General features: G+C 51.4%; 9 protein-coding genes and 1 long non-coding RNA gene across 10 annotated transcripts; 7 read left to right on the forward strand and 3 right to left on the reverse strand.

Moving 5' to 3' along the window:
* The first annotated feature begins 2,113 nt into the window (after positions 1-2,113).
* Positions 2,114-16,649, forward strand: LOC100903654 (dachshund homolog 1-like). Its single transcript, XM_029111313.1, has 5 exons — positions 2,114-2,757; positions 13,112-13,416; positions 14,420-15,112; positions 15,365-15,682; positions 16,152-16,649. The coding sequence occupies exons 1-5, from the start codon at positions 2,114-2,116 to the stop codon at positions 16,616-16,618; spliced, it is 2,427 nt and encodes an 808-aa protein (XP_028967146.1). The 3' UTR covers positions 16,619-16,649.
* A 2,559-nt stretch (positions 16,650-19,208) lies between these two features.
* LOC100903792 (inner centromere protein) lies at positions 19,209-21,870 on the forward strand. Its single transcript, XM_029111314.1, has 9 exons — positions 19,209-19,321; positions 19,432-19,598; positions 19,676-19,939; positions 20,043-20,154; positions 20,280-20,391; positions 20,499-20,737; positions 20,877-20,986; positions 21,082-21,348; positions 21,507-21,870. The coding sequence occupies exons 1-9, from the start codon at positions 19,303-19,305 to the stop codon at positions 21,723-21,725; spliced, it is 1,509 nt and encodes a 502-aa protein (XP_028967147.1). The 5' UTR covers positions 19,209-19,302; the 3' UTR covers positions 21,726-21,870.
* A 2,385-nt stretch (positions 21,871-24,255) lies between these two features.
* mRpS31 (mitochondrial ribosomal protein S31) lies at positions 24,256-24,731 on the forward strand. Its single transcript, XM_029111321.1, has 2 exons — positions 24,256-24,355; positions 24,499-24,731. Exons 1-2 carry the CDS (start codon positions 24,298-24,300, stop codon positions 24,729-24,731), a joined length of 291 nt encoding a protein of 96 aa, XP_028967154.1. The 5' UTR covers positions 24,256-24,297.
* A 127-nt stretch (positions 24,732-24,858) lies between these two features.
* On the reverse strand, positions 24,859-27,331 carry LOC100907987 (interleukin enhancer-binding factor 2 homolog). The gene is made up of 7 exons (XM_003742764.2): positions 27,128-27,331; positions 26,720-26,821; positions 26,451-26,591; positions 26,173-26,349; positions 25,908-26,067; positions 25,623-25,793; positions 24,859-25,510 (listed from the first exon to the last, which is right to left on the reverse strand). The coding sequence occupies exons 2-7, from the start codon at positions 26,810-26,812 to the stop codon at positions 25,101-25,103; spliced, it is 1,152 nt and encodes a 383-aa protein (XP_003742812.1). The 5' UTR covers positions 26,813-26,821; positions 27,128-27,331; the 3' UTR covers positions 24,859-25,100.
* Positions 27,332-28,500: 1,169 nt separating this feature from the next.
* LOC114828199 (uncharacterized) lies at positions 28,501-32,043 on the forward strand. Its single transcript, XM_029111315.1, has 3 exons — positions 28,501-28,557; positions 29,774-29,978; positions 30,827-32,043. Exons 1-3 carry the CDS (start codon positions 28,501-28,503, stop codon positions 32,041-32,043), a joined length of 1,479 nt encoding a protein of 492 aa, XP_028967148.1.
* Positions 32,044-37,466: 5,423 nt separating this feature from the next.
* On the forward strand, positions 37,467-42,669 carry LOC100904227 (raf homolog serine/threonine-protein kinase Raf). The gene is made up of 6 exons (XM_029111300.1): positions 37,467-37,607; positions 38,692-39,359; positions 39,473-39,696; positions 40,779-41,348; positions 41,476-41,861; positions 42,060-42,669. Exons 1-6 carry the CDS (start codon positions 37,563-37,565, stop codon positions 42,243-42,245), a joined length of 2,079 nt encoding a protein of 692 aa, XP_028967133.1. The 5' UTR covers positions 37,467-37,562; the 3' UTR covers positions 42,246-42,669.
* Positions 42,670-44,458: 1,789 nt separating this feature from the next.
* Positions 44,459-47,859, forward strand: LOC100908127 (MBT domain-containing protein 1). Its single transcript, XM_003742765.2, has 9 exons — positions 44,459-44,797; positions 45,085-45,162; positions 45,319-45,472; positions 45,585-45,815; positions 46,057-46,308; positions 46,432-46,733; positions 46,892-47,163; positions 47,267-47,634; positions 47,713-47,859. Exons 2-9 carry the CDS (start codon positions 45,085-45,087, stop codon positions 47,790-47,792), a joined length of 1,737 nt encoding a protein of 578 aa, XP_003742813.1. The 5' UTR covers positions 44,459-44,797; the 3' UTR covers positions 47,793-47,859.
* A 951-nt stretch (positions 47,860-48,810) lies between these two features.
* Positions 48,811-49,727, reverse strand: LOC100908270 (uncharacterized). The gene is made up of 4 exons (XR_145453.1): positions 49,633-49,727; positions 49,457-49,518; positions 49,098-49,206; positions 48,811-48,982 (listed from the first exon to the last, which is right to left on the reverse strand). It is a non-coding gene; the product is annotated as an uncharacterized LOC100908270 (long non-coding RNA).
* Positions 49,728-50,671: 944 nt separating this feature from the next.
* On the reverse strand, positions 50,672-52,748 carry Wdr82 (WD repeat domain 82). Its single transcript, XM_003742766.2, has 6 exons — positions 52,497-52,748; positions 51,969-52,151; positions 51,748-51,859; positions 51,442-51,617; positions 51,094-51,348; positions 50,672-51,008 (listed from the first exon to the last, which is right to left on the reverse strand). Exons 2-6 carry the CDS (start codon positions 52,138-52,140, stop codon positions 50,764-50,766), a joined length of 960 nt encoding a protein of 319 aa, XP_003742814.1. The 5' UTR covers positions 52,141-52,151; positions 52,497-52,748; the 3' UTR covers positions 50,672-50,763.
* Positions 52,749-54,034: 1,286 nt separating this feature from the next.
* Positions 54,035-55,173, forward strand: Tim9b (Translocase of inner membrane 9b). The gene is made up of 3 exons (XM_003742767.2): positions 54,035-54,429; positions 54,600-54,734; positions 54,991-55,173. Exons 1-3 carry the CDS (start codon positions 54,382-54,384, stop codon positions 55,105-55,107), a joined length of 300 nt encoding a protein of 99 aa, XP_003742815.1. The 5' UTR covers positions 54,035-54,381; the 3' UTR covers positions 55,108-55,173.
* The last annotated feature ends 12,284 nt before the right edge of the window (positions 55,174-67,457 follow it).

Here is a 67,457-nt window from a genome sequence, read left to right on the forward strand (position 1 = left end):
ATACAGAGTCATTCGCGACAATAATTTCGATCCCAATCGGAGATCGTTGACGGACTCCCGGGATTTTTCCTCTGCCGATCGGGCTGTAAGCAACTAGCGACATTCGGTACGTCCGGGATCGAGAGGATGATTTTCCTTGAAGGACATTCATTTATGAATCGACGAAGAGTATAAGCTCAGTCTCTTTTTTATCCAAGTTATTCTCTATTCGAGATCTAGGTATGTTCTTCGGGCTGCATCAGACCTCCCGACATTGGCTCAAATCGGAGGCGCGAGATGACGTGACCAGGCGCCCGTCCTCGACCGTAGTCGGACGACAACTGAGCTATAAGAGGCCCGGGTGATTCCCTCCTCCTCGGATCGGGTATTCCCTCGCCAAGAAATCTGCATCGAAAAACGAACCACATTATAAACGTAAAGGAAAGCAGCATTAACAACCACAACCGAAACACACACACACATCCTCACTGAGCAGTAGCGGCCGCCGACTCGAGCACCAATCGCACAGAAGACTCCGCCTCGCGAACGCCAACTCCGCCCAGGTGAGGGCGCTGCATTCGATCAGCAGCGACATCGAGATTCACAATGCAGACGAATACGAAGTGAGCACAGAAGAAAAAAAGTAATTTCTCTCTTTCTCTCGTTGCTGAGCGGTAGCAGCAGCAGCAGCGGCGGCCGGCGGTACCAGCGGCAGCAGCAGCAGCGGTGGTAACGGCGGCCACCAGAGTCCTCGCTCACAATTGCATTCAGTTGGCAGGCAGGCAGAGTGCTCGTCGAGCTCGACGAGTGGAGTCGGTTTGCTCTCTGTCGTTGTGTGTTGTGCCGATTCGTTTGTTCATTCGTTCGTTCGTTCGCCCTGCTCGCTCACTCACATAGTCAGTCGGGGCTCGACTGCTGCCCACATCATACGACGACTACCTTGGACTGCTGCTACAACTGTGTTGCATCGGGTGTGCTTGTGCGTGTGCTCACCCTTCTACGTACATTGCTACTCAATGAGTTCTACACCTCGCTGAGGCGGACTGTGCTCACTATTGAGAACAACCCATCTAGTCACACTTTCGTTCTCGTCAGGCCGGCCTGGGCCTTGGTGGAAGCTACTCGATTCGAGCACTAGATTAAGAAGTGAGTGAAAGTGACTGTTAGTGCAACCGTCGATTTTCTGATCGATTGCTCGACTGACTGATCGAATCACCCGATCGCTTGCTCTCGTCGATTGACCGACTGCGCGACCAACGCCGACCGCCAGAGAACAAGTCGACCGCTGTGGAAGTCTACGTGTTTTGCATCAGCTGACCCGAGAACTTCGGTGGGCCGCCCTCCCTCTAACGAGTTAGTTCGCTACTCGAGGAGGGACGATCATTGAGGTCCTGATCGTGAAGCGTATCATTGCGACTCGAGAACGACCGAAGAGATTCGGTCCCAAGCAAGTGCGCTCGAGCCTGTCGCGTCGATCAATATTCCATGGCGAAAGTCGTTCCGCGCACCTCTCCCTGCCATTTTTACAACTCTCCGACTTCGTGTCGTATCCCGTCTCCGTCGTAGGCTTTTCGTGAACGAACTAGTCCGAACCCACCGTGAACCGGTGAGCACCCCATCGGACTATCTCCCGGACCGTCCTCAGTATCGACCCTTTGCATTGTAAGGAGGCGTGCAAGTACAAACGATCGGCCGACCTACCGACCCACCGATCGAACAATCGATAAGCCGTCACACACTTTTGGGCGCAAACAGCCTTCATCATAATCTCACGTTTTTGTCGTCGACGTCTGTGCGAGGGCAAGCATAACCTCAAGCGAGCAGCACTTGTTGCCTTCGCTGCCACCCGAAACAGCTTCTAGCACATCGAAACCAGAAAAGTGATTCTCGTTTGTGATCGAACTCTCGCTGTCCGGCTGCCTGCCTGCATCCTTGCAGGCCTTGTCTACTGAGTATCATCGAACTGTTGTGGAGGACACCGAGCTTCGCTGCGGTGACGGTGTGTAGTGTCTTTCGGTGCAGGTAGAGAAGTTTCCGCGGACCATTTTGTCGCTTGCTGGTCCAGGAGGCAAGAACCAGATACCACATCAACGCTGTCATTGTCCACCAACGATAACCACCTCAACAACACACAATGTCCACCGACGTGCAGCTGCCCGAAAACCTCTCCAGCTATTCGTCGACGCAGAGACAGCGTCATCATTCGGCAAACTCCGACGAATCGAGATCCGGATCGCCGTCATCTCCCAAACCGGCGTCCCTGAACGCCAACAGCTTGGCCGCGTCCGCTCTTATGCTGCAGCAGATGTATCCTCATTTCCAGGATCGGAGACTGCTCGATGAACATCAATCTCCCACGAACTTCAATGCAGCTGCCCTCTGCGATCAGTTCTGCAATGTCATCAATGGCTTTCGGGGAGGGCCAAACTTCCAGGACCCTCGAAAATCGCCCGGAGTCCCATGCAGTCGGCCTTCCGTAGACGCTACTGAGTGCAGACTGATCGATTATCGCGGCGAAAAAGTTGCGGCGTTCGCGTACCAGGGCGACTACCTGCTTTGCCTACCACAGGCGTTTGAACTTTTTCTCAAGCACCTCGTAGGTGGCCTGCACACCGTCTATGCCAAGCTCAAGCGACTTGGCATCAGTCCGATCGTTTGCAACGTTGAGCAAGTGCGAGTCCTGCGCGGTCTCGGAGCAATCCAACCCGGTGTCAACCGCTGCAAACTGCTCGCCTGTAAGGACTTCGACGTGCTCTACAAGGACTGCACCACGGCGAGGTATGTACAGCCTTTTGCCTTTTGTTGTCGGTTGTCTGTGCTCAGGACAGACGATTAGAGATGGGTCGACAGATCAGTGGATTTTTTTAGGCGAAATAGTTGGACGATATTCTAGAATCGTTTGCGAAAAAATTACTTCTCTGGAAGCTTCCCGGATTAACAACCCCTCACCGGTCCCTCTCGACCTGTCAAGGAAAAGAATATCATAGGATTCCGTGTGTTGATTGAACTCTGACCCGAGGCACTCGTAAGGGAAGAAGAAGAAAATAGAGAAGAGCGCCTCCTAATATGGTGGATCGTATTTCGTTTGTTGTTCACATCTTCTGTTCGTGCCTCTAAAATTAGAGCAGATCATCTACATCATCCATAGCGAAATGTTCGAGATACAGAAGCAGAATTCACCGACTGACTGAGACAGCTAAAATCCAACCGAAGAAAAAAAACAGCTCTCACTCACGCACGCTTAGGAAGCTCCTGTATTACGATAGAAAATGAGAAAACGACTCGAGTAGGTCGACAGCGAGAGCAAGGAGAAAACAACATGTCATATCGAGCCCCGGCAGGACTCAAGTTTTTCTTCTTCTCTCGTCGGAATGACTGAGTTCCTCGTCGAGGCACGTTCCTACCGTCGCGTGGGTCTCCGATTCGAGAGATGAAATGGAAAAGAATACGCGGAGTTTCTGGCCGAGAATACATTCCCTTTTATGGTGCTCACGGACGATTCCTAGCGTATTCTATTCTTTTCGACGAGGGTATGAAGAGTCAAATGCGCGAAGCACGGTGGAAAGCGTGATTCCCTGGGATAAACTTGCCTTATGCCATAGAGAGCCGATTCGGTGATGCATAGCTGTTTGACAGATGATGACCAAGGAGAGTAACAGCTGCAGAGTCCCTCTATTCCCCTCTCTTCATACCAGTATATCTAGGTACATACTTCGATTCTCTCGCTGAGCGTTTTCGCGAATCACGATCTGGATGGAGAGGAACTCGCTCCCTCATGGACTCGAGTGAGCTGATTCAAATCTGCGTGCTTCAAGTCCCGGTACATCCGATCCGTGGCTTAACTGTCGAACTCGCGCTAGAAATTTCGCGAATCGTCAATCATACCGATTCGATTCCCCTGGACTCCCTCGCTTAACTCTTCGGCGTTTTCTGCGTCACCGTTCCGTCGTCTAGGCTAGGATTCTCATTCATTCTTTCTCACCAAGGCGAATCAAAACGCGATTGTTACTCGCAATCGGCAGTTAACGTTCTGTGCCGTTTTCCTCTAACCATTGTTGTCATTGTCCATGAGATAAACGACAGTGCCGGGATCAGAATTCCTCGTGTTGCTGTGTTTACTGCACCGATGACGATGAGGACGGCAGCAGCCAGTGTCCAATGGGAAGAGGGGGCCGTTGTCCTTCTTTCTTCTTTTCGTATATCTTTGTCCTTCTGTTTTCGCCGCTGCTGCTGCTGCTGCCTGCACTTCGTCGGCGAGACATGATGACGTTGCTAGATGGCCGCATGTTTGGTTGACCGGGTGGTTGCTTGACTGACTGACTGGCTGGCTGGCTGGCTGGCTAGCATCATGGAAGACAGCCAGAGGAAAAAACACAGCTGAAGAAAAATGCTCATTTCAAATGACGCTTTCCGTTCGGCATTCTCTCGCGGAGACTCGTTTGTTTCGACGGCGATGCAGCCTCCCGGCGACGTCGCTAGTTGTAAAAATTATTCCTCCTGTTGGCTTTCGTCGTCTCCGCTCGGCTTCACTCGTTTGCTTCGGTCGCCTTGCCTCACTACGAATTGCGCTGCCTTCGCCATGCCTCGCCCATGGCATTTCGTTCGCCTTATATTTCGTTCTCGACTGGCGGTGCTTCTTCTGCTCCCATGTCACACGTAATCGCGGCGCGGCGCACGCTCGAACATGGACCAGAAGCTGGTGATATATGAAACTATCATATGCAGAAGGACGCCGCAGCAGAAATTTCGGCAAGTCTCGGGTTTTCTTCTTCCACGAGTGGCTGTCGTTCGAGGAATTGGACGTGCGAGTATAATCGCTCCCGATCTGAATTCCGATTCTCGTGAACGAGCTCAGCATTCATCATCGAACTTTATTTATTTGGAGGAGAGAGTTCGATCGAGTCAAAGTAATTGCCAAGCGGAGTCATCGGCTGGGTTGTCCGTACACCCAAGAGGAGAGATCATACTTTTTGATTGGGGCAATAAGCAGAAACATTATTCCAATCAATCGAATCGCCAGCAAAACCGGGGGACAGATAAAAGGGATCGAGAGAAGTCGTCGCTCGCCGGTGAAGCCGATGGCGCGGCTCCGAGGCTTCGATGTGGTCGTTATATGAAGCCGTAGATATCACTACGCTGCTCTTGATTCGGCGCACCGGATCGATCTTGTGGATCCTGCTTCTTACTCGCCCGGGCGACGAAAGCAAGCATTTGAAACAACAGGCTTTTCAGAGGAGAATATTTTTATCTTTCTTCAGCGTCGAACGACGCCCATGTTGGTCGATCTGTCCGCCACCGCCATCAGTTGCTCTACACGAATCGGAGAACGGCAAGGACCGAAACCGAAAACACGATCGACAAACGCTCGTTTACACACACGTGTTCCCCCGAAGAATTCCCGGCGCTTTCCGTTTGTGCTACCTTTTGTTCGAGCTCGATGAGCGTCTCTCTCAGGGACTGATATCGAGCGCTCATCCCAATTCTACGCTTTTTGTACTTGAAAGTTGATCAGTGTTCATATGTTCATATACCGGAGGCGATCCTGACGTATTCGAAGGGAAGAAAAAGATCGAGGACCGTTAAAACGATGACGATGATAATCATCGCGAGACAAATCCATGGCTCCCTCTGGCGACTATCGGTTCAGGCTGTAGCCTCAAGCATATGGCGTTGAACCAATAACATATGTTGATGAATTAAGTGACCAGACTCGGTCTGAAGCAGAGGAAGCGATGCCACAGCCATTATGTATGTGTGTGCAGCTATTTTCGACTTGTTCCAGGAGAGGAACCCCTCTCTACGAAGAATAAGCAGAGTTTTGACCGAAGCATATCTTCACATCATGGAATCCGATGCGACTTACTATATCGTAGGCAACAACGATGAGTTCTGAGTGCGCACCAGATTCGATGGAACTCTATGCCTTGATTCCTTGATTGACGCGGTGGAGACGCTTGTCAATCAGTTCGCAAGCCTCACCGCCTCAATTGGCACGAGGGATGCCATTTGATCCGTATGTCGCCTGATGTGACAATTTATTGGCGAACGCGAAAAAGTGACGATTTTCACAGACAATAAATTCTCTTTCTGTGCTGTTGTCCTCCGCGCGAACTTGGAAGTGCTTGGCGTTCGAATTCGTCGCTTGGTAGGTAGGTCGGCCGCTCTGCTCTCTCGATAGTTCGTTCCTCCGTTCACTCTCTCATCATTGAGTCGCTTGCACACTCATTGGCTCGCTCATTGGTTGCGCAGTCGCATGCTCGGCCCTGTAGGAGTTTTCTTTCAAATTGCCGATATTTACGACAGTGGTTCGTAGCTTTTTTCTTCATTGTCGCCAAGGCCTCAATTTCTCAGCTCATTGAGCAGCCATCAGCTGGTGGTGGTCGTTGCATCAGATCGAGAGAAACAGAAGAATCTGCGGCGGCCGCAACAACAGCAGGAGGATTGTATATCTTCCTCTCTGTGGCAAGCTTGAATTTTATGTATTTTTTTTCCTGCTCTCGCGCGCTGTCGACTCAGGAAACTCAGAGCTTCGATCGAGTCTGTTCGAGATAGTTCGGGACCTGGAGTGAGATTCAATGTCATGAATCGCACTTCGTATTCGAACCATGTTGTTTGTACCAATGCTCATGTGGGCCAACGACTAAGTGAGTGAGTGGCCGAGCGAGCAAGCAAGCGAACGAGCGAGCAAGCGAGCAAGCAAGCAAGCACGCGAACAACTGAAGTGAAACTGGAGTGCAGCTAGCTGATCACACGTCGTCCATCTTCCGTGCGGTCCATCAACAACGGACTCGTAGTTTGCAGTCACGAGATCGTCACGTATATTCTACTTATCCGAGTCGAGCGGAATCCGGCTAGACCTTAGCCCATTCCACCGAAACTCCACCTGCTCATTCAGTACCCTCTCCTCTCCCTTGGCAGAGACATCGAGCCAACGACGGTATACCTACACTGCGATCATACAATGACCCCGATCGTTTCCACATCTGATCGATGACTCCTAAATACGAGCTGGCGGCGGCATGGAAAATAAATAATTTTTCTCTGGCGGATCTTACCACAGACAAATAGAATCACTTGATTCCGAGAGAAGATAAAATCGCGATCACGATCCACCACAACACCCATCAACGGAATAAAGCACGGAAATTATTTTCCGATCGAGTCTCATTGGCTCACGGAGATCGCGTCGTTCACGCTTGTCTCGGGCTGCGCCTAGAACGTGTCCGCGGATCCTTCTGTTTCTCTCCGCAAATCGAGAATGGATTCTTCGAACGAAATGAAAGCTGGTTTTCCTTTTCCTCGGGATTGTTTCGGTTCGGTGGAGGCCGTCGCACCCGCGAGTTGCCCGCTCAATAAATTGACAAGATTGCGCTATGTATGGTCTCAGGTCCCAGATATGCGTTCGCTGAGCAGCAGTTAGAAGAAAACAGTGAGAGTAGCGAGACAGAAGAGGCAGAAGAAACCTGAAAGCGTTTTTTCTTCTTCGCTGATTCTCTGACCTTATCTTAGATGATTTAGATGTCGTCCCGAATCGTTCGGATGACATTTCAATTCGTGGCTCCCGCTCAGCCGTCTGGCTTTTCCTGCTCAATTTTTATCGTTTCTATCTCTCTCGATAAATGGATTCGGCTGATATTCAACTCTGCTCCCACCACCGGCTAGCACCACTTGGTGCAGGAGCTTCACCACAACGCCAATACCACAAGCGCCGCCGCCGTCGCCATCACCACGACCGCCTCCTACAAAGCGGGTAAGCATGAGCGCGTTAATACTTAGCGACATTCGAGCTGCTTCTGGGCGTGTGTGTGTTTATCTCAAAAAGCCCATCTGGATGAATTCAGATCGACTCAGTCATCGCGATCATAGTCGTCGTCGTCGTCTTCTCCTCCGCGCGCCGTCGCGATGATTCGGATGCCGCTGTCGCTGAGGCGGCTGCGTCTGAGGTTGGTGGTCTTCGGAACGAGGAGGGCTGCGAAGAAATCCGAACGGACTCGGGAACATCATGACGACACCTTTTTCTTTCTGATCTCATTCCTCTTTTGAATGCCTCCGCCACCGGAGAAGTGGAAGCTCGGAGTGAATCTTTCTCCTGTTGCTCATCCGTCCCACGCCTCTCTCTACGCATCCTCACCAACGACTCGACTACTTCGTTGGCAGACAGAGAAGCTGCAGATGTCTCAGACGTCGAAGTATAATATTTGACTTTTTCAAAGTCCGCTCATCGGGCGACTCGGCGAAAGAACGAGCGAGTAAGGGAGCGAGCGAGCTACAACAAATGATGAGCACGGAGCCATACTTGTTTGGACAGCAACGAAAATCAAACACACATGTCCCCCAGAACTATTGAGGATGCCACGGTGAACGAGGTCGACCTCAACGGAGCAAACACTATCCTCCAAGGTTGAATAATCTCCTATAACGACAAAACACTCTAAATTCAAGCGAAAATAGCGGCTCCGGTCGTGGTGGTCGAGGGAGCTATTTTCTCGAGCCTCATCCCTTCACGCCGGAGGAACTTTCGACTCGAATCAGGAGCCGCGCCTCAGGGTGGAATCTGACGCCCCGTACCTGGATTGGTCGATTCAGCGAAGGCGGCGAATAATGATGCTCGTTCGGTGGATCTGTAATGCCATTTCGTTTGTTGCCTCTACGGTTGCTACGCAGTTGCTACGCGACTGACTGAATGGACCGACCGAGGAACGTTTGGATGGACCGCCTTTTTACGATTTGTCCGTCCCGTGTGGAGCATCAGGGCGCTCGCTGGGGCCTCGCTCTTCACGGTTGACGGCGAAGCGGCGGACGATGCTCATTTGGCTCTCGTTCTGCCTTCAACAAATCAGCCGACGAGTCCGCCAGTTGGTCGTTGTGTCTGGAGACGTACCCATGAACATCTACTCCGGTAGGTTCGGATGGATAATGGATTCTTATCCATGAAATCTCTGAAAGAGTTGCGTAGACTATCGGGGCTCAGCATCGGACGGTCGGACCATCGAACAGTCGGCAGTGAATCGATAAGAAGTGGACGCGAGACGCGCAGCGACCGCTAATGTTCCGTCTCCCTTGATTTATTTCTGTTTGACAAACGGCGCTCCCCGAGCCTCAGAGCTTGGATAAATGAACGAACTTACGATGGAGCCGTACCGAATCTTGGGTCAATGTTACCACGGAACAAGAATCGTTCCCTGCCGCCGTCGCCGCCGTCGCCGCCGCCGCCAACAACGAGGATCAGAAGAACAACGACGACGTTTGTTGTGTTCGTTTGTTCAGGAATCTTTTTCTCTTCCCAGCATTCATTCATAATCGAAGTTGGCGGCATCAGCAGCAGAAGAGCTACAGGCGGGAAAGCTACAGCCGCCTGAAGAAGAAGAAGAAGGCACTTCGTCGTCGGGCTCGAAGGGCTTGCCGAGCGCGGAACCGCACCCGTAGTCGTTTGGGATGAAATCAACATCAGGATGCTGCTGCTGCAGCGACCGACCGAACGGCAAAGAAACGAGCGTCCAACCAACAACAAGAAAAAGAAATGACTAGCCAGAGAGAGCAAAAAAAAAAGAATCCAACAAGAATCCATCCAGCAAATGATGATGATAATCATCATCATCAGCCATCATGGTTCTGTACGAGTGCCCGCCTCGTTCGTTCGTTCTTTCGTCGGTCAGTTCGTCCGCGGATTCGTTCGTCGTCGACGTCGTTTGTCCGCTCCTTGCTCAATCGGAACGAGATTCTGACCATCCACTTGTTCTGGTACCTGAGGGCCGGCTCGAAATACTCCCCCTTACCTCTGCGCCACTCGTCAAGTTCCGATTCCCCGATCGTTTCGGAGTGACACTCCGACGCAGATTCTGGAACGTGCTCGCCGATCACCCGTGTTCGAACTCGCATATTGAACTTACATTAAGCCCATCGACCGCGTTTATCCATCACATGCCCATGTATTCATAGTTGGCTTGGCTCAAACAGCTCTGACGGCTCGGTTGACTTGTAGGCGAGCGGCCGGCGGCAGTCTCGCGAGCTCGAATTGGCGGTCACGAGCCTCTCATGGATGCTCACGGATGATAATCATGCATGTCGTTGCTGTAACGCTGTATCTATCCGTATGACGGGCTAGCCGAATAATGTCGGTCCGTGTCCACCCAGTCGGACTGACGGAGACTGGCTGCACACTGGCAGACCGAGAGCGGAGGGAATAAAGCAAGCGGCAAAACTCATTCTGCGACGTGCCTCGACTACAAATCGAATGTACGTCCGCCTGCAGGGACCATGAAGCACCGATGACCCCCTCACGTTCACGTTGTTGTGGCAACCAACGGATGTCACCGCGGCTGTCGTAATCGTTGCCGCCGCCACTGGTAGATGATTACGTCCAGCAACTACGAATAAGGCTCGTTGACTGGCCGTTCGTTTTGTTGCGGACAGTCGTTTGCCTGCTCGCTCAGCGATCAAATAGCAGCCCGGCAAACCAGCCAGCGAGTAATCTCAATGAGGCCCGTCGTCCGCCAGCACTGATAAAGCGAGGAATCCTCCCTTGCTAATTTCACTTCTGAGGTTCCTTGCCTTATCCACGGGAGCGAATCTCACTACTGGAACGACGTTATTAATCGTCGCTTGCTTGCCTGGGTACCTTTGTCGCTGGATTCACCAGCTCCTCGATTAAAGTAGTCGTTCACCGACAAATCCCCCGGGCAGAAAAACCCCCGCTCGACTTCCGGACAGCCTCCGATGCGCCCGGACTGCACTCGACGTTTTCGCTACTGATCCTGCGATACTGAATGTCTACAGGAGCCTCCGGTGAGCCTGGAGCTTCTTTATTATCGAGATGAGCTCTGAGACGTCTCGGATCGACTTGTCCGCATTGTGAACTCCGGCAACAGTCGAGAAATTTCGAATAGCGGGGCGAACAGAATTTGGAATGGACTCGCCGATTCTCTACTCGATATCTCCTGCGTCCAAGTGCCTCGAGTCGGGTAGGCTCGTCCGCGAAGTGATCGGTTTCAATCGTATGGAGTCGCTCAGCTGAAATCATCTGAACAGCGAGAGTATCCGGCTGGTCTGAACACCAACGACATCATTTGCGCGTAGGCTATTCGCGAACAGAACGTCTGCGTACCCCATTCAAACTGCCAAGTGGCTAATCGGCGTGTGATCGCTTCGGAGAAGTCTCGAACGGAATTTTGAAAATTGTTTTTCATGATCCTCTGAAACTCGTTCACGCTTGTGTGAACATGAATGGTATTCACTATTCACTTACAAGCGAGGGAGCCCGTATCCACACTTGCCGCAAGTCTCCACTGTGTATCGGGTACCCGATGAATTGAGAGTAATTGCGACGAAAGTCTCTTCGATGATTTCCGGGTTTCCTAGACAGTCGGCGTTCCCTTCATCGAGACGACGACACGGACTAGAGCCGAAAGATATCGGATCGCTTCACACACTTTTCGGATATCGCTCACAACATCTGGACACTCGAAATGAACGCCGAGTTCCCGTTGCGCCGCCGTCCGACTGTGTTGAATTCAAGTGTCCATCAAAGCGTCTCCTATCTTTTCGTGTTCGATCGAGGTCTGTCCATCAAAAGCAAGCTAGCCGGGTAGCTAGCAGTAGTTTGAGAGCAGCCAGCCAGTCAGTCAGTCAGTGAGTTCGTCCGTCCGTCAGCTCACTTGCGCATAGACATTTGTTGGTGGATCTCGTCAACACGGTGCTGATGATGAGATTGATGGTGAAGTCTCATCAAAGCAAAAGGGGGTTTCTACCACAACTATGTAGAGTGAAAATGTTGCGCCGAATTCGCTCCGAGAGGAATCTTAATCGAAAACCGCCAATCACGTATCAGCCAACGGAACAGTTTTCGGCCAGCCGCTCTTTCGTTCAGTCGTCTGTTCTTTCAGTGGGTGATGTGAGACACGACGATGGCGATGATGACGAAGCCGGTGACGACCATGTAGAAGATTTTCGGAACAAGAGCGACAATCGGAAAGAGCAGGCCAAGCTCCGAACATAATTCAATCGCTCCGTCGGCTGACTGAGAGTGTACAAAAACCACGTGGAAATCGCATCTAAGTGGGGCGTCGCCGTGAAGGCAACAGCCCCCGCCGCTGCATCCAAAGCAAACCAGATCAAGAAAGATCCACCCTTGGCGATATCGAGTTGAATCAAGTCGATCTGAGCGAAGCCAAATAAGTGGGTGTGAGAGGAATCGTAGCAAATACTCGTTGCGTCCCTTGATGAATTTTCCGTCGCGACCCGCGAAATGCGAATTGAAGAACGTTCAAGAATCCGAGAACGGTGAAAGAACGGATTGACTGACGGACTTACGCTCTACGAACGAGTGATACAATGAATGGGGGAGTTCATTTGAATAATGAACAGGAACATAAGTTGCATCAATGAGTGCATCCGTGAGCGGGAGAGAATATTCACGGAATCGCTAATTCAATTATAGTCGACTAAATCTTCTCTGTCGTCTCCAAACGCCTCACGGTTTCACGATTCTTGACGGCACACAAAATTGACAGAAAGAGAATGTTTGCACGGGCTCGTTCTCGTTCATTGAAAGCTCTGGTTTGGAGTAGACTCACATGATAGCAGATCTTAAAAATCTTGCTCGTCGCAGGAAGGGTCGGCTGCAGATGCCAAATGTACAGATTCTGCGGGTCGACGAGAGTCGATTCACAAAGAGACGGAGCATACATTTCTAATACAATTCTTCTCGCTGCCGAATCCGGCTTCGCAGTTGCTCTTTCGACGCAAAAGTTCAGTTTGTTGGCTAGCTGACTGGTCTTCAGCTGAGAACCATTTCAGCGTTGTGGAGGAGATCTTTACGACTTCAGTTGTAAATGGCTTTGTGTTTTCAGTCTGTCTACCTGCTCGCTTGCTCACTTGCATGCATGCCTCCATCCATCGCCCTTTCGTCTCTCTTGTTGTTTGTTTTGTATTTACGATTTTTGTTTCACGGGGACGTTCCATTGCCCAGGAATCCTCCTCAGCCCATTCTCGAACGTTCGATCGTCCCGAGTCCCGAGCCTTCGAGAGTCACTTCGTGTTGGAAACGTGTCTACCACAAAAATCCGACGTCTTCTGATTATTCTTTCCGGTCGAGATCGAATCGCTAATAGAAAATCCCTTTCTCTCTTTCCAGGCCGGGAAGACCTCCTGGAAGAGCTTCACTGGTGGGGCTTAGCGGAGTTGGCGCGACAAGCCCCGCCGGTCACGGAGGATATCCACCTTTGATGTCAGTGGGAAAATCTGGGACGACTCATTCGAATCTCCCACATTCAGGCAACCCGTTCGGTTCAGAGCACCACACAGCTCTCGAACAAAACGCAGCTGGTTTCGAATTCCGCCGAGAGGCTCGAGATGGCGATGAAAGTAGACAGCCCTCTGAACGGCAGAGCCCACAGGAGCACGCAAGCCGAAACGAACACCCGAACCATCTGAAGCAAGGTTAGTTGACCGTCCTCCGCACCGAATGGGCGTGAGTGCCTGGAGCACTCCGGCTGGCTCCCCTTACTCGCCGGGGAGTCAAGGAAAGAAATTTCGATGTCCTTTCCGGGACAAAAGAGATCGTTCAGCGGACGGCTCATTCCGAAACAGATCACGAAAGATAACTAGTTCAGGCAGCCCCACGAAAACTCAACGACCGAATAATGGTCGCTCAGAAACACCGGAATTATGCCGCTGACAGAGCGTGTGAATGACTGCATCGCGACGCGAGCGCAAAGAGCTCCTTAAATCAAGAAGAAGTGCTAGAATTTCCAAGCTCGCCGTCGTTCCGGAATGGCAACGCTTTGGATTCTCGTCACGAACGATAAACTACAAGTGGGGAAGAGTTCCCCCGAGATAGAGCTCCGGATGAAAATTGGATCCGAATCTCCTTGTCCGCGAGCTGGAATTCTCATCTCAGACTGCGAGATATCCGCTCTTCCCCTACCAGAATCTCGAGATTAAATTTGTGGCTGACCGTTCTTCGTGTTTTTTCCTGGGGATGCTGGAGTGTGATAGAGGAGCCCTCGGGATGAAGGTTCCGAGGAGAGCTAGAATGTTTTTTCGAATTGAATGGAACCCGAAGCCTCCAGACAAGAGCAATGTCGACGGAAAAGTCATGGCGCACATAATGAGCCGCATAGTTCACCGAGCCAACGAGAGGCCGTTCCTCGCGTTAATGGACGCTTGGGGCGTCAAGACGACGTCAAAAAGAATCATCCTTCTCGTTAGAGAGAAACCGAGAAGAGAAAAAAGAGATACAGAGGAAAGGCGATTCAGACGATTACATGAAATTGCTGCAATCCAAATGTACCATCTGGCCGCGACTCGTTCGTCGCTCGGTGGACGCGCAGCGCTCGCTCACTGTGTGATGATGACCACAGCGATACACTTCGCACTGGGAGATATTTCCACCGAGCCCGCTCGAATCGCACGCTTAAATCTCTCTCCGTGCTCGTTACAGAACTTCGGAGCGACGAGGAAACACCGACCCCAGGCATGATCGGGAACAACCACGACAGCGAAGGGATGAACATACAGGCCATGCTCTTTAAAGCTATGTGGAATCAACAACAAGGTCCCGGTGCGCAGGACAACAAGGGACAAGGGTTCCCTCAGGGACTGGCCCTCGCGAATTTGCCCAGACTGGCGAACGGTCCTGCTGGACAGCAGTTTGCCGCCATGGAGCTCATGATGGGCCTGCAGCACAACCCACATGTCGCCGCTGCGGCCGCCGCGTACCAACAACAGCTGCTGCAGGCGGCTTCGTTGGCCCAGCACATGAAGGGCAAGGAGAACGGAGCCGAGCGGAACAGGTCGAGATCTCCCGAGCTGAAAACGAAAGAGTTCCGATCCCGGGAAAGCGAAAGTCCTGCCACGGGCGGCCACCATCAACGAAGCGATCACCACCAGTCGAGAAAGAGTTCGTTCGAGAGCGCGAAGAAAATCCAGAACAATAACAACAATAATAACATAAACTCGACACAAGTATCTCCAAACGCCCTCGCCGACGGCAACGCGCTAAACCTGTCTTCGGCCAAGGACAAGAAAAGATCACGTTCAGTCAGCAGTGACGAAGGAAGCCTTTCCGATGGAGCCCTTAGCGAGCTCAGCGGAAATTTAGACGATGACACCTCGAACTACGGAGACGATGACGGTGAGCAGGAGTAGATTCCGAATCGGAAAATTTGGGGACCGAAGTAAATTCACCTATTCGGCCACACTCGATTAGCTCACCGAGGAGTGACCGAAAAGTATCTCCCATGCGATGAGCGGGATTTCGCATTCTCGATTCTCGTGAATGAGCCTCCCTCCCCAGCCTGTAGAAGGGGAGGGCGAAATGCCCTCGGAGTCACCTCCTGTACATTCCGACTGTGCGTCATACTTTATCGTCCTTAATTGTTTCCAGAACTAGAGAAGGCGACACATTCTCCGAAGCGCGATCGTGAAGACGCACTGTCTACCTCCAGCCGAGACTCCGCTGCCGGTGTTCGCGTAATGCAACATGCCAACGGACTCGAACGCCACGCTAGGGACAGCAATCACAGTGTCCCCACACCGATTACTCTCATGCAGCAGCATCTTTCCATCGATAGGACACCTCCACCCAGTTCACCCACTCATTTAGGCGGTAATGCTGGCGGTGGCGGCGGCAGCAGCAGCACGGCCACCGCCAACCTCCCTAACGCGAGGCTCCATCACCACGGAAACAATGTGCATAATTCTGGTGAGTAGAGATAGCAGACGATAAACGAGGCTTTCCGCCGCTTTCCCTCAAGCCGCTTTCATATACGTACGGCGACAGCGGTGCTCTCTGGTCGTTTATCGAGTAAACGGTTCTAGCAATGACAGTGCTCGTCCGAATGACGTGATGATTTCTCCCACCGAACAAAATCAAACGGCTTGGCTCATGTCGTCTCGCATGATTATCGTTCGTCGAAGATCCTCTTTGCGTGGGTTGCGGCCGAGCAACGAACGTAGAGCAAGAACGGCAATGTCAGCGTGATCATGGAGAATTCTTCCTTGGGACTTTTCGGGAACTTTCTCGTCCTTCGCGTAATTCAGAGAATTCAGAGTCGATACCATCTCTTGAGATACGGGAAGGGGGGGGGGAATATCCTGGAATGGGGTCGATAAAGGCAGGGCGAAATTCCGGAAGACTAAACAACTGAAGAAATGAATTGTTCCTCTTGCAGTTGGAAGCCCAGTCGGCTCAATCGAGGCGCTCCTTCAGAATATTCTCGGCCTGCTAAAAGTGGCCGAAGAGAATGCCAGAACCCAGGAGCAGCAGAGACACATGGAGAAGGCCGAACTCAAGGTGGAGATCCTTCGTGAGAGGGGCATCCGAGAGCAATTGGAGAAGCAACTGCTGGAGGAACAGAACCGACGGATTTTCTACCAGAAAAGATTGCGACGCGAAAAGAGATGCCGTCGACAAATGCAAGAGCAGATCGACAACAAGCGTATCAAACTCGCTTCGGATTCGGTCGACGAAGAAAAGGGCGAAGATTCGGAAAGGGTTTCCAAGGCGACCGCTGCTGCCCCTGTCGAGAGTCCATCGACTGTAAATCTCAACGGAACTCTACCATCGTCGTTAGAGCCGGCGCTTTCCGCGATGGACGCCGCCGGCGCGTCGACGGTAACCGAAAGCCACGCCCGATGAAATCTGATGGCCAGCGATGACGATGATTTCGGAAAAATGCGGCGACTGAAAGTAGCCAGCTGGAATAATGAAACACACGAATAATGGAATGAATGTCGTTAACAATCAATGCTTGGCTCGACCGACGGGACGACGAATAATTTCCGAATGCCTGGTTTGACCGGTCTATCGATTCGTCGATACCAAGGGTCCTTCGCTCGATCGGAGGGTCAGCCGAGGCATTCAGACCTAGGCAAGGCAGAGAGAAGGAGAGAGGTAAAAACTCTCTCACCCACTCATTCATCCGTTCATTTTCCCGGTCTTTATCAATGCCATCAATCGATCACGTCATTATCCATTGAATCAATCCCACCCCCATCGATGAGCCATCCAATCATCTAATGATTTGATCGATCAATACTTCATCATCCAAGTCAGTCAGTCATTCAGTCAGTCAGTTGGTTCGACGAAACCGTGGAACAATCGTTGATCCTTCAGACGATCTACACGACGACCCGCAAGCGATCTTGAAGGATAACACACAACAAGGAACTTCAACGACAAACCAACCACGCAGCGCTTTCGCATCTTAGGCACATATCTGTGAAAATAGTCTTGATCATGGCGGCAACAGGGAAGCTTGACTTGATAAGCAGAAAATGGAGGCAACACGAATACCCGGTCGACTAGGTTGAATATTATCATTATTATTATTATCATCATTATTATTATTATTATATCATTGATATTATTACCGAGGCCAAGCTGACTTCTTAGAAACAAAGAATGAAACTCTGTAACGTGGACCGTCCATGGGATCGAGAGTTCTAGGAACGAGCAAAAGGCGGTCTTCGCTCCACTAGAAAGCAGTAAATGTTAGAGAGATTATAGCTGAGAGGAAAAATCTAAAAATCATGAGAATGTACTACTGTAATTATCAACGACGAATACCGAATCATCAGGGACAGCAACGATTATGATGCGAATGATGATTATGAAGATGGTAATAATGATAACTATTAATAAAACTTGAAGATATTGAAAATAATAATTATACTGATAATATTATTAGAGAATTCTTAGGAATGATGCCCTTGGCAGTGAGTTCAAAAATGGAGCCCGGATAGAGCAGAGCAGGAAACGAAACAATCAAGTCTGATCCAAATCGAAGAAGTCAGCGGCGGTCAATCCATGTTGCACGTTCTCACGCTCCCCTTCATGATCGACCGATTCTCCTGCTAATTGTAGAAGCAGCCACAGCAGTAATCAGACAAACAGCAGCTTACATACGAACGAACCACACTATTCGCGTGAGAATCCCAAGCAGTTTGTCTACATTTCTGCGAGACATCATTCGCTTCTCGTGTCGTCGATGGCGACATTAAGTATTGGAAGTTAGCGCAGCGACGAAGATAACCGAGGGAAAAACGAAAAATAAACGAGGTAAACTTCAACGGTCTCCTACGTCTCCAGCTTTGATCGCATGTATGTACGAGACCGACATGAGATTAGTTCAGTTTGATTTCTGACTTCTCACCGAAGCTAACAAGATGCAAGTGACCTCCTCTAACTCGAGTCCCATCTAGCGGCGTCCTCGGGACGATCACATGGGCCTCTAGTTCGAAGGATACGTAGGTAGCTCCAAGATCTTTAGCGTTAACGAAGTTCTGTCCGCGCGAGAGCAAACATAGACCGCATGGAGAGTCCCGTATAAGCGAGTCAAAAGATCCCTACGATCCGACACTTGACTGCTGGAGCTCCATACGTGACCCCGTGCGGTCCCGTCTTGGTCGCTAGTCCGGGAAGTCCAGGACTCCCGACACTCGTGTTTGGGGTCCTCCATCCCATCCGCGGGATCTTCGTGAGTGAATTCCCGGGCAGCCGTGGGGTCTGGATCCAATTTCGCACGCGGAGAGCTCGACGCGTTGGCCCTTCGACCATTTTGTCGATCTCGTCCGCGGAATTCTTGCGGCAATCCCTCGCCAATCCCACGACTCGATCACATTCCCGGGACAAGGGAGGTCGTGGATAAATTTCGCAGAATACCGTGCGGGACGAGAAGTCTCCCCGAAGAACGGATTCCCTTGCGATGGTCGTACCTTAGGATATCTTAAAGCTTTCAAAGATTAGGCTCCGAGTGAACTCATGAGAGCCAACACAAAGCCTTCGATTCCTCAGTCGAGGCCAGAAAGGGAATCGGAAGAACGAAGTTGAAACCCTCGTTTCGCCCCAGCCGCGCCGTCCGGTGCTCCGCGGAATACGTCCGCGTCCGTGGAGTCGACCGTATGAGGATCGATGCAGGCACGTGCGGAGGAGCGCGGACTCCTCCAGGAGACAGGAATACGGAATGATTCGTGTGATGGGGCTCATGATCGAATTCGATTAGTGACGATGCCGTTTCCCCGGACACTTCAGCCGATAATCCTCATGTTCGAACATTTTGAGGAGGAATTATCACAGTGGAGCCAGAAGTTCCCGTCTTCGGACAACGGTGGCGCCGCGCGTCCGTCCGAGGCTGCCCTGTGAAGAGCACTAAAGACCGACCGGTGGCGGCTTGACGAGCAGCGCAACCGTCGTTTTTCAAAGAGTAGTGACAATCTTTCTCAGTTTGCGCGGCCGAAATCCCAGAGATTGGAGATTCTTCCGAGTGAGGACTCGGAACCCATGTTCAGCCAGTGATTCGAATCCATTCCAGCGAAACAACCATGGTCTCGTCGAAAAGAAGTAAGCATCGAGATTTAACTAGTCCTTCTCGTCATCTTATCCGAGAAAGCTTGCCAGAGAATCGCTTGCTCTTCATTGATTCCCACTGATCGGATTTGGCTCATCTGCAGATCTGACAGCCCGTGGCAAGTTTATTTTCTCCCGAGCTTTGGAGAAACTGGATAACAGACCCCCGACAGTTCAAGAACTCCCTACCTACGAAATGTGCGACGCCACGGTCTACCGGAAAACAGTCAGTGATCTCGTTGTTGAGCAGATGCGCACAATGGGATACAAGGTGGGTTCCTGAGTGGATTGATTTAACAAATCCGAATTAGGACGAGTCTCGAAACTCACTCAAAACTTTGGTACCAGGTTGTACCTCCCCCTCAATGGGAGACCGAGCTGGAAGCCCTAAGAGATATAGTGAACAGGTTCAAGCACAATCCCGTAAGCCAAGCCGCTTTCAACCGATCTATTAAACAAGCGAGAGATCTTCTGGACCAGCTGAAGTCTGGTGTCGACAAGGAAAAATCTGACGAGGAATGGGAGGATGTGGACACGTCCGTTTCTTCGATAAGATCAGTCTCTTCCTGCAAGGGAGCTGCCAGGAAATCAGTCATGCTCAATGCGAAGAAGGTTGGTCTATGCCCTGTTTCTATCTGGAGCAATCATAGACTTTTATTCAGGAAGGATGTCACAACCGACACGAACTCGAAATTTTATCTCTCTCCCCGAGCAGAGTCTCAAGCAGATGATGCAGGAGAGTGCTAAGAAGTCGACGAAATTAGATCGAAGCAAGTCAACGAGGACGCTTAAGAACACATCGGCGAATGACACGCAAACCAGCAAGGGTGAGCATCCTCTCGACTATGCCTCAGAAGAGGACATGTCGCTGTTCCCGAGCGCCGGCTCCGAGAAAACCACGCAACGCAAACATTTTGCAGCTGTACCCATCCTCAAAAGTTTCCATTTCCAGGCGATAAGAAACCCCGGGCTCTGAAGCGGCAAGCGAGCTCGGTTGTCGCTTCGGAGGCGAAAAAAGACAAGAAAAACAGTACTCACGAAATGGATAAAACTGAATTTGCAAGGTATGGCTCAGATCTTGCAGCTCCTTGAGCTCCTTGAACATCTCGGTCCCCGTATTTTGCCTTCATCTCATGAGAACGACCAATGACACAGGCTCTTCTTCCCGAAGGTCACAGAATCATCGCGTTCAAATGGTAAAAGAACGCAAAGAAATCAAGGACAAGGAACGGAACGATCAGATTCGAGCTAAGCTGCAGCAGAAACAACAGACTTTAAAAGAAAAAGAGAAAAAAGACTCCGAAAACCGCCAAGATCTCGACGCAGAAGACTTCGGTGACGAATCCGAAAACGAGCAAGGCCGTGCCGGCAGCGCCTTCCGCCCAGGCAACGGATGTCAAGAAGGCATCCGTTGACAGATTCGCCTCGGGAACCTTCGCGAAACCGGCCGCGCCCGTCGAGCCGACCGGTGCTTCCACTGGGAAAAAAATTCTCACTGAAAACTCGTTCTTCGCGAGTAATGAGCATTACAATTCAATGCACGGGAAAGCTCTCGACGATCTGCGACACGGAGGACTCGCAAAGCAAGCGATGTTCCAGAGCATACTTGCCGCTGGTGAGGACGCTCAGAACGTGACGAAGATCAATTCTACTTTCTTGGTAAGCGCAACGGGGATTTTCTGCGACTGTGGCTCTTCGAAGGAGCTTCGTAGTCTCGGAATAGATCAGCTCATCGCCATTCGTTCGTTTTCCAGCCGGGAGTAACGAGTAAGCCGGATTTCGACGCTTCTCTGGCGATGAACAGAAAGGAAGATACATTCACGGTCGACGCGGTACCGAACGCGACGTACGTCTCGAAGCCCGGTTTCGTTCTCTCTCCGTCGAGAATGAACCAGTTGAAGGAGGCGGGTAACTCTGAAGGGTTCGTTGACAGTTTCAACGAAACGTTCAGAGATTACGGGCTTGAGGATCTCTGTTCGGATTCAGACAACACCGACGATGAGAGCGCGCCCACCAAACCTGTAAGAGATTACCGAATTCGACATCGAGGCATGATCTACCTTTCCATCATTCCCCATCTCGGGGTCTGATTCATCCCGCATTAGTTCACGATCAAAGTTTAGGAGCGCGAAGAGAATCGTTACGAATTCCCAATTTATGAATCGGATTTCCCCCGCAGGTTCCAAAGTGGGCAGAACTGAAAACTTCCCGCTTCAAGAACAAAGTCAAGGAGCAACGTATGCTAGGTCAAGATATCGAAAAGTACGGCCTCTTGGAAATCTACGTGCCGCCATTCGTCGATCTTGAGATGATTTTCGAGCGGAAGAGCAAACGCTTCGATCGCCACAACGCGTCGTCAGGCCTGTGGAACGACACCCAGGACTTCATTCGACAATGAGTCCCTCTCAGCCCCCCGCACTTATCCACTCGTTGTATTTGTCTGTTTCTCTATCTACTCATCTGTCTCAATCAAGTCGTTGCTTTACGTCAAATGAATGGGACCGTACAATAAAAGCACGAAGAATGTGCTTGATGAAATCCTTTCCGGATTCTTTTCATTGTATTATGTATAAAGTATTCGCGAAATCGGTCCAACGTATGAGTGCGTGGAGGGCGAGAAAGTGGAAGCCGCTTTTTGGACTTAGTGGAAGCTCAAAGATCCAGCGAACCCCGAAAGCTTGCGTTGATTTTCCCCGAGCCTCTGCGCCACATTCATCGGAAGATGAAGACAGACGGGAGTCCTTCGCTGTTCAGATATTGGATGCGGAGTCCCCCTGGGTTAAGCGACAGAGCCGGAATCCGTCGGGCTGAGTCGATTTCCGAAGAGCAGAGAATTATCCCCACGGAAACCCACAAAGTGAGTCCTACTGCCAGTCCACCGGGAGTTCCTCGCGTTGTTATCCACGGATTAGGTATCTCCGGGACACGTAAAACAATTATGAGTCAATCCTGAAGCTTCATACTTATCCGATTGAGCTGTCGTATCGGCCAGGTACCGGATTCCCGAAACCCGTTAGCCCGGTTGCACCTTCGCTCCTCCTAGTGGATTTTTTTTCCGGAGAGCTCCCGAGTCTTAGGACAAAGGGGTGTCGGGCATCTGGGTTCGTGCCATCTTGTCTATGTTCACACCTACGCAAAGGTCTCGCAACCGCCCGAGAAAGGGCGGGATCATTTCGTATCGAATCATCAGAGATGTGAAAGCGATCATGGGCACCCACTTCTGGGCGCAATCATGGGCTGTGACCGCGTTCTCGATTCACTCACGGTGAGTGACGAGGCATTGCTTTGGGCGAGCTCTTACAGCATACATTCGGCGTACGATTCGGCTCGACCCGGTTCAGACGCATCGCCTTCCGTGAAATTACTGCTTGAAGTCGCAAATCGAAGCCCCCGTCGGCAGTCCTCTGAAGTCTCGAATGTACTCCGTATTGAATCGATTCCCCCGCCAGGTCCCCCTCGCGAGCTCGGGTTCTCGGAATGATCCGAACAATGCTCCCGGTAATGCGTGAGATCGATCGGCTCTTCCCTCCAGATGGGGACCGGCGCGAGGCAATTTCGAATACCGGCGCGCAGTGTCTATCCCACAACAAAGATGGCGACTCTCCTCGCGTGTATCCGCGCGTCTTCTCTGACTTCTCGGTAATTCGACTTTTTAAAAAGGGAGACTTAATCCCTGGACTATGTGACCCGGTGTGGGGTTCCCCGAAACAACCTGTGGTCGATTGCATAAAGGGATCTTTCCTCATAGGCCCCTCGGAGCCCTAGCGAGCGTTCGTTTCTTCTGCGACAAAGACAACAGCGATGGACACGATACACCTCCGCAACGGGAAAAAGTCACTCTGGATCATCTATTGCAGCAGACAGTGGTGAATTAAGATAAAAGACAGAGATTGCTGGACAGTTCAAGTCGAGTTGCGCGTATCTCAGTATCTACTGGCGGTAATGCGGTAAAGAGGAACATCTTCAGACGATCCTCCCTCTGCGACGTCGGACCATAGATGTCCAGAGAGATATCCGCCGCGTGGGCTAGACCGCTGGGTCGGCGCCTCCGTGGCCGGATTGCATGTGCATCCGCTCAGGGGCTGCGGGATTCCGGGGAACAGGGACGGAAATTCCCGCGCTCGATATTTCCTGCGTCTCCACTCCTCGGATACGATTTTCGAAAGGCCGGAACTCTGAATAAGAAATTCTTTGCAGATACAAAAGCCATATGCCCGAATAAAACTAGCATCTGTCAAGCCTCCGAGGGAGCCTCCACGCAAGGTGTGTGGTCTTCAAGCATTCCATTTACCTGCGGTCAATTAGCAGATTCATACACCTGCTCAATGAAGGACGCTTTTTCCTGCCCCTTAGGTGCCGAATCTTGATGCGAAGACAGTGCGTGCAGCTCAGAAGGCTGCCAAGGAACTACAAGGCGATGCCGGGAAAAACGCGGAAGAGCTCTTGCGTAAACTCTCGGATATTTCCGATGAATCGCGGGCAAACCTCCAGTGAGTGTTCTGCAGTGCTCTCTGTCCGGTAGGCCGATCGGTGGTCGCGACGGTGCAGATCGCTGAACGCTAATTCACCGCTGATCTGTTCCGTTTCTCAGGAATGTCATCGTCGGAATGAAAATCGACCGCAAGGCCGACGCGCCGTTGATCGATGGGAACGCTCTCAGCGCTGACGAGATCGCAGAAACGGTGTTGTTCGGAAGAAGCGAGCCGGGACAACATGCTCGAAGGCAACGAGGAACATTGCGGGGAGAATCCTTGGAAGAGCGTAGAAAGCGTGTGGAGAATTTCGATCGGGAAAACCGTGGGGAATCAACTCCGTTCGAAATCTACGGCAAGGAGCGTCTGAACGTATTTTCCGCCAAGGCAGAAGAGCCCGCAGATCAGGTCCAACGTGAGCGGCCTTTCTCGGATCTTCTCAGCGAGCTCGAGCTCAAATCTTTGCTGGAAGCTTCTCCACGGGACGGTTTCGAGGAGATGATCCGATGGACAGAAAGTGGCAAGTTGTGGCCATTCCCGATCGACAATGAGCACGGTAAGATTCACAGCCGAGGATACAAATCCCAATGTTGACCCCGAGACACCCGGCGATCTTGGAGCTCCCTTATAAATCTTCTTAGACGGACCATGTGCTACTACTATACTCCATGACAATGAGTAATGCCCACAATTTCTCAGGGATGACCGAGGAGGCCGACGTACCGTTCGAGGACCACGTGTTCCTGGATCATCTCATTGAAGATGACCATGCCTTCCCGAATGGACCCGTGAGGCAATTTATGGAGCTCGTGTGCATCGGACTTTCCAAAAACCCGTACATCAGCGTGGAACGCAAGCACGCATGTATAGAATGGTACAGGGACTATTTCACGCAAAAGAAAAGCTTCATCGAAGCTGCCGTGGAAAATTGAGATGTGCTCTGGTGCTGGCGTAAAAGGCAGCGTAATAGAAGACCGCACATATAAGTTCGCGATTTGCGTATATCAATAAAAAATTCAGATGAAGAAAGCACGAAGTCGGCATCCTTTACTCAGTATCATTTTGAGCCATGTGAGATGAGAATAATCCAGGAGTTTACAACTTGTATCCAATCGACAATCGTCCCCAGTGATTCGCTCCAATAAATAAAAAAAAAAGACCTCCGGAAATGGAGAGTCGATCGGGCTGAGCAGAATCCACACTTTTCGAAATGAGCGGTTTCTCTCATCACTCGACTTGCTTCACAATTCATCCGACATTCACTCCATGCGGCTCTCGAGAAGAGCCCGCGCACTCTGCATTCACTCGGTCTGCATTCCTTCCTCTTCGGGCTCGGCATCGCTTTCCTCCAGCTCTTCCTCGGTCTTCTCCTGAGGCTTCTCGTACGCGGGCCCTAATGGAGTGATGACGACCCCATTGAAAACGCATGTGTCCTTTTCGATTGCCTCGCCACGCTTGCAATCACCCAAAACAGCTTTGAAGTTTCCGTGAAGAAGATGACGAGCGAGGTTCTGAGCCGTCATGCAGACGGTGTCCTGCTCCTCTACCGTCATGGCTGTGTGGACTCGGATGACATTCAACTCGCAAGGATCTTGGATTCCGCAAGACCCTGGTGTGAAGAGGCCGCAGGCTAATAGCTGCAGGACGCGTTTATAGGCCTCAGCCAACGGCAGAGGCGCTCCGTCGATGGTGTTCATGAGAGAGTAATGACCTGAGAAGAAGTAAAGCCGGTCAATGAGATTGAGGACTCGGGAAAAGGGAGTTTCTATCGAGCAAATATTCGTTTCGTGCCCGTCAGCTCCGAGAACAGAAAATGTACTCACAGAGAAGATCAACCATCCAGGGGTTCAGAGGCTGGAGCCCTTCGAAACGATTTCTTAAATCCCTTATGAGGCGGATCAGGATCTTGACGGTGGGCTGGTTCTGACCGTTGTCGTCAAACCAACGAGCGTGCCGCAGAGCTGCCAAATTATTTTGGACGAGTCGCTGTGGTACTGAGAACCACAACGGCTCGCGGATTAGATTGAGCTCAAATCGAATTTGCTACCGGACCCCTGCGGGGGTGGACAATTTCGCTGTTCATCGATTGACAGGTCGACACAACTTACGATGGAGATCAGGTTCGAGTTTCCGCATGTTCGGTGGCACTGTGGTGATCAGGCAGCGCGCGGAGAAACCATTGCTATCGGAATTTATGGTGAACCCACAGGGATCTTTGGTGAGCGACACCTCCAGGGTAGCATCGGAACTCTTGAGGTCCTCTAGGATCTTCGGAAAGAAGTCCAGTTAAAACAAAATCGAAATTGAGATGATTCATGGGGGAGCCGTTCGCACTTGCTGGGATTCGGGTACCTCAATCGGAGGGACACTCACTTTTTGGCCTAAGCGCATCACAGCTTCTTCCGTGGGCAAAGTCTTCAGGAGAATGACGAAGTCGGCGGTTTTATGTCCGGCGATCATTGTTCCTTTCCGGTATGAGCCGACCTGACGAACCTCTTCGATTTGACACGAGTCGAAACCTTTCGGATCCACGATAATCTGATCGAGAACCTGCGCAGCGAAGGTCGGAATGTCGCCGATAAGTTTATCATTCGAAAAGGTCGCCGGCAGTTAGCGATCATTTTGAGGAGTCTCGGCATTCGACAACTTACGCTTTGAACCTTCGTCACAAGGTTGAGGAGAGCTTGCTGTTCCGCCTCCGGAGGTGTGAGGTCCTGATTCTTCTTCAGAAGAGCCGCCGCGAGCTCGGAGTCATCCCACGCAGCGGAAACCTTCTGGAATACCAGCCCCGTCTATGCAACGGAGAGAAATGAGTTGTTATTATCAAAGAATATACTCATGATCAGCGACTTGATAATCACGGAACGGATGCGAGCAATAAATCGGGGCGTCGCAAAGCGATGACATTTCCGGCACTCACCAAATGTAAATCGAACGGTATGTGGGGAATGAACTGTTTTTTGAAGAACGGTCTTGGGCCTATGCCTCGACCCCCGCGCATCACACCCCTCATGGTGTCTGCCTGCAATCGGAGAGGTTCCCGCTTAGGATAATAGTCGTGTCTCTGCCTTCGTTGTGGAACTTCCCCATCGAATTCCTCCGGTCGACGACAGGAGATCCTTCATTTTTTCCGAGTGTTAGTCGACTCCCACAAGCCGAAAGCTGTCAAAGCCGGCAGCCGGCACGACAGCACAATCCGAGCCTCTTCCCGCCCTTGACTCACTGGGAGCTCGGGGAAGTCTCGTCCGAGGCTCGACGATTCAGCACCCCACGGCTCCCAGCTCCCGTGAATTCCGTGCACAACCTTCTGAAATCGTTGAGTACTCACGTCTTCCTCGTCGATTGGAGATACGAAAATTACCCGGGTGCCGCGTCCTCAGCGCGACGAGGCCGGCTTGAAGAACTTAATGAGAATCACTCCTGGTGTTGGAGTGGGAGTAGGACCGAGGCTCGAATCCGGCTGGGGTCTCTTGTGAGTTCCAAGGAACTTCCAGAGCAGCTGCTTCAATTGCGGTACTGTCTTTGCTTCTTCGGTAGATACCAACGCACCATCCGGCTGCTTGAAGCGCTTCATCGTGGGCTGGGCTAAGCACCAGCGCGAAACAAACCCTCTCCACTTCAAGCGTGGCGCGCGAATGCCCTGCAGCATCATAGAGAGCTGGAAGAGTGGACTCTAATTGCGACATCGGGACCGCCGGTCCTCCGATGAGCTTCTCAGGAACTTCGATACGGCCGCTTCCAGACCACAAAGCAGTCGGATCGGAGTTTCTTAGCGGCCCACGGCAGTCATGTCTCTTGGAACGGCGGATTGTCGACGGGTTGGCGGAATTGCGCTGTCTTTGCCATTATGTGCCGCACTTACCAAATAGGTACAGTACGACCTGACCTCGTCTGTGTTACCCTCTCGTGAGATCATTTTAGGAGACGCCGCTATTGCCTCGGGAATTGACCCTGTGAAGTTGAAACGCAACTCGAGAGAAACGGGAAGTGTTTCCGAAATCTGCAGCCTGCCGATGCTCCTAGTTTCAAGGTATCAATATGGAGGAGCTAGTTTGCCAAGCATCATCTGTGATCAGTAGCGTTTGCAGGATTATTTTGGGGGTGGAGGGGGGCAGACTGGGTTTTCTCGGGGCCAGGGGTCCAAAATGATGAGGCACCCTGTAGTCATGCATTACGGAAAAAAAATTCCCCCTCCCCCCCTGGTTACGCCTCTGTCTGTGATGGATGCAAGCCCTGATCGGCCATCGCTACTCCTCTCATCGTCATAGATCTAGAAGTTGAAGAGGGAGAAAACCTCCGGGTCAGGTACTCCAGTCGCAGGCGGGGCGGAGGAGACACAAATTATCACTTTCACCGAGGAACTCCAATGTCTCGTCATGATGTCAACGAGCTTCGGAACCAAGGCTAAACCGGAGTTATTGCTCAATCCCCACCCCTCAAGATGCGGAATCTGCACGGGTTTTTATTCTGGCGTCAGCGAAGGCTCCTTGGAATATCATTCGGGGCTAGTGACTGTCCCCCTCCGACCGAGATCGATACATTCACCCTCCACAGAAGAGAATTCACCTTTTACGGGAATCTTTGGAATCATGTGTTCCTGAACTTAGGTATTCCTATTGCCTCCAACGACGAGATCTCGTGGCTGGATGGAGGCGGAGAGCCCATGAGAGACTGTGACGATGATGCTGGAGAGATTTGAAAATGCAGGAGAATGAAAATAGTGACGTCAGAGTCCTCCTCCATCATACGTCGATGAAGGTCAGTCATAATTCCCTTCTGTGATTGATCGCTGCTAGACTTTCGTCGAACCTTGCGACCCTGATTCCTCTTCGCGCAACTCCGTGGTCATATCATCTCATGCTACACCGAATTCTCAACCCACACCTCAGTTCATAAGTGCTATCCGCGCATGATCGAATTGAATGATGCTTCGAAGTTACTGAAATCGTCGACGTTCAATCGACGATCTGCGCCACGATAAGATTTGCGATATCGATCATACAGCCATGCCTCTGTTGGGGATGCTCGCCAAGCGGGCGTGTTCTCGAAACACCACATCCTTCAGGCCTCTCGACGCCCCTCTCCAGACGCGTCCCTTCAGAGAGAGCGGTCCGAGGTTTCACGAGTACCAGAGAGAAGGTCGAAAGCCGCTGTTTTCGTTTTTTTAGTGGGGTTCCGACCGACGCCCAACCAGACTTTAGTTCCTCGAGGAGACGCGTCCAGAAAAGCAGTTTCGGAGATTTCGTCACTTCGAAAAACCACCGTGGAAACATCGATAATGGACACTTTGTCTCTCAGGGTTCGTATCATCATTCTCCTAGCGCGGAAGGTCTTTTATGAGAATGTTATCGCCCCGGATGACTTCTGGCTCGAACAGGAATCAACTCTACTCTTCGAAGCCTGATGGCATCCTTTTGCGCCCTACCTATGTGTCCAGAGTCTACGAAGGAAAAGTATTGTAAACGCTGGTAACTCCTCCTTCACGGATGAAGCTCCAAAGCTATACAATACAGCGTTACCGCCGAATTCAAGTCGCGTTTGTTCTCTCTACGGTTGCGATTTTGTTCGATTTTGAGTCTCAAAAGCGTCCACGCAAGCTCTGATGAGCAAATCGTAGCGACTCTCATTCCAGAGATAAGCATTTTCGCCGCGCACACAACCCGATTCCCGCCCAGATGCTTCATCGACGCTCTCTTTACGGTTTGATGCCTCGGTGGGGCTCGAGTTCTGTGATCGAATAGGGACTGGACTGATTGCTCTACTCAGGGAGCGCTGTCCTGGCCCCGTTGATGATGAGTTCTGACTGCTCTGATCTCAGGGTTTTTGAAAGCATCTTTTGAGCGGGGCAGGGAGCCGTGATCAATTTTAGCTGGGACCTACCTGCTACTAGCCAAAGTATTCAAAGAATCTCTTGACCGATTCCTGCTCGACCCGGCAAGGTACCTCATTTCGAAGCCTTTCTCTCCTTCCTCAGCTGCAACAGGACATCCTGCTCAAGTTAGGCCCTCTCGATAGATTGAGCGCTGCTCTGACGTGTCGACAGTGGGCTGAACTCACGTCCGGATCATCTTTACTAAGAGACGTGGTTTACCGCATCCGGGAGAGCACGAGAGAGGAATCAGCCCCCCGCATCATGATGCAAAGTCGGCGGGAGTACAGGAACCTCGAAGTGAAGCAGGGTGAGTCATTCTCGCTCATGCCGATTTCGGATAACGCACGACCTTCGGTGACGACCTAGCTTTAGCTCTGGGAAATCTCGGTCGGACGCACAGGAGGAGCGCGGCTACACTGAGAGGAATTCGGATGGCACATGTATTTCAGGCGGACGGGTAATTTCGTCGGCGAATCCCTTCGCTTGTGCACGAACCTGGAGCGTATGTAAGCCTCGGGAGTCTTTCCCTAAGCAGCGCCACTCGCCCTGATTTCCAACAGCCTATTTTTCAGCGAGGCTTCTTGACTTCGACCACCGGTTCTGGACCAAAGTCGGAGACCATCTCCGAGAATTGCAATTCATCAGATGCCCTTGGTCATCCCGAGAATTTTATTGCGTTCTTGAGCATTGCAAGAAGCTGGAATATCTGGAGTACTCTGGACTAGGTAAGCTTCGTTCCTAGGACCTGAGTTGCCGAAATAAGCCTTGTTTCACAAGTTCGTCGGGGGCTCTGCACTCCAAGTCACGCAGGGGACAGCTCAAGATGCTCCGAATGTGGATACGGGGATTCGGCCTGTGGTAGCAGAATATTTTTTGAGCACCATCGAGTAGTACAGCGCAACTTCCGCGCAGAGATCATGGTCAACATCCTCAGGGCTTACAGGGCTCCGTGGGCGAAGAGAACTGGTCTCACCAGAACGAGCGGGAACCCATTACGAACTTCAAAGATCGATATGTGACTACGGTGCTAGAGGCGGGGAGTTTGTGTGAACTGAGGCTTCTTGATAATATGCTGGATAACGCGGGATATGCGGGTGAGGATTGAGGATTTTTCAACGACGGACCAGGAAACTCCTATCACGTATTTCGTTCCAGGCGGCGACCTAGGGCTCGGCCCCAAACTCGAGGCTCCAGAGGACACCAATCTCGACAAAGTCCGCCAATCCTCGTCCCGAATTCGACATCTTTCTCTGAAAGATATGGCAATGTCAGAAAAAGGACTCGAGACTTTGCTCAAATGTCTGCCCAACCTGACATCTTTATCCCTCTTCCGCTTCGCCGCGGACGCCGACTTGAGAGGCGTGCTGCGCAGCTTATTGAATTCGAAGCAGAACTATATGAGACTTAGGCTCCATAACAGGAACACCGACTTTACCGTGGGCGAAATCATCAAGAAAAACGCTGGAACCTTGCTCCACTTGAGTGTTTTCGGTGTAACGCAGGATATTCTCGACGCAATCAGCACTTGCGGCAAACTGAAGCATTTGCGGCTCGCAGAGGATCGGAAATTTGTCCGAGATTCACATATTCGGCAAATCACTCTCACGGCTCCCAACCTCGAATACTTGGCCGTGGATTCTAGGAAAGTGACGCAGGCCGTGTTTGAGCAAGTGGGCGTGCTTAAGATGCTCCGGGATCTCTCCGTCGCCCCGCGTTTGAGACCTGAGTCGATACGGCATCTGGGGAGCATCAGAACTCTGCAGAATTTCAAGCAACCGGTCCCAGCTTGCGATCTCGAGACCTTGCGGCCGCTGGCGAACCTCCGGGATTTGCGAAGCTTGAGACTGGGCGAAGCGGAGTGGACGCCCGAATCCTTCGAATGGATCATCGAAAACTTCCAGAAATTAGAGCAGCTGTACGTAACTTCCTATCGGCTGCGAGATTGCGATGGCGAGAAGCTCCATCTCCTGAAAAACCTGAAGCAATTGACTATTCTTGATGCTTCGGGACTGACCGACCACACTTTCGAGAGAGGTCTAGGACCGCCGGAGCTGAGAGAAGTCCATATCCATCACGCTCCGTTAACAGATGTTGGTCTCGTCTGCATGGTGACTCGTCATACTTCTTTGAGGATTCTGGGTTTTACCGATTGCCAACGCATAACAGACGAGGGACTAATCTTCCTCCTCCGCAATCAGCCTCGCCTTCGAGTATTGATCGTGCCATCAACCAATATAACGGATGCTAGTCTCAGAGAGCTCGAAAATCTGTGTCCCCATCTGGAGTTCCTTGAGGGGAGTTCACGGATGACCAAAGATGCTCTTCTGTCATTCTCTAGTCAAAGACCCAGTGTAGAGTTATACGGAGCATGAATAAATTTCCGCGGAGCCAATGATTCCGAGTAGAGTGGAGCTTTGAAATACAATGAGCCTCAACTGCCATTACATTCTACATTGGTGATTCTAACCGGGGGCTTTTTTTTTATGGAGGTTAGGGAGAAATGCGTTTACGCACGCACGGGCCGAGGTGATGTCAACGCTCTCGGGGACCTGCAGTGTAGGACTCGCACCTTGCGGTGAATACCCACTAAAAACGGCTGAGCGGCTGGCCGCGCGTCACCTAGAGTTGGGGCGGCCGTCTGCGCGAGTCGCCATTCATCGTGTATGCGGTCCTTCCGGGCGATTATTGCCCATGCGAGGCCAGCCACCGACCTCCACTCCTCCGAGCCCCTGAGCATGTATGATACCAGCTCTGGACACGAAGCGCCCTCCGCAAAGTAGGAAATTCCGAAATTCTCCGAAATTCTTCTCTGATGTCTAGCGTCCCGTCGCAGACCGTGAAGCTGTGTGCGGCGTCATCCTCCTCCCCCGAGGCGCACAGCACGCAAGCCGGCGAGTCCATCTTCCCGATGCGGAACAGGTATTTGGCGAAGGAGCCGTTTCCTGAGAGAAGCTGCGCGAGGGGTTACGAGAGGTTGCCGTGCTTCCGGTCGAGCCAAGGGCCCAGATCCGGGATGAGTCGGGACGTCCAGTATCCTGGCTGGCCGGGACCTATCCCCGACCACCTGAGCTGCCAGGCGGCAATCGCATCTTCCCTCGTGAAAGAGTCGGCGTCGGACCCTTCCCCGTCCCTGTCCTTCCTTGCGAGGATCAGCCGGGCGCGGAGATCGAGCGGAAGGGTGCCCGCGATTACCTGCGCTGCGACCGTGGAGGTTGTGCGGTTCACCCTAGAAACCCGGATGGACATGGGTCGTTGGGCTCTGTCCAGCATTCTTCTAACGGTCTTCTTACGGATAGTCTCCGCCCAGATAGGGGCGGCGTAGAGCACTATGCTGTCCGCGGCGGTGGTCCCCGACCCTCCGGCGGTGGTCCCCGACCCTCCGGCGGTGGTCCCCGACCCTCCGGCGGTGGTCTCCGACCCTCCGGCACCTAGGATGGAGCCGTGCGATGGCGTTCGCCGCCATGAGGGCCTTCTGCGAGGCGTATCGAACATGCGGGGTCCCCGTGAGGCCCTGATCCAACATGAGGCCGAGGTATTTAACGGTTCGCTGGAAGGAAATCTCGTGGCCGTCTATCTCCAAGTGGATATCCCGTTGGGGAAGATGCTTTCTCCCGTTGAGGAAGAAGGCAACCGACTTCGCCGGGGCGAGGACGAGGGAGCGCGTCCTCATCCAAGCGCTTATGTCGCTAAGAGCACAGTTCATCTGTTGTTCCGCTGGGTGATGAGAACGACAAGATCGTCGGCGTAGGCGACCGAGGTGACGTTCGGAGGGTGGGGGAGGCGGAGATCCCCGTCGTAAACGACATTCCAAAAGGTGGGACCCAGGTTTTAGCCCTGAGGAACCCCAGCCGAAACCGGGGACACCTCGCCCTGAAAGACGTTCGAACGGAGGGAGAAATAGCTGGAGATGCAGCGTCGGAGATACAGTACGGGGAAATGCCCGCGTTGAGAAGACTATCATTGATGGCGTCCCAAGACGCCGAGTTGAAGGCGTTTTTAAAATCCAGAAGAACCGCCACACAGTGCCCCCGTGACCGAAGGGGAATCGCCCGTTGGCGAGCGGCAACCTCGAGAATCTCCCTAATCGCCCCCGCCGTCGACCGGGAGCCCCTGAAACCGTACTGTCGATCCGACAGGATGCCCTTCTCATCGAGCTCGACAACCAAGCGACTGTGGAGGAAATGCTCCACCGCCTTGGAAATTCCTGCAAGGCAACTGAGTGGGCGGAATGAGTTAGAGCCGGGCTTGGGAATGAGAACCAAGCGAGCCTGCTTCCAGATCGACGGCCACTTCCCTGAGCGGAGCACGACGCGGAGCATTTCCTTAACGGTATCGGGATGACAGGCTATGAGAGCCTTGGTGGCCTCCGAGGGAACCCCATCGGCACCCGGGGCCTTCCGGAGACGGATGCGGCCTTTGATGTAATCGAGCTCGTGGTCCTCAATCTCGGGGAATGGAAAGGTCTCGTCGGTACGGAACCTCACCACCCGAGGATGGGGGTGCCGAGGAAATAGGTCGGAGACCGCCCGCCCGGCGACATCCGGGTCCATGGCCGTCTGGGGACGCCTAAGCTTTGCCGTGACAATCTTGTATGCCTTCCCAAAGAGATGAGTTCCCTCTCGGAGCTCCTCGAGGAGGGCCCCCAGCAACTCGCTTCACTTGAGGCGATCTCGCGTCTGAGGCCTCTTCTCGCTGCTATTAATTGTGTCTCAAGGCTCTCAATGACGGAAAAGTCGGCCGAGCGCCGGGCTCCCGTCACCGAACTCCTAGCCCGGATGCAGTTCCTGCGGAATGCGGCGACCTCCCCTCAACCGGGGGCTAGGAGGCCCCAAACGGGACACGGCGGGTTTTCGGGGGGCCGCGCGGGATCTCGAAGCAAATCGCATGTCATATCGCGTCAGCGTTCAGTGTTCCTCCTTCCGCGAGGTCAGAGGCCAGCCTTTTCGTCGGTCGTAGCATTGGAAATCTTGCACATCCGGATGCACATCATGTAACCTAATTTTCGAGGCTCGCGAGTAATGTCATCATTAGACCCCGTGACTTCATGCAAAATGCATATATTGCTTAAAAATGCATATCCTGGGCTTTTTCTCCCGAAAATGCACATTCTGGGCTATGAAGCATAATTCTGCATATCCCATATTTTACCCGCCGATTCTCGCGGTAATGCAACTCTGTAAGAGCGACGTACAGCCACCCCAGCCAGTTTCGACAAGATGGGGTCCTTGGTTGAACGCGGCGGCTTATAACGCCGACCACTTCGATCCATTCTCGAAGGTTTTGGACGCTTTGGACGTCAGTGACGCTGCGAGCATCGGAGCGGCTGCTCAAATAGTGAGGGAGCCCTCTGTGAGGGACAATCTCGCTTTTATAAAAGCTCTCACTTCGGAGAGCTTCCGCATGCCATCGAGAAACTGGAAACGGAGGGACTGTCTGTGGTAGAAAGCGTGGCTATCGTTGAAGCGCTTGTGAGAGGTCTCGAGAAAACCCGGTGATGTCGGGGATTCGGTCCGTAGGAAATGCGATGCGGTTGGGATTCGTAATGGCGGCTTCAGCATTCTGAAGGATATCTCGGCCGTACTCCACGGGGGTAGCCCCGCGGATCGTCTTATTGGCCGCGACCCGTCGGAGATTGCCTGCTTCAAGTACGCATCGATCACGTCGGTTGATGTTTAGAGGAGCTTCGCTGGTTTGAAGAAACTTCTCAGCGACCGTCGTCAGAGTTTTTTACGTTTGAAGAGTTGAAGATGCATCTCGTTGTCTACTGTAACCCGTAATTTGAATTGTGCCTTCATTAAACGGGATTGAGTCAATCTCAAAAAGCATCATAAAAGCTGCACGAAGCTCTTAATTTTTGCGTGCATATTTCTTTTTTTCTATGCATATATCGGCCCTTTTTCAGGGCATATTTGCATGCATATGTATGTCCCGATTTTTTTTAGGGCATGAAGTTACGGGCTCTGGTCATCATTATTCCACCGTGTATGGGACCTTGACTTTCTCCCACAAGCGCCAAGGGGGCCTCAGCAGAGGAGAGCTTGCGAGCCACTGTTCCAGGATCTAGTTCATACGGCCGGCTCCTCAGGTTTAGATTTCCCGGCGATCTCCTTTCCGGAGAAGTTAGGGAGTTGTGGTGTAGGCTCAAAGGGAAGATCTTGTCAAAGATATGAGAGATACAGCTCGGACTTCCGCCTCCGAGGTTCGCCTTGCGTCTAAAATCACACTTATTGCGCAAATTGCGTCAATCTGAGTAAAGGGTCACCTCGCTGGACATGAGCGAATATCGCGCTCCGACAAAGACTTCTTATCCAGTATTCAGGGTGTTTTTGATCATAGCTTTTTTCCATGGGTAGGTAAATGTGAGCTGGGAAAGACCGCATGCCGACAGGTCATCGAAGTATGATTACCATGAGGATATGACGCATGAATCATGAAAGACGCATCGATCGAGTTGCTCCTGTTGATATGGAGGATTTTGGAAAATGCCAAGACAACTTGCTCGAGTAGCTTTTCATCAACCACCTGAACCGAGGTTCTGTACGAATTCAGCTCCTCCACTGAGTCGCAAGCTCACGAGTGCGAGCGTGGGTACTTGCTCACGGCTGCCGGCAGTGGGCAGTATTGGAGACTGTGGAGAATCTGGGCGGTGGGGCTAATTGATAAAGATCCCGAAAGAGCTTTCATCTTGGTGGTAGAGCGCCAATCTCTCCATACTTCTCTCAAGGGAGACATGAGGCTGCTCTCGGACCGTGCGCTTCTCGTCGGGTCTAGGTTTCCGCCCAGGGATCTCTTTTTCCCAATTAGCCCAGTCGTCAGTCATTATTCTGACCGAGAAAACTTAAATATGGGAGATTCCCTGACCAGGATTTGCCCCGCGCGTTGGGAATATCATGGATCGAAACTCTGCTAGATTCAAGTCCAGCTCGGTCCATTGAATTCGAGGAGAAGGCTCCAACATAACGCTCCGACCGGGTCCGGGAAAGAAAACATTTTTCCCACCGTGCCGCTTCCTCCGATGAGCGGGGAAATCATGCCCTTCATGGTATATGGGAACGTCGTTTCCTTGCTCCAAGGCGATTAAAGCGATCGCGAGATGCACCGCCCGCTGGGCCAGTCGCCCTGAGAGCGCTCGGGTTGCTCACTGCATGACTGACGAGAAACCCCTTCATCAGATCTCTAATTCAGAGTTCGGAGTGAGAACCGCGCACTCGATAGCGGCTGTCTGGAGAACAATGGTAACAAGAGCAAGCTCGTCGGGCCGTCGGACAGCAGCAGAGAGGAATGTACCACAGCGTGCCACACATACGAGGAGTTATGGAGAGAGGAGCCGCTCGCCCGGCGGAACAGTTGAGGTTGAGATGTAAGTCCGAGATCGCCTAAAAATTCCCCTCCAGATGGGGTTTGAGCATTTGGCGGGGCGAAGGGGCTTTCCCGGAGGGTTTTCGAAGCAGGAGTCCGTCCGAGGACTCGTGCTCTCGAAAGGAATCGATCGAGGCACAACAGTGGTGGAGACTCCGCGCTTTTGCCCTGTCGTCGCGAGCTCCACCGAAAACATCCGATCCCGCTGACAGGCTGATCGGCTTCCTTATTGAGGCGCCTAACGGGAGAATTTTACAACCGACATAGTTCTAGCAGACACCCATTGTAGACATCGCGCCATTTCCGTAGAGCGATACGCTCTCCGTGGTGGGAAACAGGTTCGTATACATGGGAGAAGTGATTGAGAGGGGAGGAGGAGGCAGATTTCGTCTGCTGTCGGCAGAAGCTTCGGCTGTTGCACATCTCTGCCGTGTGGAATTACCCGTTCTCGATGTAGAGGCCGGCGTGAGCTCTCTAACGAATATGCCTCCTTGGATTTTGGAAAGTGCAAAGTGCAAGTAAGGCAGGCACCATGGCCTATGCCCAGAACGGTACCGCGATCCCGGACGAAATTTCTGTAAGCGAACAAAGAATAATTGACGGAGTGGTCTAGGGGGAGGGGCGATGAATTCATCTGACATCTGCACGGTGCGAGAAAGCACGCTCCGCATGGGCAACTCCACTCGGGGCGAGATCGGCCGGCGGTCTGGGAGAGCTCGATGCAGAATCGGAGAGTAGGAGGAAGTCCGTCGAGGCGCACAAAAAGCTCATGATAGCATGCGCGATCCTCTGCCGTCTCACAGCCTCCAAACTCGGGAGGATGTTCTGAGCGGAGGCGATTCTATTGCAAAATAATCATCGATGAACTCGGAGCTTGAAACTCCTCATCCAAGGGAATCGAGCGATCACCGACGAATTCCTGTGTCCCTCGGGCCCAGTTTTGGAATGGAGTTTCCACCCCGACTCGATGTTTCGGACGGCGTCAATGGCGCGGCGCGAGCTCTACCTGATGTTCAGAGTCTTGGGGGGATTACTCGATTGTGATGTGTCGAATTCGGAAAGATCTCCGGTTTCGTGACAATCCGAGGAAGCCGCTTGGAATGCGCCTGTAGGGGGCCGCCACAACGCCAACTGAAATCATGATTCCTTGAGACGTCTCGACGGTCAGTTGCCCAGAAGGGACTTGAGCACCGTGTCTCAGATGAGAGAACTCTGATATCGGTGTTCCAGGCCGAAAATCGGGACAATCAATGAAATCAGCTCCCGGTGGGACGGGACGATCGTAAATTTTGTTCAGCGGAATCCTATCCCAGAAACACTCACTGGCCAAAGGACCGGAGCAGCCGTCTCTCCGAATGGTCGCCTGGAGCGTCGCCTTTCGTGAAAGAAGACCGAATCACGACATTCGCGGGACGTCTGGAGCTCCAAAAGACTTCGATGTGCGTCTGTGCTCATCCTCTATGCTCATGCGAACCCACGAGCCCAGCGGGCTCACGTCAGCAGATGCATTAAATCAGGATAGACGCCGGCCGCCGCCGAATCGCAACAGAGTTTCCGACGTCAGTGTCAATCAGACTCGACAAGCCGTTCGCCCTTCCTCCTGAATGTCACCTCACCCTGCTCTGGATCTGATCCTGAATTAAGCCTTCCGACCCTTGCAGCTGTCAGCCGTCCGGGAAATCGTCGTTCAGGATGCGATCTCCAACCTGAATCGTCTGAACGAGCAAATGATGAAGAGCAGAGACGTCCCGATATGGTTCCTGGAAGACTACGAACATTTCGCGATGATTCTGGAAGATTTTCAAGAGCCGGAGTTCGACATGGTCGACGCAATGGGCTCTCCGACCGGGAACACCAGCCCGGACGAGACGGGATCGAGAAACGGAGACGCGACACGGTCCCCGATGCGGAGCGTAGTTCGGATACAGCTACCGAATGAACAGCACACTACAATTCAGGTGCGAACCGGTCAGACCGTTATGGAGGCGCTCGCAAAAGCGATGAAGAGACGGAAACTCAGCCCTGAGATGTGCGTCGTGTACAAGGAAGCCTCCGGCGAGATGATCGAGTGGAACACGGACATGGGCGAACTCGAAGGCGACACAGAGATCTATGTGAAGATCCGCGACAAGTATCCGATCGCGACTTCGATCTCGCACAATTACGTTCGGAAAACGTTTTTCTCGTTGGTGTTCTGTGAATGTTGCCGCAAGTTATTGTTTCACGGTTTCCGATGCCAAACTTGTGGTTATCGATTCCATCCCCGATGTGCAGACGCCGTTCCCGCCTTGTGTCAACCGCTGGGAGTGGAGCAACAATACTTGAAGCAGTGAGTCCGGAGTTCCAGGAAGTAGTTTCCAATCGCCATATTCGACGATGCCGTCGCTCATAAACGTGGGTTAGACACAAAGGTTGTAACTCTCTGGAATTCATTCTCCGCAGTTTGTTGGCGTTGAACGATGGTCTCGAACCAGCTCCGAGCTCCTATATCCCGTTCATAGAAGAATGCAACCTACAGCGGGCAGCGAACTCGAATCGGAGTGCTTCCGGAAGCAATCTCGCGGGCCAACTGGAACGATCGACATCGGTGCCAAACGTCTCGTACAACGCAGTGAATCAAGAGTTCCCTGATTTCCCTCGATTCAAACAGCTCCACTCGTCTCCAGGTAAAGTTTCGGGTACTCTGACCGATATGACGCCGGAGCACAATCCCTGCTATGACGGGCAGGCACTGAGCGGAGAAAAGAGTTTGAAGTGCTCATCGAAGCCTTGAATTGTCTCGTGAGATGAGAATTACGCATGCTTGTACCCCCCGATTCTGTTCATTTACATGTCTTGGATTGTTCAACTTGGTTTCGTTCTCAAAACCCGTTTTGTTCATCCCAACCCCACAGAGAGTTCACCCCCGGCCTTCACTCGTGCTCAAGATGCTGCTCCTTCCGTGGCTCGAAGCGGTGGATCGCCTTGGAAGAGCTCCCACTCTCCCAGAAATACAAATAACAACAACATGAACATCAACGCTACTCCACAGAGCGGAGACTATACATATCTCAACAATGATGGAACGATCACTTCCTACTACAACAACAATGACAATTATGATCATGGCAGGGGAAGTCCGAGCTACAATAACGACAATAGCAACAATGATGCGAACTTCGGCACATATGAGGACAACGAGAACACAACTGGATCCATGAGCACAGACAAGACGCACAATCGGACTTCCGATAAACCTAATCACATGTCTAAGGACAGAAACGCACAAGACACAACGAACAATAATTCTCGCAACGGTAGCGCGCTCAATCAGGCGAACGGCCAGGCCACGGGCAATGGAACGAAATTCGATTTCTTCTTCAATGGGAAGCGTGATTTGACCGCCAGTCTCGGCAGCACCATAACGTCGGGATACCACAGTTTAACAAGTGGCCATAGAAATCGCCGCAAGCAAGCCTCTAGCAGAAGAGCGATACAGAGGAGGAATAACTCCTCCGTCGGCCAGAAACCCAACGTAAATGACAGAGTGATCGAGCGAGGTTCGTTTTTTGCTTCTCCCCGGCACGGGTCTCAAACCGTGTGGGTCGCCGCTTGACTCTTCACGCTTCCGTCCTTTCCCTTGTTCCCCCACGTCTCTTGGAGCCGTTGTTCTCTTCCGGGCAGCTATCCTGACCTGTTCGTCTCAGTCAGCATACTCAGATCTCTGGGAGAAGTTTGCCAATTGACTCTGCTCTTCTCTCTTCCACAGCACCGGGTCTAGCCCCTCCGAGGTCCAGCCAGATTTCTTCATCGCCCACGCGGACCCAGAGTGCGCAGGGCTCACCGACGTCATCGCACAAAATTCCTAGACCGAGGGCTCGTTCGGCCGATGAGTCGTCCAAGAAATCTGTCAATCAGAAAGCAACGAGGGAATCGAATGAAGACTGGGAGATACTGCCGGAAGAGATACTGACTGGGCCCAGAATTGGGTCGGGCTCCTTCGGAACGGTATACCGTGGCCATTGGCACGGTCATGTGGCCCTGAAGAAGCTGAACGTAACCGATCCGACGCCAGCACAGCTTCAGGCGTTCAAGAACGAAGTGTCCGTACTGCGGAAAACGAGACACATGTGCATCATTCTCTTCATGGGCTGCGTTTCCAATCCCCATCTGACGATCGTCACGCAGTGGTGCGAGGGCTCCTCTCTCTACAAACATCTCCACATCGTAGAAACCCGATTCGAATTGCAGCACATCATCGACATCGCCCGGCAGACCTCGCAGGGTATGGATTATCTCCACGCAAAAAACATCATTCACCGGGATCTCAAGAGTAACAGTGAGTCGACTTCCTACCCATTCCGTGATCGATTGAGGATTCCTGCTCCCTGCCCTGGGCTCATTGTCGATGACACCATCCAAGTGCGGGATCTCCCTACCGGCTCTCTAAGAATTTCCATTCGCAGATATTTTCCTACACGACGATTTAACGGTCAAAATCGGAGACTTCGGACTGGCGACCGTGAAAGCCCGGTGGAGTGGTTCCACGCCGTTCTCCCAACCTACAGGCTCTATACTGTGGATGGCTCCCGAAGTGATCCACATGAAGGATCCGAACCCATATTCATATCAGAGTGACGTTTACGCTTTTGGCATCGTACTTTACGAGTTGGAAACTCAATCTCTGCCGTACAGCAATGTGAACAACAAAGACCAAATTCTCTTCATGGTCGGCAAAGGCTTTCTCAAGCCCGACATGAGCAAAGTGAGAAGAGACGCGCCAAAAGCTTTACTACGGCTCACCGAAGACTGCATCAAATACAAGCGGGAAGATCGGCCTTTATTCAGACAGGTGAGGACTGACTGGGAAACTCGGGCATACGGAGGAGCAGGGCTACGAAATCCTATCTCCACTATCACAGACTAAGGAGGAGGAGCGATCTCGGGCGTTCTCAACCCTATCTGGAATAAGCCGGCTCGAGACCGGTGGCAAATGCGAGCGGGCGACCCTTCCGTCTGTGAGCTTTCCCTGATGATGGATTCTTTGCAGATTCTCGCATCTCTCGAGTCCCTGAAAAGGTCGCTGCCGAAAATTCATCGGTCCACATCAGAACCTACTCTCAATCGGACTCATCTGCACAGTGAGGAAATGCAATTCACCTGTGCATCACCGAAGACGCCGTCGCAATTCGGGAGCCCCGCTTATTCGTTTTTTTCGAATACGGGTAATTTCTGAATGCTGCTGCTGTCAGCAAAATGGTGGACAGCGTTGTTATGGATATTTGTTATTTCTTGATTTTCAGCCGCTCGGGTGCGTAGTCTCGCTCCGCGTACGGAAGCGTGCGCAGAAGGACAGACGTAAATCTATGTGCTCAGAGGGTGTGGGTATTGGGCGAATCATCTTCCGATAGCACCATCTCGGCTGGGTCTCTATGTATAGAATGGCTGTACAAAGCAACCAGGAAAGGAATCAGATCAACGCTCTTGTTGATTCCTCGAGTACGGAAGTAAATATCGGAAACTAATTTGTGAATTGTGGAGAATCGATCAGATCAATGTCGCCTCACGCTTGTTCGCGACATATTGTACAAAGAAGAGAACGATGATCAAAATTTGTTCCGAAGATAATGATTGAAAAGTGAGAATTATAAGGATAATAATAAGGGTATTGGGATAATAATAATCATAATGACAATTACTTCGGGGCTAGACTTTCATTGGCGCTGACCTTCGGACGTCCAAGTTCCTGAAATCTGAGGTGTCCCGGTCTCCCGCGCTTCAAGCCCCTGGGTATGGATAAACACCCCAGTCGGCGGCTAATCGATCACTGAGTACTGGAATAATCAGGTCTCTTCCAACGGGCCAGGCCGGAAATGCCGAGCCTTCGCTGTAGACATAAGACCATTCTAGACTTGGGGCTTTATCGACACCTACTCGGCATTTTCGAAGAATCTGATCGAAATCAAATATTTTGGAGCAGGATCCATTTTAAGTCCCTCCCGTTCCGCCTGACCCCGTCTTGTGATAAAGAGTTCTCTGTCCCCTATCAGATCGCTGTCGCTGCCGATAGAGGGCTGTGTGGAGTTAGCGGAGGGTCCGGCATTTTTCAATAAATCGATTCATTTTGGAAACCGGTGAAGCTCAATCATCTAACGTAAGGTCTAGGGAGATCATAGGGGAGAGCTATCGATTTCATGCTCCTGAGGGAATCTCCTGGAGAGCTCCGCCGTCCGGAGTCTCTCAACGAGGAGACCTCTCACAGAAATCATCCGTTGCAATTTCTCCTGAATCCATTTTCTCCTGAACGCTCCCGCAAATACTGTCTTGAGTTAGACGGTTTCCGCGCGAGCGTCCTCCTTCCTGTTCAGAATACCCTTCCGAAGAGAGCAAGGGTCGGAAGGATGCTATCCAGGCTAAAAAACGCGCTATGTATGCATGATAGGGACCGCATCGAAGGGTGATCGTTCCAGCCCCCCGTAAAGCGTCTCGCGTCGCGTGTTTAGGCTGTGATGGCGTAGTATTCGGCTCTAGGAATGCATCAGTCACATTCCTGCTCACACCCTCATACTACATGAAGATCCTTCCTCCGTACAAACTTGAGATCGGCATCGATCCTTCGTCAAACTTTCTTCTCCGTCGGAGATTCGAGCAATTGCTCTCTCTGGGTGAAGGGCATATCCGCCGCTACCGAATCAGTCAGAATTCGCCATTCTACAGCCGGGTCACGGCTCTCCGACGGTGGACTCTAGGGAGACGTTCCAACCTTCTCGAAGCGCCTCCGCTCGCTTTCAGGTCTCTCCGCGCAATGCCTTCACTTTCCCGACTTGACTGCGTAATCGGTCCGGGTCCCACCGAAGAATGCCGATTCGGTGTGGAACCGAGCGTTTTCCATTCGCGGTTCTGGAACCGCAGGGAGCTCGAAATTCTCGCCTGGATCGCGGTTCCAAAACCGCTTCGAAGCCCGCGCTCCAAACTCGTACGTGCTGGCGCCTTTCCGTGTGACAAGATGATTTGTCAAGGTATTTGGCACGTGGTATTGGTATTCCAAGCCAATGGGGAAGATACCCAGTGGGAGTGACGAGGGGGACATCGGGAGCGAGCGAAATCAAGAAATTCGATTGAAAAGACGACTGTGATTTTTGCCGGAAATGGCGCGATTCTCCCTCCCCATAGCCATTGACCTATGGGTGGACAGCGGCAGCTTATTCTAAATTCTTTATCACACTGGATCACGCTGGTCCTCGCTGTTACGTATCGGATGACGCTGGATCGCACTGAATCTCGCTGAGCCTTACAGGCTCATACTCCAAACTGGATCTATTATCTATGGGAAGATCAATCGGACGTGGAAGCAGGGAGGAGCCGCCCGATCGTGCTTGAACTAGCAGCAAAGATCACTAGCACCGAATGACTTCACTCTCGCATCGTAAATATTCGCTTCTGTTCAATTCTTCCCCCCGTACCGCTTGTGGGGGTTTCGCATAAACGTGATATACGTACAACCGTACCGTGCCCTCAGCAAACGTAGAACCGTACGGAACGCGCCGAGTACAACCGAGCGAGTGTCTCTCAGGTCTGATGTTGATCATCAACCGCCCAGAAGTTTTGATCGTAGCCGACGACAGCGAGTAACAGTGGAAATACTGGGGACGACGAACGGAGTTGGCCAGATTGTTCTTGATTTAGGGCTTTGATCAAGAACAATCGTTCGCCAACTGGGAAGAAAGTAAAGCTGGAACGATAATTTGCGTGCTGTCCGACGGACTTCCCTATCGGAATCGACGAAACGTAAGCAGCCCTTTGCTGATTTTGAGGAGATGGCGCCTTCTCTCCAAACTTGTCGCCGACGTTCTCGATCAGAAATCAATTCATTCTTCCACATGCAGTCTTTGAGAACGAGAAGCGAATAATGTCGAAACGTTCCCCCCATCCAAGAGCGAGATCCGAACTTTCAGAGAGCTATGTGAAACTTGCCTGATGTGGATGCACAAGTCGCCGTATATTCTTCGCCGACTCGTCTCTCCGTGAAGTCCACTCGCAGATCAAACTAATGTATCCTTTCTGTCCAACTCCAGATGGATACGTTCGACTCGGAACTCTACGACAGCGACGGTGAAGGCAACAACGATGATTCGCAAATGAACTCGTCCGAGGTTGGTGCTGGAACGCTTTTGGCGCTAATTTTCTGGGCGCTTCCCTGAAGTTCCTCACCCGGATGACGGACGAGAACATATGACCTCCTCGATCCTCCACATTGATGTCGAGTACAGACAGGACTTGCTAAGTGCTCATCTTCGCCAATTTCGCAGGGTAACATCATATTATCTTGCGAGCGCTGTGGACGACAAGGTTATGCGAGTAGTTTCTACGGTAAGAAGAAGCAGTACTGTTCCTTCTCCTGTTCGAGACCATCAGTCATGGCGAAGAAAATTCAGCAGAAGAAGAATCAACATAGAGTGCCAGGTAAGATCCGTCGGTCGTTGGGATAAATACCAAACTCATTAGGTTCTCAGAGAGCACGTCTGGTTTCCCTGGTCTTCCCCCCTCTTGAACCGTATCATCTCTCGATCCACAGGGAGCCATGATTGGCGGGGGATGTTGGACTCTACAGGGTTCCAAGTCAGTTCAGTGGCTTCTTTCAAGAACGCGCCGCTATCCGAATGGTGGGCCAGGAACGTCACCATCGGCATGAAGGTCGAAGTGCAAAATCACGATGCTCCTGAAAATATTCACCGCGTAGTATACTGGGTGGCTACCATATGCGACATCAAAGGCTACTATGTCAAGCTACGATACGTCGGATTCGGTGAGTTCATCAATTATCTCTGCGAGATGCAGAGCCAGACATTACGGCCAAGTGTCGTAGATATTTTCTATCTGTTCATGTGAGGCGAGTTCAAGAATCACCGGGAGGAACGAGCTCGCGCCATTCCTTCCTCCCACGCATCGTCGCGTACTGGAGCCGGAAGACTCCATGAACGGAATCTCGTGCGGTCTTAGCCCTCTCTCGCGTTCGGATGAGCCTGACAATTACCTTGTCTTCCCAGATAACGACGCGGCGGACTTCTGGGCCAACCTATGCTACGTACAAGAAGAAGATACTCATATTGTTGATCACTCAGTTCATCATGTCGGATGGTGCGCATTCAACGATAAACCGCTCGTTCCGCCGAAAACGATAGAAGACAAGACCGAGAATTGGAAAGACTACATGGTTCAGAAGCTGACGGGAAGTAAAACACTCCCGCACAACTTCCAACAAGTAGTCCGAGAAAAGCTCAAAAGCCGCTTGGAAATCGGTAAACATTAGGTTCTCCATTGGTGTATTTCGAAGAGTTATCATGAATTCCGTATAATGAATGAGAGCTCAATTTTCGTCGGATCGATCGCTCTGACCGTAGATTGGTTTTCCGAATCCACAGGAATGAAGCTCGAAGCAATCGATAAGACGAGGCTGAGCTCTCTCCGAGTTGCCGTGGTGAACAAAATCGTCGGGCGGAGAGTTTACGTCAAGTACGAGCGGATGGAAGAAGACGACGAAGGTTTTTGGTTCCACGAGAAGTCCAGTATGATACATCCCGTGGGCTGGGCTCGAGTACATGGTCATGAGCTTCTGTCCACGGAAGAATACGCGAGGAGTAGTCTTTCCAAAGCCACGTCAAACAAATTCGGATCGAAGGAAGCTTCGTGGGTTCATATACCGCCATTGGAACTCCCCGAGAGCGTAAGTCGGATATCATTCCGCACTCCGTGTACGATCTGCCGGACATACGGGGCCTGATTGTCCTCCGTGGGGCAGGCAGGATTTTAAAGTTTACTCCGTTCTGAGAAGCATGATCGCGACGACCGAATTCAATATTGTGTTCTTCTTCCCCTCCACAGGTGTTCAAAGCATTTGAAACTAATCATTTCGAAGTAGGAATGAAGCTTGAGGTCATTGATCCACTCAATCTGTCCACTATCTGTGTCGGAACCGTTCACAAAATTCTACGCAATAATTATTTGATGATCGGCGTCGATGGAGCGACTCATCCGAACGGATCTGACTTAATGTGCTATCACGCATCGTCACCCTATATATTCCCAGCAGGCTTTTGCAAATTATATAATCTTGACTTGCAACCGCCCCACCAGATCAAGAGAAAGGACTTTGAGTGAGTTTCAGCGCATCCTAGAGCGGGCTATACCCTGATATGTACTCCGAGATCCATACGATCGTAGGAAAACCATCGACTAACTCTTTTTATCTCCCAAAAGCTGGGACGAATATCTCAAGGAGACGAAAAGCAAAGCAGCACCGTTCTGTCTGTTCCGGAGAGGCTTGCCGAACCATGATTTCAAGGCGGGCCAGTATCTCGAAGCAGTCGATTTGATGGACCCGAAACTGATCTGCGTTGCCAGGGTGACTCATGTGGTAGATCGCCTCGTGAGGATTCATTTCGAAGGATGGAGTGAAGAATACGATCAGTGGGTGGACTGCGATAGCCCCGATATCTTCCCAGTGGGCTGGTGCGATGTTGTGGAATATCTACTCACCCCTCCGAACCCAGCTGGCGAAGGTCCGAGCGGCGCTCAAAGTTCAGCTAAGAAGAAGAGAGAAAGCACTTCAACCGGCCGACGGAAAAGTGAGTATTTCGTCGATGTCGGGATTTGCGGAGCGTGCGTCCTGTTCGAACCTAACAGCCCTATCATTCTATCCACAGAACGCAAGATGAACAAAGGAGGGAGTAACGGGAAGTTCGATGAGCCGAAACAGGCAGTCAGCAGTTTGGAAGGCCCATAGGATAGGACGGGAGTTTTTCATGTGCGATACCCTCTTTGCTCCATATTGCGCAACGAGCGTAGTCATCGGAATTTGATCAGCGTCAGGGTCGAAATTTCGATAAGTCCGCATGAATGTATAGGAAACAATTAGATGTCCACAGCAGCTTCATCCGTGAATTCATCCGTCCCTTGACGGTCGCGGGGAAATCGAGTGAGCTGAGACGGAGTACGTTATTATTCGCATCGGGGGTTCCCCGAGCTGCGGACTCGCTCGAACGAAGTCACACTGACACTGTTCCCAACAACAGATGCTAGGTTGGAAGTCATCATTGTATTTTTCTGAATACATACATCGGTATGATCTAGATATTCGCTTCTACCTACATATCGGGGAATCATTCATCAATGTTGAGCTGTCGGCAGCTGTTCAGAAACAGCCTGCTCAGGTTTTTTTAGATATCATCGACGACATCAGGAACTCAGAAATTCTATCATATGTTAGGAGTCGAGACCCTGTTGAACTTGGAGCTCTCAGCTCAATTAGATGAACCAATATTTGCCGAACATGTTCCCACGCTACTTGTCTTACCCGCTCCCTTGCAATGTGGCTTTCCGGCCACGTCTTAGATCTACGCACGTATTCAAACGCTTCTCTATCCATCATCTTGTACTTATGATCACTCAGTTTCTCGGTCCGTCAATCGACCGCCAGCTTATTACGACACGAATCTCACCCGCGTCTAAAGCGTGTGCTGAGGTCGGCGTTGTCATCTGCTCTCAATCGATTGGAATGTCATCGCAATATGTATTTTCCGTTACGTTAGGTGTAAATTCATCGGGCATTAAAAGGATCCAACTGACAACGCTTGCGGGCGTGCGTGTGTCTGAGGAGAGTGTGAAATCCCAAATCTTCATAGGCGATGTAGCCTGTGCAGAAGTATTATGAAATAAATTTTTTATTATCAAATACCACGGTCTTCCTCAAAGCCATCGCTACAGAGCGGGGTTGATAGAGGCTGAGAACATCGACTCCGTAGCTCATTCATCAGATCATTCGCCTCAGCGGAGTATCTCGCACGCGGGTATAAAGTATGGGGGTGGGGGCTCGGGGTTCTCCGACAATCACCCGGTGCTCTCCTTGCAGGCCAGGAGGAGCCTCTTCAGCTTCGGCTTATCACCCTTACTTTGCTGGTTGATGAAGCCGTTTATCTGAGAACAGAGAAGCGCCTCGAATCAGAGCTGCGACCTAACATTCCCGAAGGATGGGGTGCTCATCTGATTCTGCACGTGAAGAACTGTGTAGGCGTCTCCAGATCTATTATACTTGCGAGAGCCACTCCAGTGGTTGGAGCGTTGGCGCACAGCTTGAGTATAGCTTCTTCCGGGGTGCGTCCTTTGAAAAGCTCCTTCGTCTTCTCCCATTTCTGTCTGATCTGGATCGAAGAATTCTTTCAGTCACGCGGAGGGAAACCGTCGAGGCGGTCGAAGTGTCATTGCGTTTCGCATGTGCATCGCGGGAAGAAGGAGATGTATTCCAATATGCGTTCCCGCAGGAGAAAGATGAGGGCCCCTTCAGCACGGGCGCGTCGGCTCTAATTATTCTCTGAATCTGAGGTCGATAGCAGCACCAGTCCGATCTTTCGAGGGTTCAAAATCGATAATGCAGATGTTGCAGAAACTCACCGAATCAGGCGCAGAATCGAGGGTGCAGCTCAGGAAGCCAGTCAAAGCGGAGGCGCCGAAAGCTGATCACATGAAAAATCAAGAACCATCGATTGGCCAAATTAAGCTGAGGAATCCGGGGGTCAAGAGCTTCTCGAATGCTTGTGGGCTCGATCTCTCCCTCTGAGCTGACTCACCGCATATATCTATGCGAACCTGCTGTTGGAACGAAGGTAGCGCGTGTGTCAGAATAAGGCACAACCACAAATGATTCCTTCTAATCATCACGGGAAGGCGGTGGACATCAATCTATGCTTCGACATTAGTGAGAACTCTCACGAGTTCCTGAACTTCTAGAGACAGCAAAGAGTATCGAAGAGTGGGATTTCCTCGACAGATCTCTCGGCAGTGAAAAACTCTCCCGAACCTCCGGAGCCGACCGATATGCAAATGCACGAGGGATTAGCTCTGCTCGGTGGTTCTGATTGGCCGAATAAATATTTTCTTCATTCATCGCCTGAGTGAAGTCTTGTAGTAGCTCGACTGTGTCAACTGAATGCGCAATCGCTTATGTCATCAAGCTTCCATGAAGATTGATGACCCGTTACCTAAACATAAGGGTCCCTTCGCTAGAATTATCCCTACTCCAGGCCTACCATGTTCTGAATCAAAATCCTTCGCTCTCCGTTGGGTGGTTGCACTGCTCAATTAGATTTGTCGCTGATGAAGCCGTAGGATCCGAGAAACTTCGAAAGAAAATCGAAACGTCGAAATCCATACAAGGAAAGAAAAGGCGAACAGGGAATTCGGTATCGCCCGGTCTTTGCCGGGGAGCTCTAACCTCGCGATGTACCCACAATTTCATTGTGGATAAATGGTAGTCTCGAAAGAGTCTCGGCAGCCTGATGGTGCCATCATGTTCTCCAATACCCAATCTCAGTCCGCTCGAGGCACCGGAGAATCGGATTTTCTGCTCAACCGGGACTGGATTGACCGCATTCGGGACGTTCCGAAAAGGCGAATGTTGGATATATATATATTTCAACTTTCGCACGTCTCCAATGATTCTAGGCGCTCGGTCAGACTATGGGCTCGAAATTCAGAGGCTATCGACCCTCAAATCGATCGGCGACGCTACTGTACGGCGTCACTCACTCCTTCTCATGAGGAGAAAAACTGGGCTTCTAAAAATAGGATGCAATTGCCTTCTTGAGTCAACCAGGGCCGAGTTAAGGATCGATGATACTTTTATTCGGAGGAATCGATGAGTTTGTACAACGGAATAGCCATATACAGAACGTTTCACAGGTCGCCGGGAACCTTTTACCTTAATTGTCGTCTCCTGTTGGGAGCCAGAAAGCCATGTTTGTGCAGGAAGAGGCAAGCATCATATACTTGGGATTGAACTGGACGCAGCTCACGGGTCCAGTGTGCTCAGCTTTGAGCACAGCGAGTTTGTTCCCGTTGTCAGCGTTCCACGCGTGAACACAACCGTCGCTCGAGCCGGAGAAAACAAACTGAGAATCGGGGCTGAACGACGCTTCGAGGGGAACACGACGAGCATTCGCATAACCTGTGGACGAGAACATAAGGCTATAGTTTTTGCCGCGGGGCAGCACTCCATTGAATAATTCTGTGCTCGAAGCCGCGGCACCTACCTGTGAGCTCGTGGAGCAGGTTCCCGTTGAATGCATCGATGAGATGGATATTCGTCCCATTTGTGGAAATCAGCATGGTTTTTCCATCGGGGGAGAATTTCAAACCTGTCCAATCGCAGTCTTTGTCTTGGTTGAGTTTGAAGGTGTTGAAGGGTCCTTTGTCGAAGGTCCTCAGGTCGTAGAGTTTGATTGATTCAGAGTTTAGACCGACAGCAAAAATCAGCCCCTCTGGATCGAAATTGCCGACAGGTCGACCTGCATAAAATTGTTGAGAATTGTTGAGCATCCCATTCAGTGCGCTGAAACTCCCACGAATTATTTATCCGAAGCTCATGTCGATCCACTGACCGTTTAACTGCATGAATCCTTGACAATTTGGGGAACGGAGATCCCATAGGCGCAGAGTCTTGTCTAGCGAACCGGAGAGGAACATGTCGTCCACGGGAGAAGTACAGAGAGTCACAACTTTCTTGCTGTGCGCAGGGAAGTATCTGATGTACTTGTTGTCGTGAAGAGAGAGATACCTGAAGGAAGCGCCGGAACCGATTAGTCTTTGATGAACCTACCTATGTATTTTCTAATCGACGTGAATAATCGAGTCTCTTGAGGCAAGGGGATGGAGGGCAGATGTCCGCCGCTGAGATGATGCCCTACCTGATGGTGTCATCGATCTTGGTGGAGCTGTGAATAGCCGTGTTGGCGGCGTGGGTGAAGTGGATCAGATCTACTCCATATTTCTTCGAGTTCAGCGTTCTCTTTTGGATGCCTGCGGAACGAGGCGGATGTGTCATCCCCCGAGGTTTCCGATGCACCCCCAACGAGGAGTCCCTGTTCTTGGTCGAGGGCCAGATGTCCCAAGAGTTTGCGACACTCACCTTTAGAGCAATCATAGATGATTATCGAATCGTCGTCGCTGGACGATATCAGTGTCGAACCATCTGATGAGAAGTCGATGCAGTTGATTCTGTCCGTGTTATCACGGAAAACTTTGGCGACTCGGAAAGACTTCACGACGGGTTCGATGAGCTTCATCTTCTGTTCGAGCATGATGAATATTTCTGCGGAAGGAAGGACAGCGGTTAGTTTCTCCTAGTCGTCCAATTACCCAACGGGGCTCCGATAGCTTTACAAGGGTATCGGAACCCAGTCATCCGATCCGAATACACAGGCGCGGGTGAGTGAAAATCGTTCCGATAGTCATCTCCACTGTGACACAACGAGTCGATTGAATTCCTTTGCCCGCCGAAAACCGCGAAACGATTTCTTCCCTCTTCTCGAGCCAGCTTCTCCCCGTAGAGTGTGGAATGTGGACCTCAGGAAGCTTGCCGGTCCGAGCGCTGGAGTGCTCCAATCTCTCTAAACAAATACATAACATTTCACCTCACTATCGAATGATTACTCACACTCACTTCACTGGGGAGGAGTTGATTGGATACACCGGCGAGAATTGTAACACGGAAAAGCAGTATATTTATCGAGAGCAGATTTCCGCTGGCGACATCAGATAGAAGCCAGAGAATAATCCCGTATTTTTCTTCGAATTGGAATCCTTCACACGGAGCTCGTCTTCACTCATTCCCCTCAAGCTCCGGTGTGTCGTTGAGACTGTGTTGTGAAAAAAGAAATACACCGTTTCAGCTTTCAGCCATGTTGGCTTCAACAAAACAACAGCGACGGTGGCGCCTCTCTCAAAGCCGCGCGGTCGCGAGAGGCGAGCGGTGAATCCCCCGCTCTTATGCGTCAATACCGGAAACTCGGCTCTTGAAAAGGACGCATTGCTCCTGGAATGATCGGTTTCGAGTCGAAAGAGATGCCTGCTAATTGCCGCACGAAGAGATTATCCGCACTCGGAGGGTGGCCTTGGATCGTAGCGAGCATGATTTGATAGCACACCTTAATGAGCTATCCTTCCGAGGTCCATCGAGGATTGCCAGCCGTACTGAACCTCTTCATATTGCACAAATAGTCGCCTTATCTCGCTGGTTGGCGCTTGATCCAGCGTGATCAGTTCCGACGGCAGTCTTATGCTGATTCTTGTACGATCCTGGAGTCGGTGTCGAATCGAGGCCCATTCTGCATCGTCCCGCCGCTTCCGCTGCGGTTGGCTGTCCGGATTCCTGTTGCAATCTGAAGCACCGGGTTCGCTGTCCACGAGCCAAGATGTCTCTGTAACTCTCTAATGTTGGTTCTCCATTCTCGTCGATCACCCGTCCTCCTGGTCCCCGCGCACGCGAGAACCCTCGAGAGGTCATCTGTCGCCCAATGTATCCTATCTAATATGCGGCCTATGCTGCAACAGCTCATAGCAGCCGATTCCGTTCCCATCCTAGCACACCCGGTGGTCGACGCAGCTCCCCCATGCGCATTTATGAATGTGGGGTCCGCCACGGGGAATCCGAGTGCGGAGTCCAAATTGAATATCGAAGGCATGACTCTTATTGTGCTTCTCATATGAGAACGTGCGACCTTTTTGATGAATCATCGATATCTCTCATCAGGCATGACTTCTCGCGCGGGAGCAGCAGCGATCACCGCTATCCGAACCGGCTGAATCAAGTTCACAAGTCGGGACGTCCTCCGCGGAAATAAGATGCATGACGGGCAAATGAGCAAGCCGATGGAAAGGAGGATTGATTCTCCCAGTTTGAAATCCTAGAATCTGGATCTCACTCGCAAGCTCGGAGGTTTCCATCAATCGAAACATAATAAGAAAGAGAATTATGATGATAACTGACTCATGCCTGTTTTCCTGACTCTTAAGGTGTCCGAAAATGGAGGAATAATTACATTGAACTAATCCAAATGTGAATTAATCTGCTCGGTTCATTGGTACACTTCGTGATTTGATAGCATTATCCAGCAGTAGCAATCGCGATAGGAACGACCGTGCGCGATCTCGCTCGAAGTTGAACAAGTAAAGATCACCGCCGTCATTGTTTCCGCTCTCCTATCAGCAGTTCGGCCTGTGCAAGTTCCTCTCTGAATTCTTAGAGTGACTACTCACCATAGTCCAAGAAACGGTCGAAAAACGGTATCTTGACGATAAATGCAATCGAAAAACAAACGGTATATAATATCACGAGCCGAACTCAAGGTCTACTAAGGGAATCGAGGAGTGAGGAGAGCTCCTCGAGCAGAACATAAACACAGTCATTGGTATGCTCTGCGCGGAATCATAGCTTTGGCGATTTGCGGCGCTCTGTATCAACAGAATTGAGACATGATCGTGGAAGAGCTCCGATGCTTCATCTGACCGGGGAATAAAATAGATAGAGAGTCTGCGGGTGGATGCACAAATCGAGTTCCGTGATGGACACCGAATCGGCCCTCAGAAATGTAAGGAAGAGCTTATGCTTGGCTTGTTGATCTGATTGAGTCCTCTGAGATGAAATCTTCGCGAGGTAGAGTGCTCGAGTTCGCTTCTCCTGACGGAGCCCCTCCTTCCTTCGATATCCTTAGGTACACTCGTGGGTACATACCTAAAGTACATCTTCGGAAAATTCCAGTTTCGGGACTTCCTAACGATCTACAACAAAATGTCGGAGCAATGTTTCGCGCATTGCGTTAATGATCTAGGTCAGAGACAATTGACGGAGAGCGAGGAGGTTTGCGTCGACAAATGCGTCAACAAGAACATAAAGGTGAGGCCTAGTTTTTCCTGTCTGTTAAACACCTGAGGACACCGAGCTCTCCCGGCCCTTGGTATCTCCGGTCAGGACTCGCTAGCCGCAGAAGGCGGAGATCCGTACGGAATCACTTCCGGCACAAGATTCTGTCGACGCTGGATAACATACATATCTCCAATAGATTGCCGTCAGAAATCCAGGTCCTGGAGGCTGTATAAAACATAGTTACGATAAAGCCGGCATCGAATTGACCACCGTGTTCCGTCCGCAGCTGAACCACCGGATGATGGAGATCTACATGAAATTGCAACCGGAAATCAATCAGAAGAGACTCCAGGAACAGGAAGCCCTACAACAGGGTGTTATGCAGCTGAAGAACGATATTTGACGAGGGGTCCGTGCTCCCGATATCCTCTGGGCTCTCCGAAATAAATGTTCCCCGCCGGTTCGGCCACATGCCCTCTTCTCCTAAGTTTGTTACATTCAACTCTCGCGCCAGGGATTCTGTCCCCGATCTCGCAGAATCGATCTACGCCCAGCACCAGTCTCGTACCTTCCCGATGTTGGAATGTGAACCACCGTGAACAAGCGGTGCAGCAGTGTCAATCTCTTCTCTTCGTTATCTTCTCTAGATGGAATAGTATAATGGCGAAGTGCGGCGGGAAGATTCGTAGTGGTGCTGCGCACACCTTCCAACACTCCCCCTTGCGCAGAACCACGAAGATCCTTCGAAGTGGAGCGCGATCTCGAAGGCTCCCCCTTGCTTCAAAACCTGAGCTCCCATTCAAGGTGGATGAGGCACCCTCGAAGAAAATTCAACTTAGGTTCTACTTATCTGAAGTACTCCCATCGCTCGCGAAGTTCTCTGGCATTCCGCAGCACTCCGCGATCCAGTTTTGGTCTTGTATAATCGACGGGTAGTGACAGCTCGGTGTTCCGCTGACTTTGATCTCTGTCCTGACCCGGGCACGGTCGGATATTTCCTGTGCTCCCCGAGTCCCCATCCAGTTTTCTCGAATTCCCGACGCTTCCCGAGCAGCCTTTGTCCGCGCTCCGAGCGCTACTAACGCTCCCAGCATTCTCATCTACGCTCTTAGCGTCCTCAACGCTCCCAGCGTTTCCATCTGCGCTCCCAGCGCTCTCAACGACGCTTCCAGCGTTTCCGTCTGCGTTCCGAAAGAGGCTGGCGGGCAATTGAGCCGTGCCTCAGCCATCGCTCGATGCTCCATTCCAACATGCCTCAAATGGCATTGGTCTCCCATTTCGACCCTTCAGCTGATCTGAACCTGCCACACATGGCACGTGTTCATCATCTCGACCGACCATCTCATCACGACCAATTCCCGACCCGCCACATTAGGCATTGGTCTTCCGTCGTCCTGACCTGCCACACATGGCATCGGCCCCTCATCCTGACCTGCCACACATGGCATGAGAACGTCCGTTCAGAAGGTTTCACGAAGGTACATCGATTTCGGAACTAAGTCCGCGTATGAGGCTTTTATTGAAATGAACTATTGAAAATGGACCGAATCCAAGTCGTCAATCTTTTGAGGAAATTTTCCGGCGTCGGTGATGCATCATCAGAGTTACTTCGTGCTGTCACCGGCTCCACTCCCAATCTCCCAGTCGATGCGGGAGTCGCAGTGGTGGTTCCGCGCTCGGGAGCTATTGAATCATTGCCAGCTCCCTCGAAATGACTCATGGGCTTGGATGGAGTCGTCGATGAAGATACCCCCGGGATCCATCCGATGTTGATGTGTTCTTCTTTGAAATCAGGATGAGACTCGAGTTCTCTCGTACCAATCTTGTCCATCGGGATTATCCGCACGATTGCAATGTCGCCGTCGCCGGTGGTAACGGTCTGCTACGTTGAGGAGTCTGAGCCTTCTCCGAGTTCCGCTCGATCTAGAGTCGCGATAAGAACTCGTGCAACGAGTTCATTCAGCGGAAGTGCCACACAATCTTCGACTCGCATTTCGGAGGAGTCGTTCGTCATCTGAGCAGCCCTTCTGGACCCGGCGGCACCGCCGAGGATGTTGCAAAGAGCTTTTTGTAGAGCCTCTGTATCATTTGGGATGCTCTCGCGCGCGCGGGCCGAGGAATTTCCGGAAATCAATGAGTTCCTCTGGCTAGTATCCGATAGCCCCGCATCTTCCCGCGCTTCAATGATCCAGAACTCATCTTCTCCGTAGTTCCGGCTGATGAGAACGAGTTGAAGGGACTGACCATGCGAGTTGTTCGACCGATTCGCACTGCCTTCCCAGTAGACGGCTATGTTTGTCACGTGCGGTCCTTCATCAATCAATGAAAACTTGAGCGAGATCATGAAGAAACAGGCACAGACCAATGTCACTATCAGAAGTAACAGCGAAGCGGCCAAGGCATTCCGACGGTACTGACTCGCATCTCGCGTACGGATGACGTTTCAGTCCGGCACGTCCACCTTTCTTTCGTGAAAACGGTTCGAGTATACCATTCTCGTTGAGCGAACTCCCCAATCTCCATCGACCAGGGTGAATGAATAAAATATCTAGATCTTTCGCGAGCGGAGCATCGCCTGGAGCTCCCTCTTCGGAGAACGATCTCTCTGAACACAGTCTTGTATTGTTCTATGAATGACAATGGTCCTCTCGAGATGTTTCCTCCCAAATGCATGTGGATCCGCCTGTGACACCTATCTCCAGCCCACCTTTCGATTCTACACAAATTCATCCGCGTTCATATACCATAGGAGCTAGTACTCGGCTTTGGTCGATTTCATGAAGATATCAGACGCCGTCGCGAAATGAAGATATTCGTGGCTCAACACAATCCTTTGGGACTGGGAATTCGTGAATTAAGGGAAGTCCGTTTCCAGTTCTGGCTTCAGGGCTTTTATTGTTAGATTCGAGAGTGACTTTATGTACAGAGAGATTAATAATAATTATCGGTCAGAGCGTTTTCTTCCATATGCGAAAGCTTGAAAATGCCTCTTCTTGGAGGGAGAACTAGTCAGGAACGTTCCGTCCGCGAGCCGGATTGTGGATCTCACGCTACCAGAGGCACACCATTGAAGGTGATATGTTGCGGAACATAGTGGGGACTTGTCGAGTAGACTTTGATCTGCGCCGGATCCTGATTGTCAGTTCCTGGAATGAATAAGTCTCCATTAGAGGTGGTTCAGAGGCTTGGTAATGAGTGAATGGGTAGTTCCGATGCTCGTCAAAATGCATTGTTTCTGGCATTTACCTTGCTCGTTCGTCAAGACGTGGGCCCGGAAACCGTTCTCGTCTGCGACATACTTCACGAGTCGTCGACGTCCATCGGGATCTTCAATGGTGTAGAATCCGCTTACCCGTCCGGTTCCGTCGTACTCTTCATGCCGCGCTATCCGGCCACCGTCGTATCGATCGTCAAAGCCGAACTTATAGGGCGAGTAAATCGGCACTTGTCTCTCGGGACTCTGTTCCAAAATCGGGTTCGATGTACCGAAACGTTCGAACCGCGGAATACTGCAAATGATGGAGATCCTCAGAACCTTCCATTAAACTTCACCCGAGGGCGTCAAGCATTCAGATGAAGATGACGAAGGAATGAAACTTTACGCATATGGCGCACAAGGGGCAAATATCCACGAACAAACCTCAACTGTTTCCCGCGTCTAGCTGTGGGATACTCCGGCTGCTCGGTGGAACGGAATTCGCCTCGCTCATCGGGGAGTTTTCTCTCGTTATTATTTGGCTGAACACTTTGTTGGTTCTGATACCTAATTGGCGTCGACGGAGCTTGAGGAACTGGTACTGGCTGATCGATTAGTGTAACAAGTGACACATTTGGCGAGTCAGAAGTGGATGGAGGTAAACCGGGCAAGTGCGGTTTTGGAGACGAAAGTGATGAAGATGGCGAATCAGATGAGCTTTGCGAGGTCGATTGTTTGAGACCAACGCTCCGATCGTCTGGCAGTTGCATTGAATGGAGACATTAGATGATTCCGACGAGCTTTGGTGTTAGTTCACGAGCGTCCCTTGGATCGTTATCTTACCGAGCTCAGCGATTGTGGTCGGGTTTGGACTCGCTGTGGTCGACGACGTCGATGGTGTCGTCGTCGTGGTCACCGTTTTTTGTCTCCTGCGAAAGTTTGCCTCGGAAGGCAGAGGAGGCAATCGACCATGAGAGTCGAAAACTCTCGGAACTCCTTCTTGGAATCCGAAATCCGCCGGCGGCGGCGTACGCGGAATGTTCGGATAAACATCTTCGTTGTTCTGCACTCTGGTCTTGAGTCTCCTCCGACGGACGATTCTCCGCATCCGGGGAGCCTCGGTGCTGCCGAGATTATCCACTTCGGGGTCTTCTGTGGTTATCGTCGTGGTTCTTGGTGTGTTAATTGTTATCTCACGGGGTTGGGGAAGGAACTTCTGTCCGGGACGCAGGCGAGCTCCGAATGGTATTCCCTCGTTGTAAGCAGAGCTAGACCGCTTAGTATAGCTAGAAGCGGGGGGCGGAGTGACCCGTTGGTGGGGCAAATGAGGACGACGGGACGGGGAAGGAGTAGACCTGGGAGAACGCAGTAACTGAGTTAGGAGCTCCTAAGCGGATTTCGAAATTAAAGTGTTAGTCAAGCGTGAACGCGGGAAGCGTCTACCTAGAAATAAATTCGGCTTCCGGGAGCTCGGTCGTCGAGGTGCCTTCGTCCGAGGTGACTGCTTCCACTGGCCTCTGCTTCCTCCGTCTTCTGCGTGAGACTTTCCTCACTGCGAAGGACATGAGGTCTGCGCCGTCGGCGGGACTGAAAGCCGTCCGATCCAGTGGAGAGCTCGTCGTGGGACCAAATTTTGGCACTTCCACTTGATGGGTGACCGTTTCATGAACGACACGTGCATTCCGATTCGGTTCGGACGTCTCGGCGAAATTGCTGTAGTGGTTGATCTGATCCACGTTATTGTAGTACACCGGACCGAAATTACGCGGCGCGTACCCGCTGTGTTGGTCTGCAAGGAGATTAGTCCGGGCCATGAGATAACTTAGAAGCTTTCCCTCAATTCGGAACGACTGAACCGTCGAGCTCGATTTTTTCTAAGGGAAGCCAAGCTCCCACTCACCTCCGTCGTTCAAATTCCTTCCCTGTCGAGCAGGGTTATCGTTGATTGGGTCATAGTTGATTTTCTGAGGCTCGGGACCTCCGATAACTACGCCGTTATCGTACATCCGAAGGAGAGGACTAGATTTTCCGGCTCGCGCTGATAGGGAATGAAATTCGTAATTCGTGAGAGGAATGACTAGATCTCTACAGCTCGTAGGCTCACGGCAAAGCCCTGATCGGATCTTATCGCTTACCAGCGTTGGGATGCCTCGTCGTGACATCCCCAGTGGATGGGGTTGGCGTGGCTTCATTGAGTTCGCTGCTGGTTGGGCCCTGGAACTCAGACGGAAGCGGAGTCGCAGCTGGGGGTCCGAATTTTTTGATCGGCGCTGGGGAGACGGTAGCTCCGGGACCGCTCCTGAGCGCTTCTGATGCCGGCGTCTTGAGATTCGGAGATGCAGGCCGTCCAAAGGCTCTAGCTTGAGGAGGCGCCACATTGCGCTGCGGTGGAGGGTCCCTCAAAGGCTGATAAGTTCCATCGAAGTAGCTCGGCGCATCATTCTTCTCCTCGATGATCACAGCCGGTACCAGGAGTCGACCTCGTCGCGGATCCTCCCGGAAAGGCCTTTGGTCCGCTTGTTCGAATGGCGACCTGTTGCCAGTACGCGCCGGAACTCGGTCCGTCGGCGGTTGCTGGACGACCTGAGATCCGAAGTTGAAGTTCAAGCCTGAGGGGGGAGACCTCGCAGCGTTCGGAGTCGCGTCTCTCTGAGGAGTCCGAGCAGCCGGAGGCAGCTGAGGGTTGTCGAGTCGGGAGAAGCGAGGAGGGACTTCTGCGACTTCCTGATCGTGACTCGTGCTGAACTGGTAGCCGAACCCGGGTCCGTGATGAGGCTGGCGGAAGTCTCCTCTCTGAACAGGGGTATATGGCTCCCTAAGTCGCTCGGATGTGTTGATCGGAACGTTCTCAGCATTTCTCTCCCGGTAGTTCCTTGACGGGGTGTTGGCTTCTGGTACTCGGACTGTTCCATCATTTTGAACGGCGCGTTGGGCGGCTGGGAAGCCTCGATTGGGTCTTTCTCGATCCGACCGCGGATTGTTCGGAACCGTCGGAGTACTGGGAATGGACGGCGTTTGATACTGTCGCGGCGCACTCGGTCGATTTCCCGGCTGTTCTTCTCTAGCGTTAATGGGCGCGAAGGTCTGACGTGAACGAGAGCCAGGATGCACCCTCTGCGGAGACTGCGGGGCTACGGGCTCGACAATGTCGAGATTCTCAGGTCGCTGCTTGAGATCCGTGAAAGGATCGGTTGGTCTTTCAGGCTTGCGCCGAGAGTCGAATTTTCCGGATGTGTCGATACCCTGATCACGCGGAGGCTCCCTTCGCGAGTTCCCGCGTGAGATCGAGGCGGGGACGAATGATTGCTGCGGCTGACGCCAGCTCTCCGGGTCCTGGAAGCGGCCGTTGTCTGCGAAAAAATCATCTTTAGTCTCCGGTTCGCGCGGGCCCGTGAGACCACAACGTGCGAAATGGATGAAAACTTATGTGATTGTGTTTACTGTCGATCAAGAGTCCAACGTCGTGTCCGACGTATACAGAGGGTCGTGGAGGCCGCTCAAGTGCTCTTTCCGGCTTGTGAACGTTATCCGGAGCGCGATCGTAGAAACCCGTGTATTGCGGCAATTTCCCAGTTCGGGTTATCGTGGCGTTGTTTGGCTTATGACTGACGATCCCGAACTCATTCGAATCCACATGGGCTCGGAACCCATTCTTATCGGCTTCGTATACGACTTTGCGCAGCTGTCCATCGTGGCCGCGCAGGTAGTACTCGCCTTTGACCTGTTTGTGATATTAAAAGGTCAGCCAGGGGGACAATGAACAATTCCTCGATAGAATCGCGAATGCCCCATGCCAGCTCCTGTCACATGCTGTGCCTCTCGGATGCTGGGGGTAGAACGACCCATGGATTTGGACAAAACCTAATTTCACTCTCATGCATCGGTCATTAGTTCTCCGGAAATCTAATGCAAGCCCCAGAACGTAAGCAACCGACCTTTCCTGTGCTATCTCCGCTTTGCTTATGACCGTGGAGACCACTGCTGAACTTGAACTCATACGGATGATGCACGTCTTCGAAATCGGGTAGCAGCTAGCGATTCGAGTTAATAGGAGATCATAGATTTGGTTAAGGGATACCGACCAGCGAACCTCGTGCGAACAGAGAATATCGTAAAATCCAGAAGCAAGGCACCAAAGAGGAGATGGATAATTTTCGAATGCGGGAAATAAAAATTATCCGTCGCAACACTCGAACGCGATGGCAGGGAAAGTCAATTTATACTCACATCGCCCAGTCTCTTATCTACGGGCTGCACATCCACCGATAGAAGCTCACTCGGGTTCTGCACAGGGTAGTTCTTGGGATGATGGTTTTGGATTTGAGGAACAGACGGTTGGAATGGTCGCCCTCGCTGAGCGATGCCGCTTCCGGGCGGGAAAAATTTCACGGGTGGATTCAGATTGTTCTTCGTGATGATCGCTCCACCTGGAGGCAGAATGCGAGTCTTTATGATGTTTGGAAGTCACAACTCTACTCAGAGTCAGGAAATCTAGATACTGACCCTCTTCCTCCTTATTCGGCGTGTTGAAGTACAGTGTTGGACTATGGGCTACTTGTTCGCTGACCGGTTCCTGTTGAGGCAGACCTCTCTCTTCTCGAGGATCCGGTCTCAGAGTTAGAACAGGCGAGACAGCGTCAACATCCTCGAGTTTACGGCCTTGTCTGCAACACGGAATTGCTCGTTTCTAGCGGGAATAATTAAAATCTGTCGGCGATATTGGGCTCGACGAGACGATTCTCGTACCTCGGAGGGAAACTCAGCCCGGGCTGAGCGTTCGACACCACGTGCAAGGGTCTCTGTGGAGAGAACTCCTGGGGTATGAAATCTTGATAGTACGTGCGACCTAGAAGTTGAATTATATCGATGAGTGCGCTGCTCGCTTCAGCTGCGGGAGGCGACAGCGCAATATGCGAATTTTCCACTCATAAATCAATACCGATGTGTGAAAACTCACCGGCAGTTCGTACGGGCACCTCCTGGTAAAGAGGGGTCTCATGAACGTGTTGTATTTTGCGGAAACCTGGGACAGGGAGCGCTCGAGACGCGGGTGCTGGCGCAACATCCGTTCTGCAGGTTAACATTGCATACTCGTGTCGTGAGATCAGGAAGTCAAGAAGGATAGAGAGGAATTTGCCTCCTATACACAACCATGCAGTACCTATTCTATACTCTTCTCTCAACTCGTACCTGTCTGGAACGTACTCCTTGCCCGCATTATCGGGGGCAGGGTATTCACCGCTCTTGACTCCCGGCTCATTCGAATCGACAAAAGCCCGAAAGCCGCTCCCATCGGCCACATAGTTCACGATCTTTAATTGAGACGACAAATGAGGGGAAATGTGGTATCCAGACTCCGATTACTGCGATAGATTTACATAGGACGCTCACTCGTTTCAATCCATCCGCTGTGGTTATCTGATAAGAGCCTGTGACCGCATCCCTGTTTCCTTTCTCGACGCGAGAGCTCTGCCCACCCTCGGGATGCTCAATCGAATACTGGAACTGGTACGGAAGGTATGGCGCGGTATCTTCAGCACGCGTCAGGGTACCATAACATATCTGAAACCAATTCGATAAGTCACGCGAGATCCCCAGAAAACGCTGAATGGAATGAATGTTTGACTGAAACCGAAGTCGCTGAACGAAATCGAAGCGACGCGCAACGTGATCGCTCGAAGAGTAGATTCAGGAATGCAGCGAGGAAGAATAATAGAGCTCGACGAGCCGAACGGTGGGAAGGCTGCCGCACTTAACCCTTGCTGCGGTTGTTTTGTGAACGACGATTTGAGAAACTTTTGCTCCGAGAGAATTCGAATGAAAGCCCGGATTCCGTTTCACATTTCAACTATCGTGCTCCTGCGGTCGCTGCCAAAAATCGAAAGCAAAAGTCATGGTAACACAATGGACTTGGACAAAGTCCAAATCGATGGTGCTTAACATGGTGATGACTCCTCCTGATGGATGACATCGACCGACCAGCCGGCCGGCAGTCGGTCTTCCAGAACATCACTAATTCGATGGTGGTACGGAGACACTGACTCCCTTTAAATGTGGATGTCCGTATTCATCCGCTCGTGCGTTCCCTTCTAGCCGGAGACACGTCTGACAAGTCAAAGACCTTCTCTTTGTCAACCAGGCTCCCATTCAGAATGTTTTTGACTGGTCCAAGTCTAACTCAGAGCGGGATGAGCTCGCCTCTCCTGAAAAACTCTCAAGGCTTCTGGGTTTTGCATTCATGCGTCGCCCTTGGCGCGGAACTCGCATTTTCACTGGGCTCAGTGAGGATTTTACATGAGAAAATCGGATTTGGCATGAAGGTCTCCATGTAGGTTTGGCCTGACGCTTTTTTCTCCGTCGAACATTCCCACATTCCTCGGATAGCGTCTTCTCTGTGTCGTCTCGAATACTATTTTTTTTCTGTAAGTTCCGCTCAGAAATTCTTCCGAAGCCGACCGGCTCGCGCATCACACGTTGTCGACATTGTCGAACTCAATGGAACCGATTGAGCATTGCTGACCGCTGCGCTTTCGAAATTTTCGAGACTAAATCATAGATTCCGAGAGATGTACATCCGTACAAAGAACGAACACTGAACAAAAATACAGAAATATTTCCCAATGTCCGACATCGTTGTGTGACCACATCTCGAATAATAATGCTCTCAGAAGCGCGCACTTTCATCCCCTACGATCGTTGTCAAGTGCAAGTGGGAACATTTTCTGAGGCAAAGCAGCAACAATTCGTTTTGAGCCGTTTTGCAACCTGATGACATAGAAATTCTGATTTGCTTCTCAACGGGGTGCTTCACATCATGGATGTGAGCATGGATCCCTGTTTACACAAATGTTTTTCTAATGATCGGTCTGGACCCATCGCGATAAGGTACCTCTACCGATAGATAGATGGACCGGCCGACCACTTGAGTGGAAGAGCTCCCAGGGTACCCGAGAATTCTCGCATCTCACGAAGTTGGGTCGATTGCGCCGTCGGTTGATTTGACACATGCCGCACCACAGAAATATCAGTGTCGCTTCACGGCGAAAGATGAAAAACAAATCTGGGATCATGGTCATTGGTTGGTGGTGTATCCGCTGACAAAGCTCCTGAATGCTGCGGCTGATTTTGTTGTGGTGTCGACGCTACCAAAAAATCATGCACAAGAACCGGTAAAACATATGAAACTGTGAGCCGCGGCATGAATACCGCGAAACCTAGCAGGCGTCGAAAACTCGGTGAGCAGAGAATCAGATGTTCACCACAGACCAGTTTTGCGTAGATATTTATGAACGACTCTGATGAAGGGTGAAGGATGACCGGGATGTGGCCTTTGCAGGAAACGTTCAGAATGACGCAACGGTACCCGTCGAAGATGAGAAGCAGTTTTCAGAGAATCTCGCCAGCTTAAGGATTCATTTCCTGATTTCCCTTCGATCCGACATCCTCATTCTGACGAGCTCTCGTTTGCCGTTGGGCTCTGAACGGTTCCTGCCATGATTGAACGCGGCAATCCCAGTTCAAGGGTTTTCCTCATTGGAGAACATTGGTATCGCGGAATCATCTGAGAACACAGAAAACGGTTCCATTGGCGACATTGCTTCCAAAGTGAATGCTGACGTGAGACAGGCTTGAACGCTCCCTCCCCGTGCGTGTGATCGGTCAGCGAGGCAAAGCAAATCTTCCGATCAGGAGACTGCGGCATGAAAATACACGAACACAAAGTGCGAGCGATGATCTCATGAAGGTATAGATTGGGGCCAGAATATTTGTAGTGTGTAGCTGCTTCTCAGACGCAATACGTCGTGGATTACGATCTCGGCGTGACGGCGCATCGAACATGGAGCCCTAGGCCAGAGTTCTCCATCGTTCGAAAGAGCCGCGAGACATGCCGCCGACCGATCGCTCATCGCATCCAAAACGCAAAATGCACTATTCCAAGCGTGTAAATGGCTACAAACGAAATCCTCCCATAGACTTCCCTAGGACGCAACTAACGGATTGCTCCGCCATCGCCAGATGAGGGAAAAATAATTATGAAACGTTGCTATTTCACTTCAGCTTGGAGAATCCGTGAGAAAAAAATCGGGGAGCCCTAATATTTGAGGAATCTCTCTGACGGAGATGGTGAAACCGAGCACCGAGGAAGTACGTTGAAATTTGGCCTGATCCTTATTATTTTTTGCGTATTTTCCGCAAGTTTCCGAGGCCTATTTTACGCGAAATACGGGTTTGCTCGCAGAAAGCCACGAAAAACCGTTGTTCTGGAGTCGGATACGGCCAACTAACAAAAATTCAGCCGAATCGGCTGATGCCCGCCTGCACTGTCTCCTGAGAAGTCGCAGGCCCGTGAACAAGTCAGTAAAATGAGATCATTCAAGGAATTGAATCCTGTTCGATTAACTCCTCCTCCTGATTCATGGAGAGAGCTTCATTGTGAATCATGAAAAGGTGGATGGCATGTCTGCTTCAGCGATATCTGAGGTGCGATATGAGAGAAAAACACCATCAATCAAAGGGAAGAAAGCCACGGAGAACACCTCTCGCCGAAAATAAATACCCTCAAATCTGCAAATTAGCGTACGCTCCCAGACCGATATCCCACCATAATGAATCATTGCGATGGGTAGTCGAGGAGCAGTCGTGCATTTACTATACGCGAGCGTTTTTTTCTGGGACCCACGCCGACCACTCAACGTCGTGGTCTAAACGGGCAAGTACACAGGTTCATGGAAGTCGAAGCTCTTCTAATTGAACCGAAAGTATTTGGATTGTTCTTCTGGAGTTCAAGGTTGGGATGTTTAGTACGATATTCGATAACATGTATCTCGCGGGAGGTTTACATAATATTATTCGTTTAATCTCGAATAATTCAGTTTCTGTCACGGCGTCGTGTCGCGGAGAGACTGTAATCGGAGCATGTATTACGGAACGTCTCCAGAACGAGCTCCTCGGATCGAATGATTCCCCTTTCGAAAAAACTGGATTCAGGCCTTGGGACCGTTTGTCTGGCTGGGAAAATTTGAGGCATCTCAATCGGTCGCGTTTCCCCCGCTAATTACCGAAGATATGGGGAAACTCGGCGGTGCTCCAGGAGATTCCTCGCGTGTTGGCTCAAAATCAGAGCTCAATGTCCCTCGCACAGGGACGTGTCTCGATCGAGGAGTATCGATGCCTTGACGAGGGCTGATAGACTGATGCGACTATTACAAGTTTTTTACTGCTGGCAAGACTTCAAACGAAATCGATAGTGAATGGCATCGTTTCCAGAGCGACAAACTGAGCATTCTATCACGTTTCGGTATCGTTTTCGTAGTCCTCTCGTTCTCACCGAGGATCCGGAACGTTTGCGAAAAACTGTTTGAACGACTCCCGGAACTAGATCATTAATATTGGAACCTGACACGGGATCGATCAGGCGTAGGGAGAGTGCCGTCTCTGAGAACTTGAATTTACCGGCGGGTGGTCCGGGATATTCCCCATTAGCGTCTGGACCGCCGAGGTGGACCGCTCCATCGAGGGGGGAAATCTCGCCCTCAAAGTGAACTTTGACAGGGAAT

The sequence above is a fragment of the Galendromus occidentalis genome, unplaced genomic scaffold, assembly GCF_000255335.2.
Source record: "Galendromus occidentalis unplaced genomic scaffold, Mocc_1.1 scf7180000077431, whole genome shotgun sequence".
In the NCBI taxonomy this organism is placed as follows: Eukaryota; Metazoa; Arthropoda; class Arachnida; order Mesostigmata; family Phytoseiidae; genus Galendromus; species Galendromus occidentalis.

Bases quoted from the DNA above. Each gene is read 5' to 3' on its own strand.
- Tim9b (XM_003742767.2), top strand. From the start codon at position 54,382: ATGCACAAATCGAGTTCCGTGATGGACACCGAATCGGCCCTCAGAAAT. The intron at 54,430-54,599 runs GTAAGGAAGAGC...GGAAAATTCCAG, and splicing joins CCGAATCGGCCCTCAGAAAT to TTTCGGGACTTCCTAACGAT. The intron at 54,735-54,990 runs GTGAGGCCTAGT...TTCCGTCCGCAG, and splicing joins GCGTCAACAAGAACATAAAG to CTGAACCACCGGATGATGGA.
- LOC100908127 (XM_003742765.2), top strand. From the start codon at position 45,085: ATGGATACGTTCGACTCGGAACTCTACGACAGCGACGGTGAAGGCAAC. The intron at 46,734-46,891 runs GTAAGTCGGATA...TCCCCTCCACAG, and splicing joins CATTGGAACTCCCCGAGAGC to GTGTTCAAAGCATTTGAAAC. The intron at 47,635-47,712 runs GTGAGTATTTCG...TTCTATCCACAG, and splicing joins TTCAACCGGCCGACGGAAAA to AACGCAAGATGAACAAAGGA.
- mRpS31 (XM_029111321.1), top strand. From the start codon at position 24,298: ATGATCCGATGGACAGAAAGTGGCAAGTTGTGGCCATTCCCGATCGAC. The intron at 24,356-24,498 runs GTAAGATTCACA...ACAATTTCTCAG, and splicing joins CCCGATCGACAATGAGCACG to GGATGACCGAGGAGGCCGAC.
- LOC100903792 (XM_029111314.1), top strand. The intron at 19,940-20,042 runs GTTGGTCTATGC...CTCCCCGAGCAG, and splicing joins TCATGCTCAATGCGAAGAAG to AGTCTCAAGCAGATGATGCA. The intron at 20,155-20,279 runs GTGAGCATCCTC...TTCCATTTCCAG, and splicing joins TGACACGCAAACCAGCAAGG to GCGATAAGAAACCCCGGGCT.
- Wdr82 (XM_003742766.2), bottom strand. From the start codon at position 52,140: ATGCTCGAACAGAAGATGAAGCTCATCGAACCCGTCGTGAAGTCTTTC. The intron at 51,860-51,968 runs GTGAGTGTCGCA...CTCGTTCCGCAG, and splicing joins CATCTATGATTGCTCTAAAG to GCATCCAAAAGAGAACGCTG. The intron at 51,009-51,093 runs GTAGGTGCCGCG...TCTCGTCCACAG, and splicing joins CCTGCTCCACGAGCTCACAG to GTTATGCGAATGCTCGTCGT.
- LOC100904227 (XM_029111300.1), top strand. From the start codon at position 37,563: ATGGCCTATGCCCAGAACGGTACCGCGATCCCGGACGAAATTTCT. The intron at 39,360-39,472 runs GTGAGTCCGGAG...CATTCTCCGCAG, and splicing joins GAGCAACAATACTTGAAGCA to TTTGTTGGCGTTGAACGATG. The intron at 39,697-40,778 runs GTAAAGTTTCGG...TCTCTTCCACAG, and splicing joins ACAGCTCCACTCGTCTCCAG to CACCGGGTCTAGCCCCTCCG.
- LOC100903654 (XM_029111313.1), top strand. From the start codon at position 2,114: ATGTCCACCGACGTGCAGCTGCCCGAAAACCTCTCCAGCTATTCGTCG. The intron at 13,417-14,419 runs GTTAGTTGACCG...TGCTCGTTACAG, and splicing joins CCCGAACCATCTGAAGCAAG to AACTTCGGAGCGACGAGGAA. The intron at 15,113-15,364 runs GTGAGCAGGAGT...AATTGTTTCCAG, and splicing joins GAACTACGGAGACGATGACG to AACTAGAGAAGGCGACACAT.
- LOC100907987 (XM_003742764.2), bottom strand. From the start codon at position 26,812: ATGAGGGGTGTGATGCGCGGGGGTCGAGGCATAGGCCCAAGACCGTTC. The intron at 26,592-26,719 runs GTGAGTGCCGGA...TCCGTTGCATAG, and splicing joins TACCGTTCGATTTACATTTG to ACGGGGCTGGTATTCCAGAA. The intron at 26,350-26,450 runs GTAAGTTGTCGA...TTCGCTGCGCAG, and splicing joins TTGTGACGAAGGTTCAAAGC to GTTCTCGATCAGATTATCGT.
- LOC114828199 (XM_029111315.1), top strand. From the start codon at position 28,501: ATGCAGGAGAATGAAAATAGTGACGTCAGAGTCCTCCTCCATCATACG. The intron at 28,558-29,773 runs GTCAGTCATAAT...CTCCTTCCTCAG, and splicing joins TCCATCATACGTCGATGAAG to CTGCAACAGGACATCCTGCT. The intron at 29,979-30,826 runs GTGAGTCATTCT...ATTTCGTTCCAG, and splicing joins GAACCTCGAAGTGAAGCAGG to GCGGCGACCTAGGGCTCGGC.